Here is a 59,766-nt window from a genome sequence, read left to right as displayed (position 1 = left end):
GGGGAGGGGCTGCCTTCGGCAACCCCATGTCGGGGCTTACACATGGTAAAGGGGCTAGCTACGCGCCTGGAGGCGGCTCAAGTTATAACAGGACTGTCTTCTTATACAAGTAATGATTCATTATATTTTGAAACGGGGTTAGAAACGTTATCAGAGAGGAGAAAAAGGCGAAAATTGAATATTTTATATAAAATGAAAAACAATTTAACCTCCAGCTATTCATCGGCCCTTTTGCCAAACACAGTGGGTAACAACAATCGGTACAATTTACGGAACCAATATGATTACAATATTCCTTCTTTCAGACTCTCCTTAAGCAACTCTTCTTTATTTGCCATCGAGTTTACGCCTTTGGAATCTGCTATATCCAGTGGTGCAAATTCGTCTCCACCATCACATTATAATTTTGGCGAACGCAATTTAAATATATTAAATACGAAACTCAGGCATCAGTGTTAAGATTGTTGATAATCCATCATGCGCGTGTGGACATTCCTGTGAGGATGTTGGTCATTTTTTCTTAGAATGTTAACTTTTTAATACAGCACGAATTACGCTATTTCAAAACATAAACTCGTTGAATATCTATCCAGTAAATTTATTTTTATTTTTATTTGGGAATGAAAATATGTCCGTGGATACCAATACAGAAGTATTCAGACACGTGCAACTTTTCATCAAATCCAGCAACAGATTAAAAGTAAAATATAATGATTGTAAAATATAGTTTGTATGCTTTGTTAAATGCTATCATGTAAATATCAATATGTACTGTATTAGAGGAAAAGACGTTGATAAGTTGATATCAATTAAATCAAAATATCGGCTTAACCTGATACAAACAAGATCTACAGAATTACTTCCCTTCTAAATAGGCCTACATTCTCCGTAACTGATATATGCTAGTAGATCAGTCATTCTACCGGAAGTTTTTTGTTTCAGTTTTAATTTGTAAATATTTATTTTTCACATTGACGGTAATCTAGACTAGAGGTATCATCCAGCTTTGTATTTTTATTGGGTTTATATAAATAATGAAAATTCTATACTTAACCACGGAATTAGATTAGGTCCGTGACTTAACCAACTTCGATGTGTAACGTTTTACTCTGCGTAACATTGAATAAGAGAAATAATTGCTAGTCTCTTACAGAAATAAATATCGTCCACGGTGAAATTGTGGTGATGTTTAGCAAGACCTCTGGAATGAAATACAGATTTGCTAAAAAAAAGTTGCATCAAAATCATTACATTGAAAAATAATGCTATCAATATTGTATAAAACTGCAGCATTCTCAAGTTGAAGACATAGACTTTTGTTTCCTTTTAAAGATAGAAAAATAATATTTTCAGTTCCAATACATGTAGCAACGACTAGATTGAAATATGGTATGTAAATACTTTCATTCACACCCAAGAAGGTTAAAATGCAAAGTTGTACAAGAGATGATGACCTGTGCAACCTTATATGAAGTTTCATTACAATCGGAAATAAGTATCAACTTATCTATCCCAATGACGCCAAAATCCTACTTAAATGGTAAGGCTGTCTGTAGTTGTGACCACATAAAGTCAAGAACTAAGATTGAACCAGAAAGTTGTACAAGAAAATATAAGATTCCTTTTTGCCTATGGGCATAGAATAAGGAAATTCCACCGAGAGATTTTCCAATTTGGCAATAAAACAATTCTTACAATCCTTGGAATGAATGGATATTTCCCTCCCATTCTATTACCAGAGTAAGGTCAGAATCAATGAAAATGTGCTTTGATTGGCTACCGTTTTGAAGATATCATCTTTTTAAAAAAGTATACAAAACTAAAAAAAATTTTTAAAGGATAGGTTCCAAAAATAGGACACCGTGACCTTCCTTTTATACTTGGTACTCCGTCATCCCAAGATGTACTTGTATACCAAATCTGGTTACTCCAGATGAAAAAGTATAATATAAAGTTTCTTAAAAGGTCAAACCCTAGGTCACAGGGACTTGCTTATTAAACTTGACCTCTGCCATCCCAACTACCAAATCGAAGATATGCTCCAGACAAAAAATGGGCTTACTTTCGTTAAAATGAGCACTGCTCCCATAACTATGGCCTGATTAACTTTAAATCGCAGGTGTACAACTTGAGAGTGTGTGGACTACGTCAGTTAAGTTTCATGAATTTGTCTGAAAACTGTCGTCGGAGTTGTTCCAACAAAGTTGTGTCTACGGACAGACAGACAACCAAATTCCAGTATCCCCCCACCCCCCACCCCCATCTCTTTTTTATTTCGATCAATCTCAATATGAAACATAACATTTGAGAAAGATCTGGCAAGTGTTTCTTGAGAAATAGTGATAAACTTGAATCACAAAATCCAAGATGGTTGCCTGTTGGTAATCATGATTTTCCAAACAGTCTCAAAACAACACATGCGCCACTAGGGACAGATGGGAACATACACATATTTGAGAAAGATCCAGTCAGTGCTTCTTGAGAAATAGCATAACAAAGTGTTTAAGGACATACAGACCAGGGACGAAAGGCGATTTTATCAGCCAACCATCCAATGATGATGATGGTGATGGGCGAATAAACTATTCTACGTCATTTTTTCACATTTCTCTGTACCATGTGTCATTCAAATTGGTTAAGTACTTAGGCATGAGTATTGCAAAAAAATGTTTTTAAACAAAGGGGCATAACCCCTTAAATAGGTGAAGTAACTACAATTTATATGCTTTATTTATATGGTCAATGTGTTACATGTACCAAGTATCATTTAATCAGAGGAGTGTGAACAATGTTTACACACAAATAAGCATCACTCCATAAATAAGGGTAATGAAATTTATATACGTTATTCCAATCCCTTCATCAATCTAAGTTGGTTATTTCTGTCTGAAGTATCATTCAAATCGGTGCATTACTTTGGAAGAGTTATGGAACAACGTTGTGTATATGGACAGACAACCTGATTCCAGTATGTCCCCCTGTTACTTTGTTGTGTGGGGTATAAAAGCACTACTTTCATCTCCTGTTGTTGATAACACAATGTTATTTTAAACCAGAATAGATACAGGTTCTACTGCGTGATCTCTGAATTCAAGTGTTCCTTTTCCCCTTGGATCTGCTACCTCAGTATATTCTTAGGAAACAAGTACATTGTACATCGAGTAAATCTAAAGCAACTTTTATTTGAAATAATGAGCATGAGAAAAAATAATAATAAAATGTGTATCAGAATAAATATTTATTTTGCAACAGATGAACATGTACATAATATATCAACTTCATTCTTCAATTCACTTTGTCAATACACAGGATTCCATGTCCAACAATCTTCCTTATTCCAGACACTGCTGGTGATGAAGGAATACCAATTTATCAACGACACATCTAGCCTTGTATTGATAGCGTAACTTTTCCTTCAAATTCATATCACATGTATGTACCGTACCTTTGACAATTCTCACCCTCACTCTCCTAACACATATCAGTGATTTTTGTTAATTTCTTTCTGCATTGTCATAAATAATGCCTGCATTTTTTTTCTTACCGTTGCCCTCTGCACTGTAATAACTCATGACAGTCATTTGTACTAAAATAAAACAAATGCTTCTACATTATCGTAACTTCTGCCTGTAATTTTCATTCAAATTTCCCTTCTACATCATCATGACTGATGTAGTTAGCATTCAAAGTTCTCCCCTGCGTTGATCATTTATGTCTGCAACTATTAGTATTAACAATGCCCCTGCACCAGGAAAATTAATGTATGCATATTTTGTTGACTTTTGCACTGTCCCAACTCGTGTAACTTTAGTTGTGTCAGCAGCTTTTTGAATGATTCAAACATGGAAATTAATTTCTTCCTAACACTTTTAAGAGAGATGCTAAAATCATGCTAATATGGATGTAGAAAATAGTAGCACAACCCTTCACTTTGACAGCCAAGACCACTCTTACACAGGTAAAACCATGAAAAACTAGTACATGATATTATATCTGATCATTTCATATACAATTCGTTATCTACACAACAATACACACATATTCAGCAGATCATTTTATATATATTTGACAAAATTGTCTACATGTAGAGAATTACTGTGTAGCTGAAAGCCATCAGAGCTATATATACAATTCTGATCCTCTTAATGTAAATGTAAGGAGACCAATTCACTGGCTCGTGATTACTGCTCTGTGTTACAATGAATCAAAACAATACTGAACAGGAACCAGTAAACCAGATCAATACAATTCATGTATTGTCTGTGCTGTCAGGACCAAAATGAAACACTTCAATTCAAATCTTAATTCACTCATATGAATTTGTCCTTCTACCACAACATTCTTAATATTGGCTCCATCAATAAAAGCCTTCTGATTATATATAATACCAACAATTCTTCAAGGTGAATATATTTGACTCTGTTAAACAGAGTTTCTGTTTTGGGGCCAGATACATATTCATATACCGAAGTAAAATGGTGGGAGGAAAGGCGTAAAAACTCTCGCCTCGATGGCTTCGCTCATCAACAACTTCCATGGTATTTACAAAGTGTTACAAATTAGCTGATGTCCCACATTTATGTTTTGAAGACATCTGTATGAACTTAACATAAATTGTTATTTTATTAGAAATAACATGTTTTATGAAATGAATCACCTTGAATATACTTAACTGCAAGCAATGGAAGTGGAATATGAGAATAATACATTATTTTCATCTTTAACATTGATTGGAAAGATAATAGTCTGAAATATCCTACACATCTATTCAGCATGTGCAAAGTAACAAACTAACATTCAAGGTATGTAATAAGCATCTGATGTTTTGACTAGAGTAGAGAAAGGGAATAGTAACAAATACATTTCAGCAGAACCATACACCTGCATTTACCTGGTTGTATGGCCATCACCGGGGAGGGGGATTTTAATAAAAAATAATTACCTTATTTAGAGTGGAACTATTAGTATATACCTTCATTTTACAGGAATTTTTATCACAGTTTCAATAGATAAAATTCACACTGAAAGAATGTCATTAAACTTTTACATAACCAGAAATGTATTATACTTTCACATAAACAGAAATGCATTAACTTTTTACAATGGTAGAATCACATTATAAACTTTCAAATTGACAAACGGAATATAAACTTCAACCATGACAAATACGTATATATATATATATATATATATACAATGTATCAGTGAAATTATCGCATGTTAAACTCACACATTGACAAAATGCATTATAAATTTTCACATTGCCAAAATGCATTATAAACTTCCACATTGACAAAGAAATGCATTATATGTATAACACAGTGTACCAATTTTTTTACACAAAAAGTTGAGGTCGTCCAGTCTGGTACCGAGTCCTGTCTTTTTTGTTGTAGAATTATCTCAACATAAATTTAGTCATGGCAACCAAAGAAATTCCACTGCATAAACCTATATTATTCTCAGTGTAGAAACGAATGTCTACAGACTGTACAACATTAGACCTTTCTTACAAATACTTACTTAATACATACTGTCTGCACCAAGTACACAAGGAAATCAAATGTCATCTCAAAAATTGAATAAAATATCTAAATTGATTATACTTCAGACCAATTATCAACAGGTAAAAAGTTACCAATAAAAATAAATAAGATCTAGTTGTTTCACATATTTCCTGGGTTACACAGAGGATTTGCATTATTCAAAATCTGAGGGAGAACACATATTTTTTTCATTTTTTTTGTATGAAATTCTTGGTTTTGCCATAAAAAAAAAGTTTTTTAATTTGTTTATATTTTACGAGATTGATGAAGCTCACCAGTAACTTATCTTTTTAGCCATAGTAAACTTTCTTAAACATATTCTGAGACTTTTTCATAAATCTTGTGGAAATGGGAACTCATTTATGATTTTATGTAGGGGTAAATAACACATTGTAGTCACAGACTGGGAACTCATTATGATCCTATGTATAACTTATAAACAATACATTCACAGACTTATCCATATATACCAAGGTAATCATTTTTTTATGAATTCATTTTACATAGAACTATCACTAATTTATTGCACAAAATATCACAATTATTTTGCGGACCATTCGAGTGCTAAGATCTTGTGAAATGTATACGAATTCAAGCATATCAACAGTGGAGACACCATTCATGTCACTGATGGTCTTAATTTGAACCTTAACCTAGGTAACAAGAATAAGTCTTCAATCAATGAAAGTTCAATGTTAGTCCAAAACCAGAGGTAAGGAAACAGTTCAGTCATGCAGCCAGAATGCATTATTCTCGTGAATATAGGGTACTTCTATGGCTTGTTCCTTGGAAGGGATTTCAGTTTCCATGCTTTCTTTGTGCAACAACCATATCTCTTGGTCGACGTCTTGTGTGACCTTACCAATATCGGTGATGCTATGGACATTGGGGGGTAGGAGCCACTGGTCACTTCCAATCTCACCATGTTGCTTAATAAGTTGGTCCCACGTGCCACATGACTGGAAAGGAGTGCTTAATGGTGGTAGTTTGTTAGCCTCATCCAGATGCAACCATACCCGGCTGTCAGTGTTCCCAAGGACCTCAGTGATGGTCATTGCATGTGCTTTTTTAGGCTGACTGCAGGTGTCCTTTTCATTCAGTAACCAATCCTTAATTTCTCTACTTGCTCGCTGAAAATGTTCAAATCCCACACATCGGGTTGTCGGTCCTACATTCTTTCCTCCGTTGGCAAGCCATGTCTGGTTGTCATTGCTATGTTTGAAGATACTGAAACCAGGCAAATCAGTGACATCCATGCCACTGACTCTTTCTTGGTGTTCCTCGAGGCAGGAGGGTGTTCCTAAACAATCGTTGAAGGACTGACACGGTTCATTTGCCTTGCACAGGCCACTAACTTGTCCTGATTTCTCACTGTTTTTGTTGCACTTGATCCAAAGCTTGTCAGCCAGATAGTCGCCTAGATTTTCTATCTCAACAGATTTGGCAGGTTTGTCACAGCAGGAATCCCCACAGCAGCCTGTCTTCTGGAAAAACAATGTTAATAAGACATTGTAGCTTATTACTCTAAGAACATCCACATTGAACAGGTTCATAAAAAGTATCAAGTAGTTTTGTTTTATAACAAGAGAAAAAATAACATTACGCATGCATTTTATCCAGGCAACTAATACCAAGTTCCTTATCAATTCAATAATCTTTAAGACATTTGAAAGGTTTCAAATTGAACTTTGTAATAATGAGAATCTAGGGGATACATTTCCGTCTTTATTCATAAAATGTGTTTAATCAAATACATATTTTATAAACAAGAGATAATAAAAAAGAACATTTGGAACGATCAAATTTAATTTTATCACATAATGTACTATCCAGTGAACATATCCATGTAATGTTTTTTGCGTATTAACCATGTAATATGACATATCAGCCCTGATATTGGTTGTAAGTTTAAATTGCGACGTCACGTCTAAGACAAGTACATGACGTCACAGACTTGCGCACTGGAGTCAAAATAGCGGCTTTTTACATATCAATCTTGCTTGAAAATTGTCGCTTTACACAAATAAATGTCACAAATCTTGATTATGTGATAAAAAGGATCTTACACTCGTTTTCATTTCATATGGAATGGAAACTCATGTAATAACCTATATGAATAGGAGCCTAATACTGGATTCTTTTCCCTTTTTTTTTTACCTGCTTTGGTGCCAGCCACACCGACAGGTCATTGTCCCTTTTGGCCAGGTAATTGGCAATCACATCATGTCCAACCACCTGAGGAGTACCTGTCGATTGGGACTCTGACTTAAGCCAGGTCACACTTGGTGAGGCAGTCCAGCGGTGTATGTCTACTGAGGGAGTGGTCCCAGAGGGTTGGTCAGCAATGTCCTCAGTGTCATAGACTCCTATGAATGGTCAGTGTATTTTTGGTACTTGTCTTATAAGTGCTAACGTTTTGCAATTTCTATTGAATATTTGATCTACTTTCTTATTAACAGAATGGATGCAACAAGCCAAATGTATCTCTCAAGCAGTACTTGTTCTTTTTACAGATATTTATATCCCGCTAAAAATAATAATTCAACATAGACAAGCAATACCTTATTTTGTAAAATCCTTATTTGTTTTTGTTTTAAATATTTGTGAATTCTTGCTGAATAACAATTCATGTCTGTGTCTACTGGCATGGACTTTGGACATGCACATACTATCTATGACCAATTATTTCCACAAGACTCCTTTCTTACAATTATGAATGTTTATTATCAAAAGCAAACTTATTCCAAATGATTCGTCCATCAGGAAAATGGTTGATCACTGGTCCTAGATAACATTTTGTCTTGCTTAGTCTCACTTCAGTTAAGTTATTCTTTCAGTATATAATTTTTTGAACACATTCATTGATTTCAACATTTATCCTGTTTTCTATTTATTAACAAAAAATCAGTTTTAAGTCATAATTAATTAGTTACCTGTAGCTCCTGATCCATCAACAATCTCAAAATCATCTTCCTCCTCCATATCTGGGTTTTGTTTGATCTGGAGCAGCCATGTGTCAATGCTTGAGGTAGTGGACGAGGCAGTCGGTATTCCTCGGGGAATACTTGTACCCGACGTTACACTTGATGCACTGCAGAACGACACTGATGGGGAAGCATTCAGTACATCTGGAGAAATAACAGACATGATAGGTTGTAGACCTGAGCCAGATACCTCAGTAGCGGACGATTTTAGCCAATCACTGGGGTCTTTACTAAAAGTTGGGAAGGCAAATGCTGGCTGTAAGGCGGATGCGGTGGTAGTAGTGGCAGTGGAGTGGGTCAGCCAGTCTTCAGGACGGGCAGACAGCTTTGGTATATGGACATCAATCTGTTAAAAGAATAAAGTGTAACTCTTGGATCACAATATCATCAGAAACAAAATGATTATGGGCCTTTAAAATCACTTGTTAAGTTGTATTATAGCTATTTTTCTATTATTGACACAGGAAATAGAAATACTCATGCATGAGAACGAAGAAAGTCATGACAGCAACAAAACTTACTAATAAACATCTAATAAATTAACCATATTTATTACTTCTGTAGACAAGTAAAAATTTCAAAATATATTTACTATGAAAATATAGGTTTGGCAAAGAGAACTTTTCTAGTTCTGCTTGTGTGCTAGTAATATACATTTAAAATTGTACAGCCCTGTAGGACTGTTTATGTACACTTAGATTATAACTGTTGGTTTAGGTACAAACTTGTGATGCAACAGGTGACTTGGTACACTTAAGTTATGATGTGCTAATTTAGGTAGTAACCTACATACCCGATACACTTTAAGGTATATTTAAATGTTATAATAGTTGACCTAGGAACAACCTACAATACAACAGTTGTTCGGTACACTTATGTCAAGGCTGTTTAATTAGCTACTGTACTACAGACTTATGTAACAACTGTTGTTTAAGGTATAGACTTGTGTTGCCACTATTGTTCAGGAACAAACTTGTGCTATGGCTAATTTCGTTTCAGACTTACATTACGACTGTTGGTTTTGGCATGTTTAATCTCCTCCACAGTTTTATACAGGATATGATGTTCAGCATCGTCGTAGTCCTCAAAGTGAGGTGGCAGACTGGCTGCTGGGCTTCGTGGGTCCATGAACTGTGAGGTCAGAGGAAACCCAGTGTGGTCCACACGTCCATAGTTGAGTATAGCTTCCTTGAGGGAGGCAGTGTCTGCCCTGAAACTGATGTAGGGGGACTCCTCCGGCCTCAGGTCATTCCTGGTGACATTATAAGATTGTTCATAATCTAATATTATCATGAGTTAGTAAGAAAATTCTAAATTTGGCCTCCAACAGTCAAGAAACTTTTCCTGAAGACAATGGATTACTTCAGGAATTCAATAAAAATAGATTAGTCTACAAATGTTCTAGATATTTTTATAGGAACTGAACAGCCCTAACAAGGTTCCCTATAACAGATTGCTTCAAACAGAATGTTGAACCTATGCCACTGAACCTGGTTAGTTTGAGCTGTGATAATTTCAAAATCACCTTGATCAATTTTCCAAAAGCTGTTTCTTAAAACGTCATAAATACTGCTTCATTCTCAGATGTACAGACAGAACTGTATATACTGTACAATATTTCAGTTCAGTAACACCTACAGTGCAAGATAGTAATATATGGATTTTAAAAAAAAGAGGTCTTTCATGGCTTTTCATTAGAGCTGTCTATATATATCGGAAAACAGGTATATCGCAATACACGGGTATATCCTATCGTACCACAATACAGAGATGAAATATTGCTGTATCGCAATATTTTTCAAAAGCATATTTTTACCTATCTGCTTGGTATTTTTAACTTTGCAAATCACTACTAATTCTAACAGATATGCCAATAAGTATAAAGCAGGCTTTTAATAACTCAAATTTTATAATCAATGGTTGGTTTGACAAACATCTTGAATCTATGTAATCCATATTATATATGATTAGTAAGTTTGATAACATTTTGACAACAACTTATTATAAAATTGAGCACATCCTTCCTATGACAATATATCTGGATACGTATCGCAATATATTCATTCTGTATTGCAATATGATGTGATACACTCTTGACGTATTGTCACACCCCTACTTTTCATGCAGTACCATAACTATGACATCAAAGTCAGACAACATCACATCATGTTTTCAATCCAATGATATCATAACAGACATGCACAAACATGAAAAAGTGTCTTTTGTTTTAAACTTATACCTACATGTCAAAGAGCATAGTGCCATCTTCATGCCCAAGCTGACTCTGCAGACTGGTTAGCAGGGTGTGAAGGCGCACCAGCTGGCGTTGTAGTACTTCCTCCTTAGTGCTGTGAATGAGGTCTACTTGACTGAACAGGAATACCTGACGATTCCACAAGGACCGTAAGTGACGCAGGAATGTAGTGTTCATGTTGCTCTTCACCTGTAAGTATTTATACATGTAGGATCCGGTTATAAATTCAAATTCTGCATGTTAAATTTAACATATACTACAATTAGTGAATAACCAATACCTGTATCTTATTCTATATAGATATGAAGAAATGAAGTTTTACTACCGGTAATATCCAAACAAAAGTTTTAATTGTAAGATGATGATTTCTTATTTCATCACAATTCTAGTACATGTATACAACAACTTCAGTGAACATATTATAAAAACAATTTAAATATTTTTAATGTTATATGTTAATATATATAATCATGAAAGAATTCATAAATTAAAACATACATATCTAAATCAATACAGCTAACAACTTGGGAATATCTTTTTTCAAATCTCAAACTAAAGTACATAAATTAAATAGAAAATAATAACATTTGAGACACTTTTATACCAAGATTATATTATAAATTAGAGAATTTCAAGTACTTACCTGCAAACAGATTTTCAAAATTCTACTACCCCAATTTAAAAAAAATTGTAGTAAATTTTCACTAGCCAAGACATAAAATCTACGGAGATTTGTCAAGTGTAGATTTATATATTACATACAGTGTTGGGCTATAGGAAATGTACACCTTATATATCTATATACCCGTGCATGTACAGCATCCATTAATAATTATCAATATTTTTTAAATTGATAGGCATTAGTTCATAAGGCAGAATGAAATAAAAAGAAACAAGGTTTACAACTTATATATTGGTCATGTATCCTTTTTGCTGAATGTAAATATTTAAACAATAAATTAACTTACTTCATTAGTGTTTTTGTCCAGGTGTGACTTGATAGCCTCCAGATGTTGGATAGCACTTTGTACATCACGGATTTTCTGTTCTAAGTCCATATTCAGAGGTCAAGTATCTTAAGAGCAAAGGCACTCGTACCAAATCACTTTTTTTCAGACCTGTAAATCAATCCATAAAAACCAAACATTATATTTCAATAAAAGAACGAATGTATATTATGTACCATGTAAAAAAAATACATGTTTAATAGAGGCACACATACAACAAATGCATGTGCCTGGTTAAACACTGGTGTTTGCAGTGTGTGGTAACAAGACTGTGAGCAATCAATAATTATGTTTTAACAGTAAATAACTATTAGTGAGTAAACAAAAGCATGGACTACTAAGGAAATTATAACAGCTTAGCAACATATTTTTTTAAACAAATATCACATTTAACATTAAAAAAACATGTTCAATTTAGAAACACCGGTCTGCAATGCAGCATTTCCAAACTGTGCAATAACATGTAAGTAGTCACAGAAAACAGTCATAAATCCTGCACCTGTCAATCTAAACTTCCACAATACAAATGTTCTAGTTTCAAACTTATACAGACAAGATCAAGCTTAAAGACAATATAACTTACAGATAGGGGACCAGCTATGCTATACCTAGAACAGGTTCTGAGTATATATATAGCTCATGTGTCAGGAACAGGCAGTGAGGTGGCTGCTAATGAGTGAGCAGGTGCCCAGACTGTAATGAGGTCTTGTAATCACAACACCTATATATGTACACCATCCATGTTTACCTGCCACAGTTTATGTTTATCTAGATCACATGTGCAGAGGACTACTCATCACGTGTATTGATAAAGAGCAGCCAATATCTGTACATGTGTTATTGTTATTGATGTACTTCAATATGATAAAATAGATTTTGTTATCAGTTCAAGTATCTTTCTTTATCGGTTATCATACAAATGTTGCTCTAGGGACGTCAACAGGTACGCACTTGGCACTTGGTTTTTGACATAGGTCTACATCATTTCCAATCCGAATCAAAACTAGAGGTGATGGATACATATATAAATGTGCACATAGCATTACAATGCTATCAACAATCTAATCATTGCAGTCCTAGTTAAGTCAGGATTATTGTCAATAGACAAACTGAAAAATATTTTTGAAAAATGAAAATACATGACAACCCTTAATCTAACCCTTAACAGATAATCAAATATAACTTTGTCTGGCCTTTATCAGAATTGAACCAGCAAATCAGCAGGTTCAACAGCTAGAGTAATCTATAGCTACTAATCTTAATATAAACTTAACCTCACAAACTTTGTACAGATATATAGCACAAAATAGATTTAGGTCAAATTGTGTCAATATGACATACTTTAGAGTCATGACTTAGTTCAAGGTTTCATGAAAATGACGATATTTAATTACGAAAATATGAATAAAATATATTCAGGAACTTGTTTAACTAAGGTCACAGGAAGGTGTCTACAGATGACTTGCCCACAAAGAGCCACTTGATTGATTATTTTTCTCCCACATTTTCATACCGTATTTTTGACCCCAATGCACCGTACTAACATCAATAACACATGAATACACACATAGCCGCTGTGCTGGAAATGTGTGTAAAAAAATCTGCAGCGTTAATTAAAAATAGCAGTCATAATTAAATTCAGATATTTAAAACATTATAAGTATTAGCAACGTTATATTGTATATATTGACATTTTTTTGTTATAAGATTAATCGTTATATAGTATTTAACGAAAACACACAGAACTACTTGCACTTGCTGACTTCACGCTTCGAAAAGTTAACTTGGAGTCAGAATACAACACCCTCGGTTGTTTTGTTTTGGGAGCTGACATTGTTGTGTTATTGTTGATAGTAATGTTAAATGTTCCTCCAGTGATTGTAGAGCCTTGGAATATACTCGGGATTTAACATTCATTAGATTTACAAACGCTTTCAGATTCGCACAAGGACATGCTGTTGTGCGCTGTAGTCACATGTGTAATGTTTGCTGACTGCTCGTTTGACATCGGCCGATGTGAGGTTGATGCACTAGACTGACCCAGTGTGTCGTCCCAAGTCTGTTTGTACAATTTCATTTGAGCGATTGGTCATCGAGAGGAGAGACGACAACCTATGTTTTTGTTTATTGCTGACTGTTCTGTAATTATTCCAATACATGTGTGTAAAAGTGAAATGTAATTGGTTTGGCTAAAAGTGCACAGGGTCACAGGTCATGTTGAAAGAAGTGCATTGTCTGTGACATAATAGCGATTGCCAGCTGTCTTGATTGATCAAGGTAGATCAAGACAGGTTTATCTTTTCCCTACCAAAAACGGGAATGTACCTGTGAAGTGTGGGAGAATATGGTTTCTCCCATGTCTCCTATGCAGAACTGCAGAAAAAAAAATATTAGTCGCCTGAAATGATTATGCCTTATCCATGAAATACAGGTCTATATTATTTCAAAATGCTTCATGATTTATCTTAAATAACATCAAGCCCAAACTGAAATAACAGAGTCTCAACTGAAACTGAATGTCAAGTTACTTTTTCCTACAGTCTTTTGAAGAAAGATACAATCTCTATTAATTAATATGCATGCGTGCCAGGTTTTAATTATACATTATTATCATGGGATAGGACAGTTACCATCTAGCTATTTTGGAGGGACTTTTTCTTTATCGTTCTATATTGTATAAATAAACTTTTTTTTATTTTTGTTCAATTACTAGTATGAAACAACTAGTCAATTCAACTTACATTTATCACTGTTGTTGGCCCGATTCTTAACGCTCGGGTTTCTTAGTGTGGGAGGGATTAAACTGGAGTAAACGATTTCATGTCCCACTGCACCACCCGACCACCCTCTATATTGTATGTCACAAATGCCCTCCCTGTTGTGGAGACATGCTGTGATGTGGAATTTGCGACCAACCTCAATTAAAAGTGGGCATACCTATAAAAATCGACCAATGTGTCGGAGTATGTAGGATTCTCCATTTGAATAACGACAGGATGTGTTGGGTATTGATATTATCGTGTAAAATATGCCCAAACAGCTGTATCAAATACCGTGTAAATTAAAGGAAAATACAACCAATAAAACATCGTTCAAACTAAGCCAAATATAACACTTGTAATCAGTTTATCAAATTAGAATATGATCGATAAATCTATGAGCAAACGAATGTTGCTATCAATTATATAAGGTCAAGGTCGTCTGTAGTCGCCATTATAACGAGTCTGTCTGTCACGTTCTATATTGTTATCGTCAAGTTAACCTTCTCTAGATTAAAAAGACACATATATGAATGGCGTTACCAAGCATAGTGGACATTTTATTCCGTCTCACCCGAAATACGGTCCACACATGCCTAATTTGGTCAAAAATAAGAAACATAAGCAGTAAAGTTGTAATTGTCGTCTATGTCTGACACTGAAGACGGCAATCTCACAATATTGTAGCGTTGCTCAGAACGGATATTTGGTTATTTCAACGTAAATTTGATAAAACAGTCTTCAAGATATGATACTTTCAGTTGCGGTGCCACAAATGTTCGTAAACTACAAGATAATTACCTTAGGACGTGGTTCCTGCTGCTGTCAATGGCTATGGACACTATATCAAAATGGTGTAATTTGATTGGTTGGTTTGAGGGTGTCGGTGAGTCTTGTAGCCCAAGACCGAACTTGAGCTTTAAATATGCGTACCCCAAATAAAAAGACTCGGAAGTTGCATGGAAATCCGTGGTTATCATTTAGGACATGGTGTGACTGTTGATGAAGATTTAAGTTTTAGAACACATATCCAACTTGGTGCGAACAAGGTGAATAGCATTTTGGGAGTCATTAGAAGATATTTAAACTACTATTTAAGGCACTTGTGAGACCGCACTATGCCTCGAGTGTATGGAGTTAGTATAAAACTAAAGATATTGAACTGATAGAGACGTCCAGAGGAGAACAATACTCATACCAGGATATAAAAACCTAACATACCCGGAACGCTTACAGAAACTAAACTTACCAACCTTGGAAGATCGCAGAAAAGAGGGGATATGATAATGTCTACAAAAATCTTAAATAACATTTATGATAAACGAGTCACTTTTTTAGTTCCCGTGTCGTAGACAAGTGGAATAGTTTACCACGACATGTCACAGATGCAACTGATGTTAAACAATTTGAAATATTACTGGACAATCATTGGAAACGAGAAAAAATAACATTCTCTGCTAGTTAATCGAATTGATTATTATTTGTTATACGTAAAAATGCAATGTATACCAGACTCTGGTATACATTGCATTTTTATGTTTAACCAATCAAGTAAACAAATCATTATTATATATAATTAATTGATATGGATATAGAGGCTCGCAGCCTGCATCCGTTATTTTCGTATTAAATCGTATTTAAAAAAAAGACATGTATTTGCATAAATCGCTCAAAAAAACAACAAAAAAAACCCACACCACTGAACTAGACAAAGTCAGGACACGTGAAATAAAGTGTAAATAATAACATATGATATTTTTTTCTCTTTCTATCACTGCCGATCAGGACGTAAACGTAGCTTGTGTAGCATACACTTAAATAATTGACTGGTAAATGTGTTTTGTTTTACTTAAACGACAACAGTTTTAAAGGGGTTTTTTTTATTGGTGGGAGGGTGGCATTCGGAAGGTGGGTCTTAAAAAAGAGAATACCGAAGTGTCAACCAAACGAATACAGTGTGAACTCAAAATCGATAAAGCTAGGGTAAAATATAAACGAATACAGTGTGAACTCAAAATCGATAAAGCTAGGGTAAAATATAAACGAATGCATGGAAACCCGTAAAAAAATACAAGAATGATAAGACCAGATGTTCCGGAAGGGTCATAGACGACACAAGACATGTAAATCGCGGTCAAATCCAAGTTATGTTACGTCCTCAAAGTGAGAAGTGGGATAGTGACAACACAATCACATAAAACATGTTTCCCTTTCAGAGCATGATGGCGACCATACAGCTTGCCAATAGTATGCATCTTTGAAAACCATTCAACACACAGAACGTTAGGACATGGTGTGTCAATATTGGGAAATTCTAGACACATTAGACATTCTTGCAACTCAAGAACACTGGTTCTTAAACTTCTAACAGCCCGAACTTTCAGCTATTTCCCCCAAACCAACCTGGCTGGCCAAGACTGTTGATGTGACGACCACTGTCTCCCTTAGGAAGGAAACGAGGTGTTGGCGGGATTGCTATTATTGGAGTCAGAACGTTGATCAACCAAGCGTTGAAAATTCTGAAAGATGGTAGTAATAGGGTTGCTGCAATTTGTCTGGACACGGCAACAAGAAACACGTGCATTATTATAGTAGGGAGTCTACATTCACAAGTTTTCCGGCGTACACTGTATGAACTCTCAGTTATAGTAACGTACAGGACGCCATACTGGGGGATTTCTTTTAAATTTAAGAACATTTCCACGGACAACCTCATGCAATTGCTTTTTGGAAGCTACAGACTTAACACCAAAAACTTAGTTTCCTAAGAGAGATACATTCTAACATAACAACGGAGTCGATATAGTCAAAGACGATTACATCTTCTCAAACTTTGAAAGAAGCAGAGTGGATTATGGATCACCTGCTCTATCCCGGGTTACATAAAGAAAATCAACAAACTATCAGGTCTGACAACACTCCAGTTCGTAAAATAAAGATTGCACAAATATAACCAGGAAACATTTTCAGAAGAATCAACAGAACCACTTAACAGGAGCGAATATTGACAAATCACTAGAACCCAGATCGTGTTAGACAAATGTATTAAAAGAGGAGACTAGCCCTGGACGTCCCAGGATCATTCCAGGTGGTAAAGGCATCTGGATCCCCCACATCCAGGAGGCTAGTAGGCTGTCATATTGGAGATCATCAGGAGGAAAAAGACTTCAGACTCTTCCTACATCAGGACGATCCAAGGAAAATGTAACATGAGCTGAGAGACGGCATGCTAGTCACATCAGAGACGGGCTCTTTAGGAAACTGTACCACACTGGCCTACCACCAGACATACATGTCAGTGATAACCGTACTATGCACAGACATGGCACAAAAAGTTCAAAAATATCTACAAATGCCTCTAAAACGACATATTGGACCCTGGTAGGAACTACATATGTTGGAGCTCCGACAGTCGCCGGTGACGTCGCTCTCCTCGCCACCGATCCAACAGACCTCTCCGCTGCTCTTCAGGTTGTTAATAGCATCAGAAGTAAAGACTGATCGCACCTCTATAATTCCTATCTACAGCCACTAAGAAAGTTATGATTAAAAAAACGCCGACCAACCCACACCAGCTGTAAAAGTCCCCTTGGTAATAGCCAAAAAACAAGTCAATGCTGTGGTGGTTAACACTAGCGTTCTGACTGGCACATGCACATTTCAAGCAAATAGGGCTCAATTTAATAAGCATGCTGTATCTAGTAGAGAAAGCCTCCAGAACAATGGTGCAGTAATTTAACATATTGATCTACGATCTTCATCAAAGACAATAACGAGAATAGCCCTTATCACCATTGAATATTGACTCGCCTATTAGTGCGCTTTGGCCAAACAAAAATATGCATGTTTCAGGTAACTAGACTGAAAGAATAGGGTAGTCTGGTCGGGATTTTTTTTTTTTTTGAAGGGGTCGAGGACATATTTGAAAAATAACAAAAAATCACCAAACATATTTTTATGTCTTTAAAATAATAACAATTGGATTTAAATTTGATTTAATTCCTGACTATAAAGTAGATAGGGTACAATATAAATGTTTTGTTTGTTCGTCAATCCTTTTGTGTATGCATCCGATAGACAAGTTATCCCACAACTGAATGGTGTGCGTTCGAGTGAGATACAATCGGTGGGGTCAGAGTTTAAAACTAGGGTCGGTCGGGTACCTGAAACATACATATTTATTTATGGCCCCAGCTGTAGTGTGCATGCCGAGGCTTATCTAAGTCCGTGATAATATCTATGATTTTTTTTTACAGATAATGAACGGCAAAAGATGGAGTGCGATATTTGCTCTATCACGGAATTAGATTGTTGTCTAAGTCCGTGGCTGTATCAAACATGAACATCACAGGATATTTTCTCAGTACTAATGAAACATGATGTGGTGTGTTCAAGACAGGGATTGAAAGATATTTTTGTTACAAACTTGTTTCACATTTTATTCAATTTAAAAACGTAGTGTTTCCTGTTTGATGTTGTGAAAATACATCTTTGCTATATTATAGCAAGGACTTAGATAATCAAATTCCGTGATTATAGGAGTTTGTTGTACTAGAGTGGAGCCTACTTATTATGATGTCGCTTATTATATTTTTTTCCCATGTACCGATTTTATCCTTTAACCACGGACTTAGACATTATCTAATCCGTGTTTTAACTAAGCAAAACAAATCGTTTATTATGATATGGTCAAAGGTTGGACCCTGCTTATTATAATATTTTCTTCTGCCGTGAATGGATTGTATAAGGTAAAAAAAACTTGACACCAGGACAATTGAACCTTAGGTTGGGCTAGCTGTACATCGCCCGAGGTGATCACCTGTCCACTCCAGGTACAATTTTCACACCTCGCTTCACCCCCGTCCGTGGAAAACTTCTATTCATAGCAAAACATGTGCGGTAGCCAATTGCTCCAGTAATTCAGTAAAGGAGAGTCCAAAATTCCTATGGAATATTCTAAATAGGTTTTCGGGTAAACCTAAATCGTCAAAAGCTAATATACCAATAAACGAACTTTATAACTATTTTAAAAATTTAAATTCAGCTAGCTACGAGGAAGATAATAATGAAGGTCTTCTACAAGATATTGATAACGATGAAGTCTCTGAAGATCTTAATGCTGAAATTACCGAAACGGAAATTATTCGATCGATAGAAAGCTTAAAAAATAATAAAGCGAGCGGAATCGATGAAATACGGAATGAATATATAAAAAATACTCTCAATCAGTTTTTGCCTTTATATACAGATTTTTTCAACATCATTCTCAACACTGGGTTAATTATTACCCCAAGAATGGACAGTTGGTATTATTAAACCTATATACAAAAATAAAGGTAACAAGGGCGATCCGGATAATTATAGGGCGATAACTCTGGTGTCATGGAGACTAACAAAATTATCTGATAAGATAAACCTGATATCCTCCGCCCAAGCGGGATTTCGAAAGGGATATTCCACTATTGAAAACATTTTTATATTGCATTCCCTTATTTCTTTATATTTTTCAAAGGGTAAAAAGTTTTATTGTTCATTCGTTGATTTTAAAAAGGCCTTTGATACGGTGTGGCGAGCAGGCTTGTGGAGAAAATTACAAAATAGTAGAATTACGGGCAAAATATTTAAAGTCCTTTATAATTTATATCAAAATACCAAATCATGCGTAATTAATGGTAATGATACATCCGGCTTTTTCATGTGCAATGTCGGGATAAAACAAGGAGAAAACTTATCACCATTTTTGTTTTCCCTCTTTCCTAACGATTTAGAGGATTTCCTCAATCAACGTAATGTTTCTTGTTTGAATGAAGTGTATGCTCTTAGTGATCAAAATTTAGGTTTGTACTTAAAATTGTTTATTATATTATATGCTGATGATACAGTGCTTTTGTCAGAAACACCAGATGGCCTAAAGAACGCATTGAATGAATTCCAAAATTATTGTTATATTTGGAAATTAACAGTTAATACCTAAAAAACTAAAGTTTTGATTTGTGAAAAAAGAAAAAGTAAAAGAGACCATTACTTTACGTTAAATAATGAGATTTTAGAAATACAAGATTCGTACACATATCTTGGAATAATATTAAACTACAATGGTGTTTTTACAAAAGCCAAAAGTAAACTAACAGAGCAAGCAAAAAAAGCTTTATATGCACTGTATATTAAAATTAGAAATATTTCCATTCCTGTAGATCTTCAACTGAAATTATTTGATGCACTTGTGTCACCTATTTTATCATATGGATGTGAAATCTGGGGCTGCTATGAACATACAAAAAGTATCGAAAAAATACATTTACAGTTTTGTAAGGAAATTCTTAACATTCGGAAGAGCACCCCAAATTATATGGTATATGGTGAGTTAGGAAGGTATCCCCTAGAAATTGAAATCAGTGTTAGAATGGTTATGTTCTGGCATACGCTTATAACAGGTGGATTGAAATTATCTAGTGTAATGTATAAGTTAATGTACAATTTGCACCAGAATTCTTTATTAAGTTTTAAATGGTTAACGTATATACGAGATATCTTAAACAATACTGGATTTAATAATGTATAGACTTTCCAAATATCATGTACAATTAATAGACAATGCTTGAAAACTATCATTGAGCAGAGATTATGCGATCAATTCATTCAAAGTTGGTTTCATGATGTTGAAACGTCCTCGCGAGGGCAAGTTTACTCCTTATTCAAATTTCAGTTTAATATTGAACCATATCTTTTAAAGCTAAATCGTAATGAACGAAAAGTAATATGTAAATTTAGAACATCAGATATAAAATTTCCTATAGAAACAGGAAGATGGGATAGAGTCCCACGCGAGGAAAGGTTATGTCCTCTATGTAATAACTGTGTTGGGGACGAATACCATTACTTATACCAATGTACTGATGTATCTGTTGTAGACAATTTCATATACCAAATTATTATTATGTCAACCCAACTTATATCAAAATGAAAGGAATGTTCTCAATTTGTAACACGGTACTTTTAACAAAAATAAGTAAATTTATACAAAGAGTTATGAAGCTACTTAATATCTAAAATAAGTTAGCTAAAAGAATTATTGAAATGGGTTGTTATTGTATAAATTGTATCATGTGTCATATTATGTGTGTACTATGTCCATCAATGTATACTATGTAGTATGTGACCTCTTGTTACGCACATATACGTGTGGCGTGAGTGTAAAAATAAAACTTGAAACTTGAAACTCCAATCGACATTTTCTGACAAAAATTCTGACAAGAAAACGAACATGCCTTCCATGACCCCTTCCAGTAATATGTAATATTAATGGTTGCCTTGACACGTCATGTGAGAAAATCATGCCGATTCAATGAAAATATTACTCCAGAAGGAAGACGTGTGTTTTTAATCATTTAAGCAATGGTTTCCCAATTATCTATTGCATTACAAATTGATTTCCCCGTGTCTACGTTGAAAAGTGTCAAAATCGGGGTATGCCGTCCTGACAGCATGGTGCCGGAAATCGATCCAATGTAAAGGTTATTGTCGTAAACAACTGACGACGACTGTTTTATTTACACTATGCACTATTTTCGTTCAAAAGAATATTTGATTATTGTTAAAAAGAAACATTTTGTGTTTGTATTTGTAATTGTTTCTATGCAATTTGATTTCACCGCACGACTCGCGAGGCATGTGATTGTCACGTGATCGTAATTTACATAGCGCGGCAAAATATTATGAAGCTTATGGGTCAAAATGTAACGCAACTTCGCGGTGCAAAATGGTATATCATGACTATTTATATCACTTCTTTCATCTTATTGACTGTAACAATACGATATCGTTAGCAAGGATGAAGCATAACTGGGCTTCTTAGTTCTTGATCGAAGTTATTTGAAAGTAAAAGTAGAATTTACATACTGATCATTACGACGACAAAATGATTTCAATTATTACTTCATCAATTTGTATTATTACTCAGGTTTCCGCATTAGTCTATTTCTGATGATTATAGGGCATCTCACTTCAGGTTCAGACAACCTAAAAACGATCAAAAACAGCTTAATAGTTTTTTGGTAAAATATCGTTTGTTATATTATTTTTCTCTGGCAATAGAATATTATAATAAGCGGTTTCCAATGTGCTGCTATAATTTATTTCTGACATAATTTCGGACTCCTGTGGTGCAATGCATGACATTGCACTTGCCAAATACATTTCAAATTTTGCATGAGGTCAGGTAATCATATTTTTTTAACAGAGGAAATATTTGGCAAAGGTTATTGAATTGTCGGGGGTTTGAAATCCCTGAACACTCATCCCTTTGATTGCCGACCCCAAGCTTGTATAAAGCCAATATATAGTCCACGTCTCTGACGCACTGTCACCTTGATGTTGAAGTCAATGTATTATGTTTTGAGTTCATTGCGAGCGTAGCAAGCTTATTTGATTTTAATATTTTCATTTCTTGAGTAATTATTCTGTAACTGTGTATTACACTGCCCGCGCAATATCTGTCCCCTCCCCTCTAACATGTTTATAAACTAGGTGTTGAACTGTTGACTCTTCCCAAGCATCAATTAAATTGGTCAGCGAACCATGATAGAGACGTTTGTACCTGTCAGGGCTTGTTCTCGTTTCTCCCACTTTTTAAAATTTAAATTATTTAAATATTAATCATATATATAAATATATATATCTTCAGTATTAAATATATCCATTTTGTAGTCCTTGTGCTGCTGATATGATAAGATGAAAAGTGTTATTTCATTTTCTAGTGTTTTAAAAATATTAATATAAATAGTTATTAAATTATCTTTATTATTGTAACATTTAATAAGATGCCTACATTACATTGTACAAAATGTAAGAATGTAATGTATGACTAAGAGTGTGGTGTTTAACAGTTAATTAATCAGTAAATTAATCAAAATTCCTATATGTTATAAGTATCTTATAACTATCATAAAAATCATTGAACATCTATAATTATCCAAGCTATCATTTCCATCCAGGTCTGTTTTTTCCACCTCACGCATTGCATATGGAGGAAGGCCCAGCAGACCGGACTTCAACAACTTTACAGAGAGAACGACAACATCAATCGACTTGTGATCTTGGCTGCAGTGTTACCCCTGCTGGTGCCCCTGGAAAGTGTGGACGATGTGTGGTTCAACGCTTTAGGTGAACTTGAGGATGCTGACCTACCCGTGAACACAACACCTTTCACAGACTACGTCGTAACCCAGTGGATCGAGGGAGATCGTCATATCTGGAACCATTACAAAACTAAAGGACCCCGCACCACCAATCACCTAGAGGCCTGGCACGGGAAGTTGAAGAAGAAGGTTCACCATACACACCCAAACATCTTCGCCATCATCAGAGTGTTCCAGGAAATTCAGGCAGCCAACGAGATCAACAGGATAAAACGAGATGCAGGAGGAGTCAACAGACAACGCGAGAAACGATACCGAAACATCAGCAGCCGACAGATCTAGCTGAAGGAGCGCCTTGAGAACCAGACGATGGATCTTATGGAGTACGCCAATGCAGCATCACATCTCTTACATTTGGGATAGATAACAACAAAATTGTGTGCCTCTTGGCTGTTGGACTTGGACTTTAAATTGGAGATGTTATATAAATTTGAGGGGGGCCAATTTGAGATTGCTATTACTAACCTTTACTATTCTTAATATGTGAATATTGTTAATGTATTTGTATTGTGTGATTAGTAAATGTAATGTACAGTTTATATTGATGGATTTAACTTCTTAACATGTTTTGAAATGTAATGTTAAAGTTAAGTTGTCTTGAATTTGGTGGCCTAAACAGTGTAATATAAATAGATATAATTAATATGCATTGACGGTTGTATGTTTACAAATTGTAATATAATTGAAATGTAATCATTATGTATAAGTACGAAATACTCGATTGTGAACTCTTATGTAGTGCTGTTATGTTCTATATTATCTGTTTAAAAGTGTAATGTAGATATTTTACTGTAAACTCTACATATGTTTAAGTATAAAAGATATTTGAACCCCCAAAAAGTATTAAAACCTTGTTTATACCCAACATATACAACAAAGCTACAAGTCACACGGGTAACTTTCACACAGGTAACTTTCACACAGGTAAATTACCTGTGGGGTAAGTATGAAACAGACTATATGGTCAGTTCCATTGTCTTCCTTAATCAACACTTTCTTTTGTTATATAAAAAGTGGGGGAAACGAGAACACCCCCCTGTAAGGTCGGTGGTCCGTAGTAGTAACAGGGTACAAGTGTTAAATTTTAAGTTTTTAATCAGAGAATCTTTTTCTTGCATGATGGATAAACAGGTTGTTGTTTTTTTCTGGTGAAAATTGAAATACATGTAAATATTCATGATTCATTCGACTCTGGCATTTTACTTAAAAAAATGCAAGTTGGGAAAGTACAAGGTAACATGTTTTGAAAGTCTAAACGTCAAGACAACATGGGAGTCTCCCCAATTAAAAACAAAGGGACCTTAACATGCGACAGCAAGGGAAAAGCAGAAATACTAATTTAAATCCGTGTTCATTGTCGATGACAAAGCCTCAAACAATATGCCTCCAACAACCAAAAATGTAAAATCAAAATTTGGTGATTTAACCATTGGTAAAGAGGGGGTAACAAAACTACTTCGAAAAGTCAACCCAGCCAAAGCATCAGGTCCAGATGACATCCCAAACAGAATCCTAAAAGAGTGTGCCCAACAAATCGCACCAGGATTAACTGCAATATTCCAATGTTCATTAAATTCAGGACTACTACCATCAGATTGGCTCAGAGCAAATATTTCCTGTATATTCAAAAAAGGAGACCGACATGCAGCAGAAAACTACAGGCCAGTATCATTAACATCAGTACCCTGTAAACTACAGGCCAGTATCATTAACATCAGTACCCTGTAAACTTTTGGAGCACATTATCTGCAAACACTTGTTAAACCACCTTGAAAAATATAATATATTAACATCTTTAAACCATGGATTACGTTCCGGATTTTCTTGTGAAACCCAACTATCAGTCACTATGGACGATCTCCTAAAATCATTCAATAGCAACAAGCAGGTCGATCTAGCAATTCTTGATTTCTCTAAGGCTTTCGACACCGTCCCCCACCAAAAATTATTACTCCATAAACTGGATAACTACGGCATCAGAGGAAACCTCCACAGCTGGCTCTCCAATTTCCTGACACAAAGGCAGATGAGAGTAGCACTAGAGGGAGAAACATCCAGAGAAGTAACCGTTGACTCCGGGGTACCACAAGGGACAGTGCTTGGGCCACTATTATTCCTGTGCCATATAAATGACCTACCAGAAAGTGTAACCTCTAGCATACGTCTGTTCGCCGATGACTGTTTGATATACAGACAAATCAACCAGTACAGTGACCACCAACTACTACAGGACGACCTAAACAACCTGGAAAAATGGGCTAACCGATGGGGAATGAAATTCAACACCAAAAAATGCTATGTTATGAACATCAAAGAAAAAAGTCACAGATTCTACACCCTAAATGGACATATCTTGGAACAAGTGAAAAATAATCCCTTTCTTGGACTAACAATTTCAGATGACCTCAAGTGGAACACCCACATACTAAAAATAGCAAGGAGAGCTAGTTCGACCCTTGGCTTTCCCAAAAGAAACCTAAAACACTGCCCATCGTCTTGCAAGAAAACAGCATATATCCCTAGTGCGATCCATCCTTGAATACGACGCCATTATTTGGGACCCTTATACCAAAAAAGAAACTGACAAACTGGAACGAATACAGCGCTTGGTAGCCAGATTCATCTCAAATGACTATAGATCCAGGGAAGATGGATGTATCACAAGGATGCTGGAGAAACTCGAACTACCAACACTCCAGGTCAGGCGAGCACAACAGAGGCTCACATTTATGTACAAGGTGGTTGAGGGGTTGATACCAGCTATACCTCCAGCTGAACATCTAACAAAAAACAGACCAAAATGGAACATCAAGGCCAGAAACTTCTCGGACTATATATCGAATAATGTGGTGGAAGCATCTGTTATAAATAACACAAAATCTTATACAGTACCAAAGTACAACTGTGATCAATACAAAAACTCATTCTTCGTACGTACAGTTATAGAATGGAACCACCTGGAAGATGACGTAGTATGTGCCCCTAATTTGGAGGCCTTTAAGAGTGCAATAACGCACCAAAAATCAAACTGAACTGCTCTCTCTCTTCCGTTGTAAAAAAAACCCGGAACCGGGTACTACAACGTACAGATACAGATACAGACAGAAGGTGGCTAGCCAAGACAGGTATCTAACTTAATTTTGTGCAACCCTATATGGTTCAGATTATAGGCGTAGCAAAAAAAACTGGAATGGTAACACCTGTCCGAAAAAATCTGGATCCGCCCCTGGTCAGTTCTAAAGAAAATATAATAAAAACTGTTGTGAACATGGAAAAAGCATGACTAATAAAAATGACTGCTAAATATTATATAAAATAATAAACTTTGTAACAATGAAAACAACCAAAACATTAAATGATGTATTATTTCTTGTATTTCAGGCAGCACAGGAAGCTTTGGAAGTTGTGAATAAAACCTAAGAGGCTGCAATTATCAAAAAACAACTGGATTGAAACTGAAAATATTATTATCTGCAATAAAGATTTAACACTTGATCATTAAATGGACTGCATGATTGCCAGACATCGTATACATGCTGTGCAGTTGTGGCCCAATATGGATTCAGAAGTGTCCATCAAAGCCATTTTATCACATATGCATGATCTCTCATCAAAATAATTTCCTTGATGGAGACCTCCCTTCTAGTTGAGGCCATAGCTCCCTCACATATCCTCCCCACCTAGTCACTTTCCTCATTGGTTGGTGCATTTTGCAACAGCTAATGGGGCCCCCTTTTTGGGTATCGAGCCTCGTGTTGGTATGTTCTGAAATCAGAACTTTATTTTAGGTTACAACCAATATTAAAATCCAAATATGTTAAAGTTGAAAATTGCCACCTATTTGAAGAAAGATATCTAAATGAGGAAGTTATGAAGGATGGAGGGACTTTCCGATACAAAATTTCTTTAAGATGTATTTGCTGAGGAGAACCCCCACCCCCACCCTGGTCTTAACCGTCCAAGACCACTGGCATAACTGTTTGTGTATCAAATACTTCTGTAACTTACAGAGCAGTATTAAACCACAAGAGGCTTGAAAATCTGTATATAATATACTATTAGTAATAACGCAGCATGTAACTGTCCATGGAAATTTACCTGGCAAGTCTAGTACATTTCACATGATGTGAAATTAGCAAGCAATGGTTAAGCTTAACTGACCCTAAACTTGGAAAATTTTGGGGACTGTGATTACCTTTTGACTCAGCACATTTCATGATAACACACAATACACTTGACTGACTTATTGTAGAATGATTCCATACTATACCCCTAATTTACGAACGTAAGAAAAGGAAATTTTGAATTTCAGAAAAATATGAACTCAAAATCACTTTCACAAGCCTACCCTATTTTTTGCATAAAAAATGATAACTGAAGTTTGATGTGATTCATGTATTACAATTTTTTTTGCACTGAGATTGTTGTTTTATGACACAATGATAATTAGTCCTCCACCGGTCCCCGGATGGAGGATATAGAAATTGATTTAAGTTTTATGCTGTTACTATTAACATAATCATACGAGGAGGTGTATACTGACATATGAACCATGGCAACATCCTAGTTGACCTAAAGACATTTGTGACACACGTGCACTGCTGCTGGTCTGAAGGAAATATATGTTTCACCCTCTACCAATAGGCACTAAGGAGATATTGCAACAGTCATATAATTATTCATTCGGAAGTTAACTCTTTATTTATGGCGCAGAAGCAGAGCCCAAAGCTTCTTGAAGCAGTACTTGTTGGTTCTCGGAGGGAAAATACATTTCAGACTATTGCCAACACAGACATTAGATAAGAGTAAATATTCGTTCACATCATTTTCAGCAACTTTAAATGGCGTTCGTTTTTCCTAAAATGTTATGATTAAGAAAGCATGTGTCTGGAGAACCTTCAGTACTTTGATTATTCTATATATATATACGTACTTTCTCAGAAGAGATATTTATATACAATGCGCTATTAATAACTAGGCTCGTGTCTGTCATAAGCAGTCTCAATGTTTGTATTGCTGTCGCAGTGCTTGTAATTAACCCAGGATATGAACTTTCCGACCGATTAGTGTTATACCAAGCGACAACCAACAGAAGTACAACTAAAATTACTTGAGAGGAAAGTATATTTCGGTAAACAAAGAGCTGTTTCACGACTGGTGCCTGTTAGATACTTGGGCTTTGTCAAAACGAAAGTAGCTAGGATGACGGGTAAGTGTATAAAGAAGAAATATTTCTAATGTTCAGACATACACGACTTTTACAAAGCCTTTTTCTGTATACATGGACCTATATATCATGTAATGGTTGTTGAAGGGACCCGATAGAAACTCGGGATTTCACTAACATTATATTACTTCCTTCTTACAAGTTAATAACAGGATGTCGGGCATGTTGACCTACAAGTGTGGTTTAAGTAGCATCAAAGGAAGTTTGTTTTTGGGATTCAGACAAAACACGATATTTCATATGTGATAGTGATGTGTACTCCTCAAAGAAAAGCAATTGTTGTTGTTGTTGTTGCTAAAAGCCTTCTTTGGTGCCATCTAGCTTCGTCATTTAATCAATTTTTGAGTCATTTCAATATATGAAATGATTTAAACGAATAACAATGTATGTGAAGGTGACCCCCCCCCCCCCCCCCCCCCGGCAATAATGTAAAATGTAATGTAAATGCATTTGAAATGGATATTTCATTATTTATTTATTATTATGAATATTAATATCTCAATATGTCAAAACCACAGATAAAGTAAAGAAATAGTGTATTTATGGTGTATCGTTACAATAAACACCCCATCTCATCCCTTAATTCTAATCCTCCTCTGTGGTGTGTACTTTGAACTTTGTCAATGGACTTATTTTTTTTCAATATGTGAAACTTTATTTGTTGATCTTTGGTTTGGTTTGGTTTAGTATTGTTTAACGTCCTATCAACAGCTATGGCCATTTAAGGACGGCCTCCCCTGTGTGCAAGATGCATGCGTGTAGTGTATGCGTGGTTGTTTTGGGAGGCTGCGATATGTTCATGTTCGTCTCCTTGTGATAGCGCAGAACTGATGCCGACTTTATAGTGCTACCTCACTGAAACATACTGCCGAAGACACCTAGCAGGACGCCCCACCCAGTCACATATACTGACAACGAGCGAACTAGGCGTCCAACTCCTAAATTGCTGAGCGTTAAGCACGAGTAAAAACTACCATTTTTACAGACTCTGTTTTGACTCGGCCAGGGGACAGAACCCAAAGCCTTCCTCACAGTGGCGAATGCTCAACTAAAGGCCAAAAGTGAGGCATTGTCAAGGAAGACATTAGGAAAAAGAAAGTTGTTCAGAAAGAAGAGAAAAGATAAAATCCCAAATTTAGTCACCTCGTACGATCATGCCACGGGGGCAGCAGGTACAATTCTTACTAATCATTATATAAGTACTTGATATTTGGATTCAATTCTATTTGGACTGGGTAACCATTTCTTTCAAGGAATCACAGAAAGTCAGAAATATTTTCTCATGATGATTGGATACTAAATCTTTAGCATACGTTGAAGCAAGGTAATTCTTTTTTCTGAAGTTGTATAAGATATGTTTCAGTTAAAATGTTAAAATTTTTGACCTGGGTGGTTACAAAATGGGTAGAGCAGGGGATGATTGTTTTCAACCCACAAGCCTAAATTCTATGGTGTTGCCATCTTGGTGTCCAGAGTGTATTGTTTTGTGAACATTGTGATGTCACAGTGCTGTGATGTCATGTCCATTGTCTTAATCCTGATGTCATACTGGGTGAAAAACATGAGGTAATACACACATCCACACTGACATTTACACTGTATAGCACCCCCCACACTGACATTTACACTGTAAAGTACACACCCACACTGACATTTACACTGTATAGCACACACCCACACTGACATTTACACTGTATAGCACCCACACCCACACTGACATTTACACTGTATAGCACACACCCACACTGACATTTACACTGTATAGAACCCACACTGACATTTACACTGTATAGCACACACACCCACACTGACATTTACACTGTATAGCACACACACCCATACTGACATTTACACTGTATAGCACCCACACCCGCACTGACATTTACACTGTATAGCACACACCCACACTGACATTTACACTGTATAGAACCCACACTGACATTTACACTGTATAGCACACACCCACACTGACATTTACACTATATAGCACACCTACCCACACTGACATTTACACTATATAGCTTACATTTAAGATGTAAATTGACCAAGGCATTTTGTATACTGAATGATATGACACACAACTTCACCACTCATTGTCTCAGCTATTGGCCCTGAAAACATAATTTATGTATATATTGTTTTAGGAACAACTATAGAATGTGTTATTTATGGAAATGAGGTTAATCAAGATATGATTGATACAAGCTTATTAAAGAATTCATGGTGTTGACTTTTTTGTATTCTATTTATTCTTTAAAATATTTAAAACTCATGATTTTAAGTGGATGTTTCCTTATACATTTGTAGACTTCTATAATTGTTGTGAAAGATTATGTAGTAGAAAAACTCTATGGAATATTAATATTATTCAGGGCCCACACAAATGGATTATTAATATCACACAGGGCCCACACTAATGGATTATTAATATCACACAGGGCCCACACTAATGGATTATTGATATCACACAGGGCCCACACTAATGGAATATTAATACCACTCAGGGCCCACACTAATGGAATACTAATACCACTCAGGGCCCACACTAATGGAATATTAATATCACACAGGGCCCACACTCATGGATTATTAATATCATACAGGGCCCACACTAATGGAATATTAATATCATACAGGGCCCACACTAATGGAATATTAATATCTCACAGGGCCCACACTAATGGATTATTAATAACACACAGGGCCCACACAAATGGAATATTAATATCACACAGGGCCCACACTCATGGAATATTATTATCTCACAAGGCTCAAACTAATGGAATATTAATATCACACTGGGCCCACACTAATGGAATATTATTATCTCACAGGGCCCATACTAATTGAATGTTAATATCACACAGGGCCCACACTAATGGAATATCAATATCACACAGGGCCCACACTAATGGAATATTAATACATGTATCACCCAGGGCCTACATAAATGCATTATTCTGTTTATTATCACAATTCACAAATCTAGGGTTCTCCTTACTGGATGTTCTGTCTAATATTTGCAGTGTTATGGAGGGTCCATACTAACGACCAATCCTATACTCTTACACGGTTCCTTCAGTTAACCTATTTTTGTTAGACTTGCGTGGACACCAGACCATTTTATTTATGACACTCTTTCTCTGTTTAGACAAACTGAATTGCAGTCCAATGGTTTTGCTTGAATTCTTAATGAATGGGAAAATGTTGGTTAAAACTAGATTATTGAAGTAGAGGATTTTAACTTAAAGAACCTTTCTGTGTTGTTCTAGATCAAGCCGATGCCTCTCAACGAAGGAAGGAGCCTATTGCTACTGAAGTAAAGCAAGATTTGATTGCTAATCCTAGTAAAAATGCCAGGTAATCCATGCACCATAGATTTTGGGTGAATGTTACGTGTTAAAAACTGTCCTCAGCTAGCCATCACAAGGTTAACCAAAGATAGCGTAGCTAAGGGACTAAGTCGTTCGCTGGCAACCAAATAGCTCAATTGGTAGAGCGTACATCGAGAGTTTGGACCGTCCAAGGTTTTAATCCTGGTCTGGCCATGCACTTTCTTTCTCCTATTACCAAATTGGGCCGTTGACCAACTCTTGTTTCATACACTGGTTGAACACTTTTGCCTGGATTGTAAATTGTGTTGTGTGCGATGGTGAAAACTTAGAAAATGGAAGGAGGAATGTAGCGGAAATGGACTGGATTGAACGATATCGGTATCGACTAAATACTTAATCGTTCAATTGGTAGAGTTTCTGTCTAGAATTAGGGGGTTCCCAGGTTTGAAACCTTGTCTGGCCGTCCATTTCTCTTACTCTTATTAAAATGATAACTGTTTAATTTATGGTAGGATAGGTAAAAAGGTGATGATTTTGTAATAATGTTCTGAAACATCTTTTGGTATATATTGTTCTATAGATTTGCTGAACTTTACTGTATGTTCGTTTATTGCACAACACTGTTTAGATTTGAAATACTCTTTGATAAGTTTGCTGTATTGTTGTACTGATTTTTAGATTTGCTTTATCAGCATAAAATATTTTTCTGTTTGCCATTAAAGCTCAAAATTACCTGTAAGAAGTCAACAAGACTTGCAGAGTAAAGTCTACCGCTTCAAGAGTGATGTGGAATTGTCCCGCAAGGCTCTCATAGTTAACAACCTTTCACAATCTACAGGAGAAAAGGATTCTGATTTAATGGAAAACAATCTTAAACAATTTGGCTTCACTGTCAGACGTGTAAATCAACTGACAATAGAAGATTTGCAAACCGATTTGACAAAAGGTATTGTATATTGATCAAAATTTATTAGAAAGTTAGAATATCAGTTGTGTCAAAAGTGTTAAACAAATCATCTTAAACTATTAACTATTTTGTTATTGGCTTCCTTTCAATATTTATGTGCAGTGTATTTTGTTTCAGCATTAATATCTAAATAATGATGACCCATGTTTGTGGATACAGTACAATGACTGCTATTTTTATCTCACCTGGGTTGAAGGACCGGTGAACGTATGCCATGGCATGGTGTCTGACATCTGTCCATTGTCCATGCATTACTTTCCCCAATAAATGCTACTAGTCCTGAACAGCTCATTGGATTTTGACTGAATTTGGTCTGGAACATCCTTGGGAAATGGGGACCTTGTGTTGTATAGACAGATGGCTAGGGCCCAATAGGGAAATACATTTAAATCTTTAAAACCCTTTTCCCTCCGTACAGAAGGAGGGGTTTCAGCCAAATGGTCTAGAGCATCCTTGGGTAAAGGGGACTCATTTTGTTATGTAAATAGAAGATGTGGTTCTCCTGGGGGCAGAAAGGCATTGCCCAATAGCAGAAATAGAGGTAAAGGTTAATCTGTAAAAGCCTTCCCGTTCCAGAACAATGAACGGATTTAAACCAAATTTGGTCTAGATCATCCTTTGACAAAGGGGATGGCATCCGATGCGGTCATTTATAAACGGCAGGGCCCAATAGGGGAAATTGAGGTAAATCTTTAAAATCCTTCTCATTTAAAAAAAAAAAAAGAATGGAATTTAACCAAATTAAGTTAAAAAAATCTTTAGGAGAAGGAAACTCAATTTACTATAAACAGAGGGTTTGTCCTATAGGGGTACAGGGGCAGGGTCTAATAGAACAAATGGAGGTAAAGCTTAATCTTGCAGTCTTCTCCTACCTACCAATGTAGAGTTATAACCAGATTTCGTATAGATCATCCTTGGGCAATGGAACTCACTTTTGTATAAACAGAGGGTGTGGCTCCCCATTGGAAAAAGGGGCAGTGTCAAAAAAGGAAATATAGGTAAACATTTAATTTCCTTCTCTTTCAGTATGAATGGAGAGATTTGAACCAAATATGATGTAGACATTCGTTAAGCAAATGGGATTCATTGTTGTATAAACAGGGGACGTGGTCGTGCGGGCGGCAGAAGGGTTTGGTCTGATAGGGAAATTAAGTTATACTTTGGAAATGGTTGAGATCCCCATCCTATTACTCTATGTATCAAAGGAAGATATTAATACCACCATAATTGGTTAGGGGGTCCAGCCCCATCCCTGGAGACTAAGTCCCTGGGCCATAACGAGGTAACAATAGAGATCCCCACCCTAAAACAATATATATACAATTGTTAGGTATGGAGTGACAAGACATTCATGCTACTATGATTGCCATAGAAGTCAATACCTTAACAGGGGAACTTACTCTGTAAGGCATAACATGGAAACTGTTGCATTGAGATCCCCAGCCTATAACAATGTATATAATTGATGTTTGAGATCCTCACCCTTAAACCACATATACAGTTGCGAGGCATGAAGTGATAAATATACTCATGCTACCAAGATATTTTGGAGTAAAATACCACCCTTGGGGACTTGTTCCCTGGATTATAAGATGAGAAACAATTGTTATCCCAACCATATAACCATGTTTAGAGTTGCTAAACATTGAGAAACAAATACACTAATTCCATTAGGATTGGCTGTGGGATCTAATGTGACCCCTTGGTACTTTCAACCTGACTCATATCATGGAAACTGTTGACATCCCCACCGTATAACCAAATATACAATTGCTAAGCATGTATAGAGACAATACACTCATGCTACCAGGATTGGCATTGGGCTTAAGCCTCGCCCCTGGGTATTTACATTCATCAATGGCCACGACATAGAAACAGTTGAAATCCCCACCCTGGAAGGAGAGGTAGATACACTTTTGCTACTTTGGTCTTTGGGTCTGGCCTGCTCAAAAGTGACCTACTTCGCACGTCATCACATGGAAACATATCTCCACCCCATAACCATATCAACTTTCTGGCCTTTAAGAATACTCATGTCATTGGTGTCTTGCCCACCAAAAGGGATTGAGTCATTGTTACAGCTTATATTTCTTGTAAACAGTTTTGGTATACAACATGTTTGAAATCGAAAATACAATTCCAGATGAGGTGTGAAGGCCTCAGGGCCTCTTGTTTTGACACAGTTTGATGAATGGCACACTTTATGACTGGCGATATGTTATATGTTTACAGAGTCAAAAGACATGGCTTGCGATACCGACTGCTTTGTGTGCGTTGTCCTGGCCCTTGGTGGAAGTGGATATATTAAAGGTTTCAATCCCAACGCTGCAGCCACAAAAAAATTGCCTATTGAAAAACTTTGTGAACCCTTCCAAGGGAACAACTGTAAGCCTTTGGTGATGAAACCAAAAATTTTCATCGTAATGGTGAGCTATTTACATATATTAATGTACTATGTGCATTGAAAGAATTTTAAAGATTTCCTTAAGTGAAAAGACTAGCATAATGCATACTTGCAAGAGTTTGAAGTTCAAGCAGTCAGCTGTTGGAAAACTACATTGTGCATATGACAAAAAGATATAATACTGTGGGTATTTTATACAGAAATCCTTTGCTGCTAGTTATGCATGCAATGAAGAAACCTTCCTGTTTTTGTGTGAACCTCCTGTATTCAAATATGGATGTGACATATGGGCAAGGAACTTTCAAGCCCTGATGAAGGGCTAAGAAAAAAAGACTTAGACATAAGAGAGACTTTTGCTATTTATTTACATTTCATGCTTGTTACTGCTATTTGTCAGAAATTGTGAAGAAACATGATATACCTCCTAGTCCCCTGTTCTTGAAAAGGACATATGACCACCAACTCATATTTTGTATCCATATATTGATATAGTATACCGTTTAGTTCATTACTTCTGTATTGGAGGGATCACGATGAAAATTGCTATGCTTGGTCCCAATTGTTCCTAGATTGCAAGAATCCTATTGGTACGTGCACTAATGCTTAGTGAAATGCAAAGGAAAGAGCCTACTATGACCTCTATAGGGTGTGCACTAAATTCCTTTGGGTATATTTTGTACTAAAGAAGGACAAATATTTCACTTGACAAATATGGAGTTTTTTCCACGGTTGAAGGGTAAATATTTACTGAATATATATGGATTTTAATGGGAAAGAGCAAATGTTTTACAGGGAAAATATCACTTTAGCTGATGAAGGCCTAACATTTCAATCGTCAGATATTGCTTTATTGGCAAAACATGGTATCTAATTTTACGGTATTTCAATTTGTAGATATTTTGGCTCAGTGACTGGCTAAACACTCCTATGTCAGTGCTCTGTTGCTGGTCCAGGACGTTAGAATTCCACTGCTCTACCAGTGTGTGATCGTTAGAAGGAACTTAAATGTGATGTCTGCAGAATTGGAGTTTTCTTCTCTGTCCGCTTCTTCAGACACAGTAGAGGTCAAAATTTGTGACCCCTGCTTCCAATGTTCTCTTTTTTAACTACTATTTTGTTTCAGAGGTCTTGTTAAATCACCTCTTGTTAGCCCGTTGTCAGAATGATGTGACAGTATGGGTGGTCATGCTATCAAGAAGATGACATTTTAGTGGGATGACACTGTCTTCATAAAGGGGAGGCCTGAATGGTGGGTTGTCGTACTAGCCATGTGGAGTTTATCACATTATAGATCGATCAATTTTGTTGACAGTGTTTCCTTATGACCTTAGCTGTCGCAAGGACAATTTAAATAAACTGCAATGTTTCTTTAAATGTTCTAATAACTAAACGAATCACTTTTTTCAGTCATGGGACAAAGAGCCTGGCAGTCGATTACGTACTGATGGGGACATGGATGAACCAAAGATTTTCAAACTTCCGACAGAATCTGATGTCCTGGTATACGTATGCCACATGTCAGGGTTACTAAAACAAGGCTGTGAGTATATCATCATATGAAGTACAATATCCCAATACAGACAACCGTCACTTAAAGCTTCAAGGTCAATTGTATTTCAATCAAACGGTTTACCTTGTACTTCCACGTTCGCCTTCTGAACTATATTACCCGGTATGTATTTTTTCACAATCGCAAATGTAGACATTTGTATGAATAACTTGAACATCATATTTATGTGTAAATTATAACATGTTTTTCTATGCAGATGATGAGAACGGGTCTTGGTTGATCAAGTCACTCTCAGATGTGATGCAAAAGGAACGTGGAAACAGTAAGAGGAGGGATTTTCTCAGTTTGCTTACTATTGTCAACAGAGAAATGGCAAACAAATATAAAGGCACAGAACTGAAGCGTTCTGAGTGTATCCCCACAGTCACCTCAACTTTAACCAAACTTATCTATTTGTAAACATCAATCCCACCTTGTACTGATAGCCTTGTTAGTATGGACATGGAATGTCAAAAGTACAAAGAACAAACTGAATCATAAACTTGGAATGGTACCATAAAATGAAATTTTCTTTTCGTGTTATATTGTTTTGAAATACATGATTGTACTAAGATCACATTTATCAACTTTAGTTGCGTAGGTATCCTGATTGTTAGTGAGAGTGTATGTGGCATATTTGTTTTTAAAGTTAAGGAATTTTATCGTACATTTTCAAAAATTGGCTACTTCTTTTCACATTTGAAATATATTTGTTTTTCATATGTTTGTATTATTTTTGATATGTGTCACTGTTATACAAACAATGTATATATTTGTATTATACTTGGTATGTGTAACTGTTATACAAACAATGTATATATTTGTATTATACTTGGTATGTGTACCTGTTATACAAACAAAGTATATATTTGTATTATACTTGGTATGTGTGACTGTTATACAAACCATATATATATTTGTATCAGACTTGGTATGTGTAAATGTTATACAAACAATATATATATTTGTATGATACTTGGTATGTGTGACTGTTATACAAACCATATATATATTTGTATCAGACTTGGTATGTGTAACTGTTAAACAAAGAATGTATATATTTGTATCATACCTGGTATGTGTAACTGTTATACGAACAATGTATATATTTGTATCAGACTTGGTATGTGTAACTGTTAACCACCCAATGTATATATTTGTATTATACTTGGTATGTGTGACTGTTATACAAACAACGTATATATTTGTATCATGCTTGGTATGTGTAACTGTTAAACAAAGAATGTATATATTTGTATCAGACTTGGTATGTGTAAATGTTATACAAACAATATATATATTTGTATGATACTTGGTATGTGTACCTGTTATACAAACAACGTATATATTTGTATCAGACTTGGTATGTGTAACTGTTAAACAAAGAATGTATATATTTGTATTATACTTGGTATGTGTAACTGTTAAACAAACAATGTATATAATTGTATCATACTTGGGATTGGTAACTGTTATACAAACCATGTATATATTTGTATCATGCTTGGTATGTGTAACTGTTATACGAACAATGTATATATTTGTATTATACTTGGTATGTGTACCTGTTATACAAACAACGTATATATTTGTATCAGACTTGGTATGTGTAAATGTTATACAAACAATATATATATTTGTATGATACTTGGTATGTGTGACTGTTATACAAACCATGTATATATTTGTATCATGCTTGGTATGTGTAACTGTTAACCACCCAATGTATATATTTGTATCATGCTTGGTATGTGTAACTGTTAAACAAAGAATGTATATATTTGTATCATACTTGGTATGTATAACTGTTATACAAACAATATATATATTTGTATGATACTTGGTATGTGTACCTGTTATACAAACAAAGTATATATTTGTATTATACTTGGTATGTGTAACTGTTAACCACCCAATGTATATATTTGTATCATACTTGGTATGTGTAACTGTTATACTGATAACGGTACCAAGTTATCTATTTCCTGTTTTTCACATTAACAGAAAAACTGTTATAATCATCCCAGTAGAAATTATTTCTGAAACTATCACTTTCACTCATTACAATTATAAATGCTTGTGTATGTGTGATAATGCTGATTTTATATTGAGCAATTTCCTTTTTTGAAATGTTTAATTACAGTAAAAAATATCTTGGAATAACAGAATGAGAAAATCCTATCCTAAATAGGCACCTGGACCAGCAGATTATCGCGGAACAGTTGGTTTTGTCAAGAGTAGTAACTCAAACTATACTTACATCAAATATCAATATGCTAGTAAAAATCACTCTTTCCATGCCTTACATAGGTGTTGTTATTTAATGGTATTTCATATCTTCTGCTTTGTAGCAGGAGTTTTTTTTCTTAATCAACAAAAATTGATCGACTTATTCTCAAATGTTGTTTGTCAATATAGAAATTTTGTATAAGAAGTATATTATTTAGATATTTGTTTTCTTGTTTATACGATGATTTGCCTTATATTGTTGGTATTATTCGATACTGATAGTTGAGAACTGGATTTCGGATGTATTTCTGGCGTTTTCATGTAGTTCTTTGTTGTTATCCATTTTCTACACACCCTCTCATGTTCTTACAGACAAGTGTCAAGATATCATCCAGTTTTTCGAAGGTAAAGTACTGATCAGTAGAATTTGTAAAGTGGCACGCTCGTCCTATTCGGCATCTGTATACGCAGCCAATATAATTTTGATGAATTGATGAAGAACAATCTTTATATGTTTGTACAAAGAAGACTTTCATATTAACTTTACTCGAACCTCCCATTCCTTTACTTGTCAAACCAGGCAACAAAATTACCTTTCAACTTATATTTCCCCACAATTTTGCAGTGAATATGTAAGCTGACACTGTTTGTACGACGTGTGAGGGTGTGCCTCCGTCCAATATTATCAGACCAGTATAAACATGCTATTTACAAAACATACGTTGTACATATACCTACCTATTGGTTTATTGTGCTTTTTAGTCCCCTACCGGTGAAACCGGGGGGACTATAGGTTTTGTCTGCGTCCGTCCGTCCGTCGCCAAAATCTGCAGGTTAAAGTTTGGGTTAAAGTTTTGTAATGGCTTACCATTCACTAAATAAAGATGTTAGGATGCTGATTCTTAGCATAGAGGTTCTTTAGGGGTCTTGCATTAATTCTTTGGATTGAAAATGGAAAATAATTTCATTTTTTGGCGAATTTGTGTCATGTATTGGACTTGCCTATCCTGGCCAAAATATTCAGGTTAAAGTTTGGGTTAAAGTTTTGTAATGGCTTACCATTCACTAAATAAAGATGTTAGGATGCTGATTCTTAGCATAGAGGTTCTTTAGGGGTCTAGCATTAATGCTGTGGATTAAAAATAGAAAATAATTTTATTTTTTGGAGAATTTTTGACATGTTTTGGACTTGACTATTCTGGCCAAAATATTCAGGTTAAAGTTTGGGTTAAAGTTTTGTAATGGCTTACCATTCGCTAAATAATGATGTTAGGATGCTGATTCTTAGCATAGAGGTTCTTTAGGGGTCTAGCATTAATGCTGTGGATTGAAAATGGAAAATAATATATTTTTTAGGGGAATTTTTGACATGTTTTGGACTTAACTATCTTGTCCAACATCTGCAGGTTAAAGTTTGCGTAAAAGTTTTGTAATGGCTCACCGTTCACTTTATAATATTGTTAGGATGCTGATTTTATNATTACAACATTGTATGTTAAGAAAGGACATTTTAAATGAAGTTTAAGTTGTATTTATGGTCAAAAGTCTATAGTTTTACACATATATACCGGTAAAATATGTTACGCGGACGTTTTACTATGATTTTTGTACATTCCCATAGCAACAATCACCTTCTTGTGAGGCCGGTATGCCTCTCCACACATAGTTAAAGACAAATAAAGCCCCGCATGACCTAGATATATAAACGATCTTCAAATAACATGTCATTTCGTAACATTCAGTTGGGTCGCTTTAGAGATTGACATGTTATAAATCTGGTGAGCAACGTTTATCATTCCATCAGCCTTAATGCCGTATTTTTGACTTCGTTGACCTGGTTATATACCTTTTTAATAGCTCATGTACATGTTCAATATATTTAAATTACATATATATATTCCGATTTGTGATAAAGGTATGTATTTGAATATGACTTGCCATGAGGTTGAAATTTAGGGTGACTTTTACCTGTTTTAGGGGGCTTGTTGAACCTTAAGCAATGCTATCCCAGTAGGTTGAGGAACGCCGAAGTACTTGGAGAAAACAGAACCTGTGCTTGTGCATTGTATGTAATTATTGTTAAGCAGGTGAATGGTATTTATAAACTTTTTGAATTATAACATATATATATATATAATCTGTCCGATAAAACACGAATATTAGCCTAGTGGTCCGTGTCCTCCAAACGCAATGTCGAATGTCGTTCTGCATGACACTGCAAACGCGTGTCTCCATAGGCAGCGTTAGCTTCTAATATACAACGACATACCAGCATTCAAACCGGCTATCCCGATACAAGGAACTCTGAGCACGCCCAAATACCGCTGAGTAAAATGTATCAAGAATGGGAAACGTAAAGGGAGTTATTTTGGAAAATTAACTAGACATTGGTCTGTGTTTCAGTTTATTTAACTACTACCTTGAGGACAGGTCGTTAGTGTACATATCTGGGAAATTTGGATTTGAATAGACATTGCTTAAGGTATTTGATGCATCATTAACTTTTTACACTGTTTTTGGTAAGATTTAACCCTTATATTACCTATAACGAGTTTTATGTACTCGTTTTAACTATTTTACATATTAATGACTGGAGACACCTAATGAAGACATGTGATTAATACCGTGGTAAAAGGCTTTGTACAATTCTCACAAATGCTATTGATTACAGAGTGTTTCATGAATAGGCAACATGAACGGAGAAGTCACATAAAGTAACTTAAAATCATATTTCTCATAATAAGTGATTACCAGTTCTAATCAATAAAGATCTTGTGGAAATTGGAATTTTGTTATTCATTTCTTAATATTCATTTCTTTACAGGATAAAAGAGTTTTAAGCAGACAAGTGCAAAAAAAACCACCCAACATATCATTGATAGGACATCAGGAATTACAACCACTAAACCCCTACAGCGTACACTTCCTTTCTCTGTTTATCTCCCGAGTGATGTCAGGGTCAGTCAGCAGCTGGTGGAAACACACATAATCTGATAGATTGATACAGAAAATATTTCCTAATAAGCTTTGATATTTTAGAACTACACGCATTAATATGAAATACATTTTGTATAATTGATTTATACAAAGAAACTTATCTCAAATGAAAGTGATGGTCTTTGCTTATCAGTAGCATTTATTGTAGTATAGTTAAAACATTCTGTACATTAAATGTTGATTTACCTAACATTATTGTAAGTATGAACAATCTGTAAATTGTCCATGTCACTTTTGACATCTGTAAGATTGAGATGCAGCAGGCGATAGAAAGTAAGTGTATCTGTTATGAAACGTTCCTGGTATACTCGTATATAAACGTTTCTGGTATACTCGTATATAAACGTTTCTGGTATACTCGTATATAAATGTTTCTGGTATACTCGTATATAAACGTTTCTGGTATACTCGTATATAAACGTTTCTGGTATACTCGTATATAAACGTTTCTGGTATACTCGTATATAAACGTTCCTGGTATACTCGTATATAAACGTTTCTGGTATACTCGTATATAAACGTTTCTGGTATACTCGTATATAAACGTTTCTGGTATACTCGTATATAAACGTTTCTGGTATACTCGTATATAAACGTTTCTGGTATACTCGTATATAAACGTTTCTGGTATACTCGTATATAAACGTTTCTGGTATACTCGTATATAAACGTTTCTGGTATACTCGTATATAAACGTTTCTGGTATACTCGTATATAAACGTTTCTGGTATACTCGTATATAAACGTTTCTGGTATACTCGTATATAAACGTTTCTGGTATACTCGTATATAAACGTTTCTGGTATACTCGTATATAAACGTTTCTGGTATACTCGTATATAAACGTTTCTGGTATACTCGTATATAAACGTTTCTGGTATACTCGTATATAAACGTTTCTGGTATACTCGTATATAAACGTTTCTGGTATACTCGTATATAAACGTTTCTCGTATACTCGTATATAAACGTTTCTGGTATATTCGTATATAAATGTTTCTGGTATACTCGTATATAAACGTTTCTGGTATACTCGTATATAAACGTTTCTGGTATACTCGTATATAAACGTTTCTGGTATACTCTTATATAAACGTTTCTCGTATACTCGTATATTTAAAGTCATGTAATAGTTTCCTTTTTGTACGGAGAGACAACTTGCACGACAGTAAGGTTTCCACAAACAAAATTAAAGCTCTCTAGGTTTGAACAAGGATTCCTCTGATTTACTTAAAACATTATATCTTTGAGGAGCATTTCGAGTTTTAATGTGGTACCGTTATAACCCTTGTTATGTTTGGCCGACTTACATATCAAGTGAAAAAGATACAATTGAAGAACAGTTTATATTAAACGACATAATTACAATTTTCACGATTCAGGATGACTGTCATGATGGGCTGATTTATTCACGTTTACTGAACTCTCCTGGGCGAATTTGAATGCCTTGTTTTGTGTCTCATCATCTGTAATTGTAATATTTTTGAACACTGCCCGTTACAACTGATATTGTCAAATAATATTGACACGTTATGAGCAGAAACTAACAAAATCTTGAAACAGTAGAAATATAACAATGATTAAAGTTAACGTCCAAATTTTGCATTATTGCTGGAATTAGAGAGATATTTTGAGAGAATGCATGTTCTGTTGTGCTTAGACGATCTCTTTCATATGGAGACTGAAGCCGTCTCTCCATAACTTTGAACGTCTTTAAAAGCTGCTGAGTGAAAAACCATTGACAATTTAACACAAATATAGAACTGAACTCTCCGAATCTGTTTGTTTTTGGTGCTTTATTTTAAGATGGAATGGGTTTTAAGAGCGCATTATTATATACATTGCCATTTCTCTGAAACTAATTCTAATTTTAATCTCAAGTGCCTGTTTGTTGTGCGAACAGCAAATCTAGAAACAAAATGGTCATTTGAGATATATACGGCACCAAAAGCTGTGTATAATCACACCCACGACATATCCAAAACCTGTGCTTGTTTGATATGTCAGAAACAGAGAGAAAGAAGATAGGGTGTCGATTATTTAAATATAATGGACCAGTCCTGATAAGCTCATCATTACATTCAGCCTCAGATTAAAAACTTTGGAACACAATCAACATATATAAACTCACCATCAACATATTGTAATTATCGTCAACGTATTGTAGCTTACCGTCAACATATTGTAGCTTACCGTCAACATATTGAATCTTACTTTTAACATATATATGAACTCAACATCAAGATTTTGTAGCTTACCGTCAACATATTGTAGCTTACCGTCAACATACTGAATCTCACTATTTACATATATATGAACTCATCACCAACATATTGTAGCTTACCGTCAACATATTGTAGCTTACAGTCAACATACTGAATCTCATTATTATATATATGAACTCATCACCAACATATTGTAGCTTACCGTCAACATATGGTAGCTTACCGTCAACATACTGAATCTCACTATGAACATATATATGAACACATCACAAACATATTGTAGCTTACCGTCAACATATTGTAGCTTACAGTCAACATATTGAATTTCACTATTAACATATATATGAACTCTCCATCAAGATATTATAGCTTACCGTCAACATATTGTAGCTTACCGTCAACATACTGAATCTCACTATTATTATATATATGAACTCATCACCAACATATTGTAGCTTTCCGTCAACATACTGAATCTCCCTATTAACATATATATGAACTCATCACCAACATATTGTAGCTTACCGTCAACAGATTGTAGCTTACCGTCAACATACTGAATCTCACTATTAACATATATATGAACACATCACAAACATATTGTAGCTTACCGTCAACATATTGTAGCTTACCGTCAACGTATTGTAGCTTACCGTCACCATATTGTAGCTTACCGGCAACATATTGTAGCTTACCGGCAACATATTGTAGCTTACCGGCAACATATTGTAGCTTACAGTCAACATATTGAATCTCACTATTAACATATATATATGAACTCACCATCAAGATATTATAGCTTACCGTCAACATATTGTAACTAACCGTCAACATATTGTAGCTTACCGTCAACATATGGTAGCTTACCGTCAACATATTGTAGCTTACCGTTAACATATTGTAGCTTACCGTCAACATATTGTAGCCTACCGTCAACATATTGTAGCTTACCGTCAACATACTGAATCTCACTACAATCAACATATATAAACTCACCATCAACATATTGTAATTATCGTCAACGTATTGTAGCTTACCGTCAACATATTGTAGCTTACAGTCAACTTATTGAATCTCACTATTAACATATATATGAACTCATCACCAACATATTGTAGCTTACCGTCAACATATTGTAGCTTACAGTCAACATATTGAATTTCACTATTAACATATATATGAACTCACCATCAAGATATTATAGCTTACCGTCAACATATTGTAGCTTACCGTCAGCATATTGAATCTCACTATTAACATATATATGAACTCACCATCAAGATATTATAGCTTACCGTCAACATATTGTATCTAACCGTCAACATATTGTAGCTTACCGTCAACATAGTGAATCTCACTATTAACATATATGTGAACTCATCACCAACATATTGTAGCTTACCGTCAACATACTGAATCTCACTACAATCAACATATATAAACTCACCATCAACATATTGTAATTATCGTCAACGTATTGTAGCTTACCGTCAACATATTGTAGCTTACAGTCAACATATTGAATCTCACTATCAACATATATATATGAACTCACCATCAAGATATTATAGCTTACCGTCGACATATTGTAACTAACCGTCAACATATTGTAGCTTACCGGCAACATATGGTAGCTTACCGTCAACATATTGTAGCTTACAGTCAACATATTGAATCTCACTATTAACATATATATGAACTCATCACCAACATATTGTAGCTTACCGTCAACATACTGAATCTCACTATTAACATATATATGAACCCATCACCAACATATTGGAGCGTACTAGCAACATATTGGAAGTCACCAGCAACACATGCAACATAATAAAAAAAAAACTGAGATACTTTCCCAGTTGTTAGGACTGATGATCATTCACAGTTTGGTATCATTAGGAAAACAATGGTAGGAAGCTGTTTGTGCTTATTTTAGACTGGTATTGAATAGGGACATCACTTTCCTGGTCCAAGTGCACATCTTTGTTGATCACCAAAGTTTAGAAATATGTCATAAGATACTTATTTGTTTACTGCTATCACTGCCTTCCATCCATGAAATAGACCGGGATCCAGTTATATCCATTAGCAGACTTACCATATGTATTATCATGGGCTGATTGAACAATATGCCGTGTTAACTATCATCAAATACATCACTTATCGAACTGCTTAACAATGGTTGACCAAGGCCATGTCTATCTATCCAGGTTGTAGGTTTTTGTCGCGAATATTGTCATCAAGTCGCTTCGAGATCATTTCCCCCAGAACCAACAAAGACAAGTTTAAACCTATACAGGCCGCTAATTCTTTACATTGTATCAGTGTACAAACGATGGCTGTTTGGAAACAGGCTGGATCCCTGGAATTAGTCAGAGATTTGTTGATGGTGGATGATTTAAGAAGATACGCGACGATAGGACCAACACCACCAATACTATATCATTCTGCATTTACTCTGCAAGTGGGTAAACCTTCTGTGCTCAATGTTAATTATTTCCCAATATGCATTGGGTGACGTCACCAGAAAGGTGGAGGAATACAGAGTAAAACATGTTTAAACGTATTTTAGCATTTGCTATATTTCTACATACGCTTTGAAACACTTTACTCGTGATTTTCACTATTGTGTCCTTTAATATGGCCGATTTGTCCTAAATAGCCATATGGAGCAGTTAATGTTGACTTTGTTCGGCTTTCTCTGTCGAATAATTTCATCTTTTTACACCATTCATAGAGTCTTAATTAAAAGGTCGAAATTATCAATGTAACGGGATCAGAAGGCGTGACTACATCACATCGTGAACGTTACGAGGACTATGCCAGGTAACGGCTGTTACAGTATCTAGTCCAGTCATCGTCCTTGTTAACTTGACCCCATTTCTACTCTTATCTATTGATGACATACAGTTACGGATGTCCACGGCAGCTGTTCCCGATATCACGCGTGCTATAAAGTTTGTGTGATGATACATTTGATGGATCTATTGTGTTATGTCTAGAGCTCTATATTTATGCATAAATTGGAATATCATTCGAGGAAATCATATAGATAAAAACATATACTGCAGCATCAACGCAAACTATTTTTACATATACATAAGGTTTGAACGGCAGTTTTTTTTAAATTTTCATGCCGGTATGTTAAGTTGGACCCCGGGTCAGTTTTCAACGTTGAAAAAGGAACCTAACGTAAGTTCGTTTTTGAATACACGTTGAAAAACGACCCCCATTGAAAAGTGAACCATATGAAAAATTGATATATTGATTTGAAATATCTACTTAGATTATACTTAATGAAGTCCAGCGTCTTATTTCCAGAAATAAACTCAGCATTGATGTCTGACCTGATAAGGTCAGTGTGATGTACTTTTGGAAATTTGACCTACATTGTAAAAATGTTGTGATCGGGTTAGGAATCGGGTTAAGAAATAAACATTAAACTGTAATTTGACCAAATTGGGTCACTGTTACCTAGTTTTATTTAAGTTCAATTCTGAACCCAATGGCAATTTTGAGTAATCTAGGTCAATTTTCAAAAGTTGGTCACTGACCTAATTAGGTGAAATGACAGTTGTAAGTTCGTTTTGAGCCCTATGGCAATTTTGAGTAATCTAGGTCAATTTTCAAAAGTAGGTCGCAGTGTCCTAATTTGGTTTTCTAAACCCCAATGCAATTTTCAGCAATCCAGGTCAAATTTTCAAAAGTAGGTCACAATGACCGAATAAGATGAAACAACAATTCTGAGGTCATTTCTTAACCCAATGACACTTTTTAGTAATGTAGGTCAATTTTCAATTTACCTAATTAAGGTTAACAGAATGTGCATATTTCTGAACCCCATCATAATTTCTGTTCTTGTGTTTCAAATATTGAGTAATAGGTTAAACTGACCTAATTTGGTTGCACGATGGACGCATAGGTACATGAGATCATTTTGGTACTTTCAACGGCCTACACGTGGAAAAAATGACCCTCTTATTGGGTCCATTTTCAACGGGAGAGTCAGTTTTCAACGGCTCCCCGGTTCCATTTTCAACGGGGGTCAATTTTCAACGTTACACCGGAATGAAAATCAAAACAACGCCGTTCAATCCATATACTTACATATTTACTATAGAACAAATATGTAGTTTTATTGATTTGTTCTTAAATAATTAATTTATTTACTGCGTTTTGTTTATGTGTCGTCCTTTAAACGACATAGGCGGAACAGCCCTATTTTAATCAAATTGGCGGCAATAATTAATCGTAGTCATTTGAGTGTTTGACGTAGGGGCATTTTCCATGTTATCCGAAGCGAAGCGACAAAACTCTCATTGAACAAGGTTAATCCATGACGTCATAAGTAAACCATGTGATACGTCACGAGGGTTTTTGCTTTCATACTCAAATGAAATGCATTTCTGCTGGTAATGTTCAAATAGTGGGTTGCAACGCAAATGTAAATATATGGATTTGTACAACCGTTTTACAATTTGTTGGATATTAATATGTTTCCGTTGTTTATTTTTAAATCATTTAGTAAACTTATCAACATGTTTAAACTTATATTCGTGCAGATGAAGAGGAATGGCTGAACTTCCTATTTATTTATGTTATATGTCTGATGTATGATAATTAAGTTATGATTTTTGTTAAAATACTTTTACTAGTATGTGCAATGTGCAAAACGAAAGCATGCTGAATTTTGATTCACTTTCAAAGTAAGTCAAATCGCTACAAAAATGATGCTTGAAATCCAAAATGGAAAAAAATCATAAGACTGCATTTCTTGCCTATGATGTCCAAACCATACTCAATGATCTGTATGATATGATAGGTATATAGTTTTATCTGCAGAGAAAGCATCTAAAGAATTAATCTGTCTGCACACACTATTATATTACCTGCATGCAGAAAGAACTCGGCTTGCTGAATAACCAGGGACACCCTATACGTACTTTTTCGATTTTTCGGAACACGATATACTAGCAAATCACGCTTCTGTATTAAAATCTATATATATAAGGATACGGATCTGGCTCGTTTGTATTGGATTCTGAAACTTGTACACTCAAGAATCCTTGTATACAACGTTTTATCGCTGGCTCTTCTAGTTGCTCAATCAAGCCATTATCCAAACTTCTCACTACCATTCTCAGTACAATATAGCAAGGGTTGAAGTCGCATTGTTGTACTGTTTACTCAACAAGTGCAATACAGGGTATGTGGATTTTGAATAATTTAAAAGATCTTTTGACCAATCTTGAACACCCTCTTCTCCAAAATGTTTCTCCTTTCAAACCTTTCGTCTTTTAGACCCTTTACATTACCATTCTTAGTGTTATGAGAGCTTTCTTAACACAGAAAGGCGGATGACGATATAAATAAATGGTTGCAAATTACTTTGGAGCATATCATGTGCAAAGTACAACAAAAGCCAGCATTCGAATAGGATCAAACTTTGTCACTCTTATGGCCGATTTGTTTTTGTTTTCATATGAAGCTGACTTTAATTGCGAGCTTACCAGGAATGTTTAAGTTAAGTCTTTCTGGTTTAATGTCTTCTATCTGATATTATATGACTTCTACCTGATATTATATGACTTCTACCTGATATTATATGACTTCTACCTGATATTATATGACTTCTACCTGATATTATATGACTTCTACCTGATATTATATGACTTCTACCTGATATTATATGACTTCTACCTGATATTATATGACTTCTACCTGATATTATATGACTTCTACCTGATATTATATGACTTCTACCTGATATTATATGACTTCTACCTGATATTATATGACTTTGCAGAAATAAAAAGAGAATACAAAGTAAATACTCAAATTAAAGAGCTGCGAAACATTTGAAATTCCAAAAGTTTCAGAAGTACTTCTGTAACATTTCGTTGATGGCGTTCAGACAGTTTTCAGACCAAGCGTCGGATTGATAATTCCAATAGGCCCCAGATGCAATAAAGACGTCATCGAGCGCTGAAGGTTTGTTGACTGTTCTCCAGACCCGTCCCCAGTCGACGCCCGTTTTCCAAATGAAGAAGGATCCATTGTATGGGTTTTCATCCCATTGAGATATCCGCCCGTCTATTGGGAAGGGGATGGTTGTTACAGGAATGTTGTATAGCTTCGATAGGTACAGGTGGGTGTGGCGAATGGCTTCCGTTGAAACGCTGTAATGCCCCGCCCACCTTCGGTCGCCATGTTTCTGTAACTCCCTCCACATAGGATTGGACGTGTATGCCACGAGCAGCACAGCTTTGCCTGTCTTTGCTGATACACCGAAATCATACGTCCAATGTAGAGGGAGGTCTGACTGAATATTACCATGAGACCTAGGCGTCTGATTTTGTCTGTCTGTAACACTCGAAATAATATCCCTCCACCATGGATGGTCATACACCAAATAGATTTTTACAGCCATAAGTTGGGTAATAGTATTAAGATTTTGTTGAATACGTGGCGTCTGTATCACGTCCCAGTTAATTTGAAGCAATGCCGGAATGGGAACAGCCAGTATTACCTTTCGACTACATACTGTGACAAGGTGTCCGGTCGCAGTCCTGTTGAATTTTAAGTTATACCCGGACCGTGTGTTCCTTGTGATACTGATCAGTTTGTGTTTCATGTGCAAGCTGTGATACCTGTAAAGACAACACACATTTGCAATTTCTTTTATTTCGCATAAGAATGTTTTCAATGAAGCAATTTTACATGCTTATTTCAAAGATAAATACAGAAAATGCTAGGGTAGACCTTTAATCACCCGTGCTTTGCCTTTCTTTAAAATGTGGTCATTCAAACAAAAAAATGAAAAAATGAATTTAAACCTTACAAAATATCTACATGTACACAGCACATAATTACACTGTACATAAAGTGCAGGTACTCACCGACTAGTGGTCAGAAATTGTTTTACCAGCTGTTCTGGCAGTTGTTGCATTCCATCCGTTATTGTCATTATTTCATAGTAAGGTAAGGTACCGTTTGCCGACATGAAATACAATCCCGTTGCAGCAGGCATATCCAGATCAAGTGCAAATCCAATAGGAAATATCATTTCTATAGCTTCTGGACTCAAATATTTTCTGTAGAACTCCTGCAATCTACGACAGCAAACCAAATAAAGCATGTACGATGTAGATTTGGGTTTTGTGTAAAAGTAAATTGTTTGAAACAAATGCCATTATACTACAATGAATACATTTGTCCTGTAAATCACACCAAAGAGATTTTACCTCTATCAAAAAATTCAAAGATCGAATCAGAAACGTTTTACCTAAACCTTTTCAGTGGGACTATCTTGCTCTTTTCGACTCCGATTTGTCGGTGTTCATTTTTTAATTGAGGACACACACTTCTGTACATTCGTTATCTTTATTGTTTTCCCACGTAAACTTCGGAGATAAAACAAAATAATACTAGTCTTAGTCAACTTTACAACGTCCTCTAATACAAGTACTATAATACTAGTCTTAGTCAACTTTACAACGTCCTCTGACACAAGTACTATAATACTAGTCTTAGTCAACTTTACAACGTCCTCTAACACAAGTACTATAATACTAGTCTTAGTCAACTTTACAACGTCCTCTAACACAAGTACTATAATACTAGTCTTAATCAACTTTACAACGTCCTCTAACACAAATACAATAACAATCCTACTCGTGTTTGGTTCCTAAATCTGACACGATCCTCTAACACAAATACTATACTAATCCTACTCGTGTTTGGTTCCTAAATCTAACATGATACAAATATGACTCTAGTCATACTCACGTTAGATTTACCAATGGTCCCTCGTCCTCTGATACAAATATACCACTAGTTCTAAACACGTTAGATTTACCAATGGTCCTTCGTCCTCTGATTCAAATGTAACACTAGTTCTACTCACGTTAGATTTACCAAAGGCCCCTCGTCCTCTGATACAAATGTAACACTAGTTCTCCTCACGTTAGATTTACCAATGGTCCCTCGGCCTTGATACAAATATAACACTAGTTCTACTCACGTTAAATTTACCAAAGGACCCTCGTCCTCTGATTCAAATGTAACACTAGTTCTACTCACGTTAGATTTACCAAAGGCCCCTCGTCCTCTGATACAAATGTAACACTAGCTCTACTCACGTTAGATTTACCAACGGTTCCTCGTCCTCTGATACAAATGTAACACTAGTTCTCCTCACGTTAGATTTACCAATGGTCCCTCGGCCTTGATACAAATATAACTCTAGTTCTACTCCCCTTAGATTTACCAACGGTTACTCGTCCTCTGATACAAATATAACACTAGTTCTACTCACGTTAGATTTATCAATGGTCCCTCGTCCTCTGATACAAATGTAACACTAGCTCTACTCACGTTAGATTTACCAACGGTTCCTCGTCCTCTGATACAAATGTAACACTAGTTCTACTCACTTTAGATTTACCAATGGTCCCTCGGCCTTGATACAAATATAACTCTAGTTCTACTCACATTAGATTTACCAACGGTTCCTCGTCCTCTGATACAAATGTAACACTAGTTCTCCTCACGTTAGATTTACCAATGGTCCCTCGGCCTTGATACAAATATAACACTAGTTCTACTCACGTTAAATTTACCAAAGGTGCCTCGTCCTCTGATACAAATGTAACACTAGTTCTACTCACGTTATATTTACCAATGGTCCCTCGTCCTCTGATACAAATAAAACACTAGTTCTACTCACGTAAAATTTACCAATGGTTCCTCGTCCTCTGATACAAATGTAACACTAGTTCTACTCACGTTATATTTACCAATGGTCCCTCGTCCTCTGATACAAATGTAACTCTCGTTCTACTCACGTTAGATTTACCAATGGTCCCCCGGCCTCTGATACAAATGTAACACTAGTTCTACTCACGTTATATTTACCAATGGTCCCTCGTCCTCTGATACAAATGTAACTCTAGTTCTACTCACGTTAGATTTACCAATGGTCCCTCGTCCTCTGATACAAATATAACTCTCGTTCTACTCACGTTTGATTTGACATCAATTCTCCATCCTCTGATATTAGGAAAGGCCGCTCTTGTTCTAGTGAGTCCATATTTCCGCTAAAGTTGGTCTTCTGTGTCAGGTATCTAAATAGGCAAAGCGTTATTTGTATCAATATAGACATCAGATAGTAATGTTGACGATAGCATAGTCCTGATTAAATAATTATATGTATAAACTGAATACCTGTGTATTGACTCCAATCCGTACGACTCGCATGAGCGAAGGTTATAAGGTACATTGTCTGTTCTTAAATCTTCTATGCTTAGACGTCTTCCCCTCAGGTAGAACGAGTCCACGATGCCTGGGTATTTCCGTTCAAATAAGACTGTTCTTAATCCGACCTCCTGTATGGTACGATACAGGACTTTGTGTGTCTCCCTCATGAACCTCATAGCTCCAAGCTCGATCGGGATATCCGGAGCTTGTGGAAAGATGTGCGTGTAGAAGCGACCGCCTAGCCTGTCAGACAACTCGTACAGACCAACATGCAGTCCCCGATGTCTGAGTCGCCACGATGCAAACGCTCCTCCGACCCCACCCCCTACCACCGTCACATCCTCACACCCATCTGTAACAGTCACGTGTGAAAACATTGTACATCGTATCTTAAAGAACAATACAAATAAACAGTGACTCGAGATCTAACTCGTTAAATCTACAGCAAAATAGGAACAAAGGACAGAATAACACGGGGACTTTTGACCGTGTACAAGGAGACTGAAACCAGGTGTTTCGGAAGAGTAAGCGTTTTCTGTTTCATCGACGACACCCTCCATGTCAATCTAGATCAAAAAGTTATTCCTAAAGGCGACAACCTGGGTAATAACAAGGAAACAAAAAGGCACACTAGGGTGCATATTCAATAACGTCGAACTACATAGCGCAAAAACGAAATAGCATCTTTCCCATTGAGATCATGAATGCAACAATATAATCTGCTCCTAGTCTTCCAAAGACAATAAAAGGAACGGGGGCAATAACAAAACACAAGGAAAACGTAATAAACCTCCATAGCAGAACCGTGAAGTGTAAGCGATTCCTGCAAAGCTGTCAATCAGCAAATATCTTTACAGCACAAAGTTCGGCGACAACGATAAAAATAGTTCTTTCTCTGTACTTGATTAGTAGTTGTCAGGAAATAGCAGTAATAGTTATATGATGCCTTCTATACACCTTTTATTGTACGGGAGTATTGAAAGATTTCGTATACTAATGGGGTGCCAAGAATCTGCGTTTAATAGCAAATCAAAAATCATAAATGAATTCAATGCTCTTTACCAAATTGGACCATGGGGCGCAGAGGAAGCCAGATTTTGTATATTGTTTCATTAGTGGCAACAAAATATGCTAAACAAACCTGTTAGAGTATCCACCAGCATAGAACATTTATAGAAAGCTTACTGTTACCCGAACAGTTACCTTGTCATTTGGGTTCAATTCAGTCCAGATCAGCTACAAATCAATGATTGATTTCAAAAGTAGTTTATAGCATGGCGACAAGCTAAACACATATCAACAAGCTGAACAAGTGTCAACAACCTGAACAAGTATCAACAACCTGAACAAGTATCAACAAGCTGAACAAGTATCAACAACCTGAACAAATATCAACAAGCTGAACAAATATCAACAACCTGAACAAGTATCAACAAGCTGAACATGTATCAACAACCTGAACAAATATCAACAACCTGAACAAGTATCAACAAATGCAAAGTAGTATAAATATCAACAACCTGAAAAAGTATCATCAAGCTGAACAAATATCAACAAGCTGAACATGTATCAACAACCTTAACAAATATCAACAAAGGGAAAAGTAGTACAAATATCAACAAGCTGAACAAGTATCAACAAGCTGAACAAGTATCAACAAGCTGAACAAGTATCAACAAGTGGAACATGTAGTAACAACCTGAACAAGTATCAACAACCTGAACAAGTATCAACAAATGGAACAGGTAGTAACAAGCTGAACAAATATCAACCAGTGGATCAAGCAACAAAATGTGGAATAAGTACTAACAAATGGAATATGTATCAACAGGCTGCAAAATGTTCAACAAGTGGAACAAGTAGTAACAAATGGAACAAATATCAACCGGCTGAACAAGTATACACAAGTTGAACATGTAGAAACAAGCTGATCAAGTATACACAAGTTGAACATGTAGAAACAAGCTGATCAAGTATAAGTAAGTGGTACATGTAATAACAATAGGAACATCTAGTAACATATGGAATCAACAAATGAAATCTTTTATATAGATCAGCATCTCTGAAAACGCAGACAATAGTTAAAAATGTACAAAAAAAGTTATAATAAATATTTGACGTAAGGCATATTTGGGAAAGGAACAACTTCATAACAAATAGATTGAAAAATATTTCAACGTCAGCCGTTATTGAACCATAAGAAGGTCTACATTACCTGGTTTAGGCCCCGCACTCACTGTAACGACACACGAGACTACGAGTATAGCTTTGCCGATCATCATCGTCTCTGAGCATTTGTTTGGAGGGGATTACGCATCAGCTTTTACCAACAGTAAATATGGTGATTCACTGTATTGAGGCTGTCTCTACATCAAACTTATCTTCTGTCAATCAGTATACCGGACAGGTGTTGAAGCTCCGATAGGGTTTGGAACACCAACCGTATTTAAATCACCGGAGCAATCAATCCTTACAAAATGTATTCCACAACAACAAACATTACATCACTGATGCCAATAAAAATAACATGAAACAAATGATATGTATGGCTCATCGACAACTTCTGTAGAGGATTGTAATGGGCGTTCGGCGAAGATAGATTCCAGGCCCGATAAAGCAAATATGCACGAAAAGCTGCAGACAAAAATGGCCAATACAAACATATAAAAAAATCTGGTATAGCTCAGCAGATAAAGTTATTCAAACGAACATGTTACTGGTATATCTTAAAGGAAATACATACATACTGTTTTATACAGAAGGTTTGGTTTGGTTTGGTTTAATTTTGTTTAACGTCCTATTAACAGCTAAGGTAATTTAAGGACGTGCCTCCACGTGTTGTATGCGTGCTTGCGTGTGTGTATGCATGAGACAGGATATGTTGGTGCGCGGATCTGATGCCGATTTTATTGGGCATTCTCACTGATATACCATATCGAAGGTACCCAACACAGCATTCTACCCGGTCACATTATACTGACAACGGGTGAACCAGTTGTTGCCATTCCCTTAAATGCTAAACGTTAAGCAGGGAATTATAACTACCATTTTCAGGACTTTGGTATGCCCCGGCCTGGGGAAAGAACCCACTGCCTTCCTCACCTGGGTGAACGTTCAACATTAAAGCCAAAAGTGAGGAATCGCCAAACACGGCGCTAGGAAACAAAAGGTTGTGAGAAGTAGGAAGTAATACAAAGATCCAAGATATTGCAATGGACGCAGCAGATTTATTAAAGTCGCCAATTTTGCAAAAGTTCCTTCATTAGTCGCCTCCTACGATACATGCAGTGGGTAACAGCAGTTGTATTCTTTTCCCGATCCCCCACCTACAGAAGAGCATTAGGGCCATGCAGATTTTTTTTTTCGTTTTTCGTGTTAATAACGAACGATCAATATTCAAGATAATAACACGAAATTTCAAGATACTTACTCGAAATTTCGACTTACTAACTCTAAATTTCGACTTAATAACTCGAAATTTCAAGATAATAACTCGAAATTTCGACTTTTAAAATATCTCAAAATTTCAAGATAAGGATTTTCATACAGTGGGGCGACCTGTCGTTTAGGAAGGTGGTCCAGGGAGGTAGGAACGGTTGGGCTAAGGGGGAGGGAGGGGAGCGATACATCCCGAAGCTGTAGGATTACAAATAAACGAATATTTCATTTTGTGTTTTCTTTTCTTTATTATGAGTATGCATGGTCAATACAAATCTACTGGTTTCGCCTAAATCGCAAAGCGTCTGCCTCTAGAAGGGTGAAATGACCGTTGATAAAATCTAGAAGCGCTTTGGTGCAATCTTGGGCATTTTAAAATGTATTAAAGCTTAATAATTTAACACAGTTTGATGAACTTTGGATTTTATTTCAACCAGATTCTGCCCAATCCGGATCTTTATGTAAACCGGCCAAATTATTTGGTCTTTAATTATTTTACATCATTGATTAAACTCCGGACTAAGTAAACTGGCTTTGTTTCCCGCTCTAATACTCTCTATACAGTATTTAACATTCTTTCTGTTAATCTACATCACGTTCTACTCTAGTTCTGTTCGTTTTCAACTTTCAGTTGACGATATTCACAACAGATATTCGTTTATCATTTTAGTTATCGCCATCGATATGAGCAGAAAAATGTTTATAAAAATATCGTATTATGATATTCGGGAGAGTTGAAAATGACTGGTCAACTCTTAACTCTTTAAATAGACGTTACATCGGTTCACAGAGAGAATATTTATTAATGTTAAGCAGGTTTAGACCAGGAAACAGTGCCGGTTTACAGAATGAGTTCGGAGTTTAATGAATAAAGTTACAGATTTATAGACCAAATACATTTGCCGGTTAACCAAGGATCCAGATTGAACAGATTCTGGTTTTAACAGTTTAATAATTTCGAAATGTCAAATAATTAGGTCGAAATTTCAAGTTATCATCTTAAAATTTTGAGTTATTAAATCGAAATTTCCGTCCATTATCTTGAAATTTCGAGTTATTAACACGAGAAAACGAAATTAATTATTTAAATCAACGTTATACTATCCCATCCGGTACAGCAAATATGTCATATCCTAATAAAAATTAACGCTACACCATCCCTCCCGGTACAGCAAACATATCGTATCCTAATAAAAGTAGACGCTTTACCATCCCTCCCGGTACAGCAAAAATATCGTATCCTAAAAAAATTTCAATGCTTCACCGTCCCTCCCGGTACAGCAAACAGATCATATCCTAATAAAAATCAACCCTATACCATCCCTCCCGGGACAGCAAACATATCGTATCCCAAAAAAATTTCAATGCTTCACCATCCCTCCCGGTACAGCTAACATATCGTATCCTAATAAAAATCAACGCCATACCATCCCTCCCGGTACAGCAAACATATCGTATCTTAAAAAAAAATCAATGCTACACCATCCCTCCCGGTACAGCAAACATATCGTATCCTAAAAAAATTTCAATGCTTCACCATCCCTCCCGGTACAGCAAACATATCATATCCTAATAAAAAATCAACGCTATACCATCCCCCCCGGTACAGCAAACATATCGTATCCAAATAAATTGCAGCGCTATACCATCCCTCCCGGTACAGCAAACATATCACATCCTAATAAAAATCAACGCTTTGCCATCCCTCCCGGTACAGCAAACATATCGTATCCAAATAAATTGCAGCGCTATACCATCCCTCCCGGTACAGCAAACATATCGTATCCAAATAAATTGCAGCGCTATACCATCCCTCCCGGTACAGCAAACATATCATCTCCTAATAAAAATCAACGCTATACCATCCCTCCCGGCACAGCAAACATATCATATCCTAATAAAAATCAACGTTATACCGATCCCTCCCGGTACAGCAAACATATCGTATCCTAATAAAAAATAAACGCTTTACCATCCCTCCCGGTACAGCAAACATATCATATCCTAATAAAAATCAACGCTACACCATCCCTCCCGGTAGAGCAAACATATCATAAACTAATAAAAATCAACGTTATACCATCCCTCCCGCTACAGCAAACATATCATATCCTAATAAAAATCAACGCTATACCATCCCTCCCGGTACAACAAACATATCGTATCCTAAAAAAAATCAATGCTACACCATCCCTCCCGGTACAGCAAACATATCATATCCTAATAAAAAATCAACGCTATACCATCCCCCCCGGTACAGCAAACATATCGTATCCAAATAAATTGCAGCGCTATACCATCCCTCCCGGTACAGCAAACATATCATATCCAAATAAAAATCAACGCTTTACCATCCCTCCCGGTACAGCAAACATATCATATCCTAATAAAAA

The 59,766-nt window shown here is 35.8% G+C and overlaps 3 protein-coding genes across 4 annotated transcripts; 1 reads left to right on the top strand and 2 right to left on the bottom strand.

The window, feature by feature from the left end:
* Window positions 1–3,223: 3,223 nt before the first annotated feature.
* LOC110450210 (nuclear receptor coactivator 4-like) lies at window positions 3,224–15,418 on the bottom strand. 2 transcript variants are annotated; one of them, XM_021497534.1, is made up of 7 exons: window positions 15,349–15,418; window positions 11,750–11,899; window positions 10,771–10,970; window positions 9,533–9,779; window positions 8,477–8,873; window positions 7,701–7,909; window positions 3,224–7,027 (listed from the first exon to the last, which is right to left on the bottom strand). In XM_021497534.1, the coding sequence occupies exons 2-7, from the start codon at window positions 11,837–11,839 to the stop codon at window positions 6,269–6,271; spliced, it is 1,902 nt and encodes a 633-aa protein (XP_021353209.1). In that variant the 5' UTR covers window positions 11,840–11,899; window positions 15,349–15,418; the 3' UTR covers window positions 3,224–6,268. The 2 variants fall into 2 exon arrangements, with proteins under 2 accessions (XP_021353209.1, XP_021353210.1); XM_021497535.1 differs by lacking the exon at window positions 15,349–15,418 and adding an exon at window positions 12,372–12,538.
* A 13,089-nt stretch (window positions 15,419–28,507) lies between these two features.
* On the top strand, window positions 28,508–37,932 carry LOC110450209 (caspase-3-like). The gene is made up of 6 exons (XM_021497533.1): window positions 28,508–28,953; window positions 32,244–32,331; window positions 33,029–33,252; window positions 35,506–35,699; window positions 37,085–37,217; window positions 37,444–37,932. The coding sequence occupies exons 1-6, from the start codon at window positions 28,947–28,949 to the stop codon at window positions 37,644–37,646; spliced, it is 849 nt and encodes a 282-aa protein (XP_021353208.1). The 5' UTR covers window positions 28,508–28,946; the 3' UTR covers window positions 37,647–37,932.
* A 12,105-nt stretch (window positions 37,933–50,037) lies between these two features.
* LOC110450205 (achacin-like) lies at window positions 50,038–56,217 on the bottom strand. Its single transcript, XM_021497524.1, has 5 exons — window positions 56,151–56,217; window positions 53,903–54,287; window positions 53,701–53,802; window positions 51,577–51,789; window positions 50,038–51,327 (listed from the first exon to the last, which is right to left on the bottom strand). The coding sequence occupies exons 1-5, from the start codon at window positions 56,215–56,217 to the stop codon at window positions 50,553–50,555; spliced, it is 1,542 nt and encodes a 513-aa protein (XP_021353199.1). The 3' UTR covers window positions 50,038–50,552.
* Window positions 56,218–59,766: the final 3,549 nt, after the last annotated feature.

The sequence above is a fragment of the Mizuhopecten yessoensis genome, unplaced genomic scaffold (assembly GCF_002113885.1).
Source record: "Mizuhopecten yessoensis strain PY_sf001 unplaced genomic scaffold, ASM211388v2 scaffold5133, whole genome shotgun sequence".
Lineage (NCBI taxonomy): Eukaryota > Metazoa > Mollusca > Bivalvia > Pectinida > Pectinidae > Mizuhopecten > Mizuhopecten yessoensis.
This window is presented reverse-complemented; position numbering and strand designations above follow the sequence as displayed.

What these genes read in the sequence shown, in the direction of transcription:
- LOC110450209 (XM_021497533.1), top strand. An exon ending in AATCCTAGTAAAAATGCCAG is followed by an intron (nt 32,332 to 33,028) that starts GTAATCCATGCA and finishes TTGCCATTAAAG; the next exon opens with CTCAAAATTACCTGTAAGAA. An exon ending in CAAAAATTTTCATCGTAATG is followed by an intron (nt 35,700 to 37,084) that starts GTGAGCTATTTA and finishes CACTTTTTTCAG; the next exon opens with TCATGGGACAAAGAGCCTGG.
- LOC110450205 (XM_021497524.1), bottom strand. Translation starts at nt 56,217, where the DNA reads ATGATGATCGGCAAAGCTATACTCGTAGTCTCGTGTGTCGTTACAGTG. An exon ending in GAGTGCGGGGCCTAAACCAG is followed by an intron (nt 54,288 to 56,150) that starts GTAATGTAGACC and finishes TGACTGTTACAG; the next exon opens with ATGGGTGTGAGGATGTGACG. An exon ending in GAATTGATGTCAAATCAAAC is followed by an intron (nt 51,790 to 53,700) that starts GTGAGTAGAACG and finishes TTGCTGTCGTAG; the next exon opens with ATTGCAGGAGTTCTACAGAA.
- LOC110450210 (XM_021497534.1), bottom strand. Translation starts at nt 11,839, where the DNA reads ATGGACTTAGAACAGAAAATCCGTGATGTACAAAGTGCTATCCAACAT. An exon ending in TGGACAAAAACACTAATGAA is followed by an intron (nt 10,971 to 11,749) that starts GTAAGTTAATTT and finishes AAATACTTACAG; the next exon opens with GTGAAGAGCAACATGAACAC. An exon ending in TGTGGCTGGCACCAAAGCAG is followed by an intron (nt 7,028 to 7,700) that starts GTAAAAAAAAAA and finishes TTGTTTTTCCAG; the next exon opens with AAGACAGGCTGCTGTGGGGA.